Source organism: Triticum urartu, chromosome 1 (genome assembly GCF_003073215.2).
Source record: "Triticum urartu cultivar G1812 chromosome 1, Tu2.1, whole genome shotgun sequence".
NCBI classification, from domain to species: domain Eukaryota; kingdom Viridiplantae; phylum Streptophyta; class Magnoliopsida; order Poales; family Poaceae; genus Triticum; species Triticum urartu.
This window is the reverse complement of record NC_053022.1, coordinates 387611067-387683155: the sequence shown is the minus strand read 5'-3', so window position 1 is coordinate 387683155 and position 72089 is coordinate 387611067. Positions and strand designations below refer to the sequence as shown.

At 45.9% G+C, this 72089-nt stretch overlaps 3 protein-coding genes across 3 annotated transcripts; 1 reads left to right on the top strand and 2 right to left on the bottom strand.

Annotated features, from left to right (window-relative positions):
- The first annotated feature begins 19258 nt into the window (after positions 1 to 19258).
- LOC125514011 (cytosolic endo-beta-N-acetylglucosaminidase 1-like) lies at positions 19259 to 24145 on the top strand. The gene is made up of 11 exons (XM_048679258.1): positions 19259 to 19953; positions 20061 to 20198; positions 20466 to 20575; positions 20667 to 20778; positions 20857 to 20964; positions 21271 to 21383; positions 21454 to 21535; positions 22106 to 22186; positions 22544 to 22599; positions 22828 to 22963; positions 23242 to 24145. The coding sequence occupies exons 1-11, from the start codon at positions 19492 to 19494 to the stop codon at positions 23974 to 23976; spliced, it is 2133 nt and encodes a 710-aa protein (XP_048535215.1). The 5' UTR covers positions 19259 to 19491; the 3' UTR covers positions 23977 to 24145.
- Positions 23705 to 29218, bottom strand: LOC125514005 (cell division control protein 48 homolog E-like). Its single transcript, XM_048679246.1, has one exon. It carries the CDS (start codon positions 27941 to 27943, stop codon positions 25541 to 25543), a length of 2403 nt encoding a protein of 800 aa, XP_048535203.1. The 5' UTR covers positions 27944 to 29218; the 3' UTR covers positions 23705 to 25540.
- Positions 29219 to 29464: 246 nt separating this feature from the next.
- Positions 29465 to 34192, bottom strand: LOC125514019 (uncharacterized protein At5g01610-like). Its single transcript, XM_048679269.1, has 3 exons — positions 33978 to 34192; positions 32663 to 32717; positions 29465 to 29997 (listed from the first exon to the last, which is right to left on the bottom strand). Exons 1-3 carry the CDS (start codon positions 34062 to 34064, stop codon positions 29627 to 29629), a joined length of 513 nt encoding a protein of 170 aa, XP_048535226.1. The 5' UTR covers positions 34065 to 34192; the 3' UTR covers positions 29465 to 29626.
- Positions 34193 to 72089: the final 37897 nt, after the last annotated feature.

The following is a 72089-nucleotide window of genomic DNA, read 5'->3' as shown; positions in this document are numbered from 1 at the left end:
CATGGCAGCGGGGTCCTAGCGGAAACTAAGGGATATTAAGGCCTCCTTTTAATAGAGTACCGGAACAAAGCATTAGCACATAGTGAATACATGAACTCCTCAAACTATGGTCATCACCGGTAAGTATCCCGATTATTGTCACTTCGGGGTTAACGGATCATAACACATAATAGGTGACTATAGACTTGCAAGATAGGATCAAGAACTCTCATATATTGATGAAAACATAATAGGTTCAGATCTGAAATCATGGCACTCGGGCCCTAGTGACAAGCATTAAGCATAGCAAAGTCATAGCAACATCAATCTTAGAACATAATGGATACTAGGGATCAAACCCTAACAAAATTAACTCGATTACATGATAGATCCCATCCAACCCATCACCGTCCAGCAAGCCTACGATGGAATTACTCACGCACGGCTATGAGCATCATGAAATTGGTGATGGAGGATGGTTGATGATGACGATGGCGACGGATTCCCCTCTTCGGAGCCCCAAATGGACTCCAGATCAGCCCTCCCAAGAGGTTTTAGGGGTTGCCGGCGGCTCCGTATCGTAAAACGCGACGAATCCTTCTCTCTGATTTTTTCTCCCCGAAAGCAAATATATAGAGTTGGAGTTGAGGTCGGAGGAGCTCCAGGTGGGCCACAAGGTAGGGGTCGCGCCCTAGGGGGGCAGGCGCGCCCCCACCCTCGTGGACAGGTGGTGGCCCCCTGGTCTTCATATTTTGCAAGGATTTTTTATTATTTCCGAATAGATGTTCCGTGAAATTTCAGGTCATTTTGAGAACTTTTGTTTCTGCACATAAATAACACCATGGCAATTCTGCTGAAAACAGCGTCAGTCTGGGTTAGTTCCATTCAAATCATGCAAGTTAGAGTCCAAAACAAGGGCAAAAGTGTTTGGAAAAGTAGATACGACGGAGACGTATCACTTCCGAAGCAGCTATGTATTCCGCTTCACACGTAGATCCCGCCACGACGCTCTACTTGGAACTGCACCAACTGACAGCTCCACCATTCAATAAAAACACGTATCCGGTTTGTGACTTAGAGTCATCCGGATTAGTGTCAAAGCTTGCATTGACGTAACCGTTTACGACGAGCTCTTTGTCACCTCCATATACGAGAAACATATCCTTAGTCCTTTTCAGGTATTTCAGGATGTTCTTGACCGCTGTCCAGTGGTCCACTCCTGGATTACTTTGGTACCTCCCTACTAAACTTATATCAAGGCACACATCGGGTCTGGTACATAGCATTGCATACATGATAGAGCTTATGGCTTAAGCATAGGGAACACCTTTCATTTTCTCTCTATCTTCTGTAGTGGTCGGGCATTGAGTCTAACTCAACTTCACACCTTGTAATACAGGCAAGAACCCTTTCTTTGCCTGATCCATTTTGAACTTCTTCAAAACTTTATCAAGGTATGTGCTTTGTGAAAGTCCAATCAAGCTTCTTGATCTATCTCTATAGATCTTGATGCACAATATATAAGCAGCTTCACCGAGGTCTTTCATTGAAAAATTCTTATTCAAGTATCCTTTTATGCTATTCAGAAATTCAGTATCATTTCTGATCAACAATATGTCATCTACATATAATATCAGAAATGCTACGGAGCTCCCACTCACTTTCTTGTAAATACAGGCTTCTCCAAAAGTCTGTACAAAACCATATGCTTTGATCACACTATCAAAGCGTATATTCCAACTCCGAGAGGCTTGCACCAGTCCATAAATGGATCGTTGGAGCTTGCACACTTTGTTAACACCTTTTGGATCGACAAAACCTTCTGGTTGCATCATATACAACTCTTCTTTAAGGTATCCATTAAGGAATGCAGTTTTCACATCCATTTGCCAAATTTCATAATCATAAAATGCAGCAATTGCTAACATGATTCGGACGGACTTAAGCATTGCTACAGGTGAGAAGGTCTCATCGTAGCCAACTCCTTGAACTTGTCGAAAACCTTTTGCAACAAGTCGAGCTTTGTAGACAGTAACATTACCGTCAGCGTCAGTCTTCTTCTTGAAGATCCATTTATTCTCTATGGCCTGCCGATCATTGGGCAGGTCAACCAATGTCCATACTTTGTCCTCATACATGGATCCCATCTCAGATTTCATGGCCTCAAGCCATTTTGCGGAATCTGGGCTCATCATCGCTTCCTCATAGTCCGTAGGTTCATCATGGTCAAGTAACATGACTTCCAGAATAGGATTACCGTACCACTCTGGTGCGGATCTTACTCTGGTTGACCTACGAGGTTCGGTAGTAACTTGATCAGAAGTTTCATGATCATCATCATTAGCTTACTCACTTACTGGTGTAGGAATCACTGGAACTGATTTCAGTGATGAACTACTTTCCAATAAGGGATAAGGTACAATTACCTCGTCAAGTTCTACTTTCCTCCCACTCACTTCTTTCGAGAGAAACTCCTTCTCTAGAAAGGATCCATTCTTAGCAACGAATATATTGCCTTCGGATCTGGGATAGAAGGTGTACCCAACAGTCTCCTTTGGGTATCCTATGAAGACACATTTCTCCGATTTGGGTTCGAGCTTATCAGGTTGAAGCTTTTTCACATAAGCATCGCAGCCCCAAACTTTAATAAATGACAACCTGGGTTTCTTGCCAAACCACAGTTCATAAGGTGTCGTCTCGACGGATTTAGATGGTGCCCTATTTAACGTGAATGCAGCCGTCTCTAAAGCATAACCCCAAAATGATAGCGGTAAATCAATGAGAGACATCATAGATCGCACCATATCTAATAAAGTGCGGTTACGACGTTCGGACACACCATTACGTTGTGGTGTTCCAGGTGGCCTGAGTTGCGAAACTATTCCACATTGTTTCAAATGAAGTCCAAACTCATAACTCAAATTCTCACCTCCACGATCAGATCATAGAAATTTGATTTTCTTGTTATGATGATTTTCCACTTCACTCTGAAATTCTTTGAACTTTTCAAATGTTTTAGACTTATGTTTCATCAAGTAGATATACCCATATATGCTCAAATCATCTGTGAAGCTGAGAAAATAATGATATCCGCCGCGAACTTCAATGTTCATTGGACCACATACATCAGTATGTATGATTTCCAATAACTCTATTGCTCGCTCCATTGTTCTGGAGAATGGAGTTTTAGTCATCTTACCCATGAGGCATGGTTCGCAAGTACCAAGTGATTCCAGAAGTCCATCAGAATGGAGTTTCTTCATGCGCTTTACACCAATATGACCTAAATGGCAGTGCCACAAATAAGTTGCACTATCATTATCAACTCTGCATCTTTTGGCTTCAATACTATGAACATGTGTATCACTACTATCAAGATTTAGTAAAAATAGACCACTCATCAAGGGTGCATGACCATAAAAGATATTACTCATATAAATAGAACAACCATTATTCTCTGATTTAAATGAATAACTGTCTCGCATTAAACAAGATCTAGATATAATGTTCATGCTCAACGCTGGCACCAAATAACAATTATTCAGGTCTAAAACTAATCCCGAAGGTAGATGTAGAGGTAGCATGCCGACGGCGATCACATCGACTTTGGAACCATTTCCCACACGCATCGTCACCTCGTCCTTAGCCAATCTTCGCTTAATCTGTAGCCCTGTTTTGAGTTGCAAATGTTAGCAACTGAACCAGTATCAAATACCCAGGCGCTACTGCGAGCATTAGTAAGGTACACATCAATAACATGTATATCAAATATACCTTTCACTTTTTCATCCTTCTTCTCCGCCAAATACTTTGGGCAGTTCCGCTTCCAGTGACCAGTTCCTTTGCAGTAGAAGCACTCAGTCTCAGGCTTAGGTCCAGACTTGGGTTTCTTCACTTGAGCAGCAACTGGCTTGCTGTTCTTTTTAAAGTTTCCCTTCTTCCCTTTACCCTTTTTTCTTGAAACTGGTGGTCTTGTTGACCATCAACACTTGATGCTCCTTCTTGATTTCTACCTCCGCAGCCTTTAGCATTGCGAAGAGCTCAGGAATCGTCTTATCCATCCCTTGCATATTATAGTTCATCACGAAGCTCTTGTAGCTTGGTGGCAGTGATTGAAGAACTCTGTCAATAACACGATCATTAGGAAGATTAACTCCCAGTTGAGTCAAGTGGTTGTGGTAGCCAGACATTCTGAGTATATGTTCACTGACAGAACTATTCTCCTCCATCTTGCAGCTGTAGAACTTATTGGAGACTTCATATCTCTCAATCTGGGCATTTTCTTGAAATATTAACTTCAACTCATGTAACATCTCATATGCTCCATGACATTTCAAAACGTCGTTGAAGTCCCGGTTCTAAGTTGTAAAGCATGGCACACTGAACTATCGAGTAGTCATCAGCTTTGCTCTGCCAGGTGTTCATAACATCTGGCGTTGCTCCTGCAGCAGGTTTGTCACCTAGCGGTGCTTGCAAGACGTAATTCTTCTATGCAGAAATGAGGATAATCCTCAGATCACGGATCCAATCTGCATCAATGCTACTAACATCTTTCAACTTAGTTTTCTCTAGGAACATATCAAAAATAAAATAGGGGAGCTAAACGCGAGCAATTGATCTACAACATAGATATGCTAATACTACCAGGACTAAGTTCGTGATAAATTAAAGTTCAACTAATCATATTACTTAAGAACTCCCACTTAGATAGACATCTCTCTAATCATATAAGTGATCATGTGATCCATATCAACTAAACCATGTCCGATCATCATGTGAGATGGAGTAGTTTTCAATGGTGAACATCACTATGTTGATCATATCTACTATATGATTCATGCTCGACCTTTCGGTCTCAGTGTTCCGAGGCCATATCTGCATATGCTAAGCTTGTCAAGTTTAACCCGAGTATTCTTCGTGTGCAAAACTGGCTTGCACCCGTTGTATGTGAACGTAGAGCTTATCACACCCGATCATCACGTGGTGTCTCGGCACGACGAACTGTAGCAACGGTGCATACTCAGGGAGAACACTTATACCTTGAAATTTAGTGAGAGATCATCTTATAATGCTACCTCCGAACTAAGCAAAATAAGATGCATAAAGGATAAACATCATATGCAATCAATATAAGTGATATGATATGGCCATCATCATCTTGTGCCTTTGATCTCCATCTCCAAAGCACCGTCATGATCACCATCGTCACCGGCTTGACACCTTGATCTCCATCGAAGGATCATTGTCGTCTCGCCAACTATTGCTTCTACGACTATCGCTACCACTTAGTGATAAAGTAAAGCAATTACATGGCGATTGCATTTCATACAATAAAGTGACAGCTATATGGCTCCTGCCAGTTGCCGATAACTGTGTTACAAAACATGATCATGTCATACAATAAAATTTAGCATCATGTCTTGACCATATCACATCACAACATGCCCTACAAAAACAAGTTAGACGTCCTCTACTTTGTTGTCGCAAGTTTTACGTGGCTGCTATGGGCTGAACAAGAACCGTTCTTACCTACGCATCAAAAACCACAACGCGGTATAGTGATTGCTTTTTGATCTTCAGAAAGAACCCTGTTCATTGAATCTGATTCAACTAAAGTTGGAGAAACTGACACCTACCAGCCACCTGTGTGCGAAGCACGTCGGTAGAACCAGTCTCGCGTAAGCGTACGCGTAATGTTGGTCTGGGCCGCTTCATCCAACAATACCGCCGAATCAAGAATCAACTAGTGACAGCAAGCAATATGTATATACCCACGCCCACAACTCCTTTGTGTTCTACTCGTGCATATAACATCTACGCATAAACCTGGCTCGGATGGCACTGTTGGGGAACGCAGTAATTTCAAAAAAATTCCTACGCACATGCAAGATCATGGTGATGCATAACAATGAGAGGGGAGAGTATCGTCTACGTACCCTCATAAACCGTAAGCGGAAGCGTTATGACAACGCGGTTGATGTACTCGCATGTTTTCACGATCGATCGATCTAGTATCGAAGATATGGCACCTCCACGATCTGCACACGTTCGGCTCGGTGACGTCCCGCGAACTCACGATCCAGTAGAGCTTCGAGGGAGAGCTTCGTCAGCACGACGGCGTGATGACGGTGATGATGTTGCCACCGGAACAGGGCTTCGCCTAAGCACCACTACGATATTACCGAGGTGGATTATGGTGGAGGGGGCACCGCACACGGCTAAAGATCAATGATCAACTTGTGTGTCCATGGGGTGCCCCCTCCCCCGTATATAAAGGAGTGGAAGAGGGGGAGGGGGCCGGCCTCTCTAGGCGCGCCCCAAGGGAGTCCTACTTCCACCGAGAGTAGGATTCCCCCCTTCCCTTTGTTGGTTATAGGAGAGAAGGAAGGAGGAGGAAGAAGGAAGGAAAGGGAGGTCGGCCTCCTCCCAATTCAGATTGGGCTTGGGGGCGCCCCCTCCTCTGCTTCTTTTCCCTCTCTTCCACTAAGGCCCACTAAGGCCCATATACCTCCCAGGGGGGTCCGATAACCTCCCGGTGTTGGGGAACACAGTATTTTCAAAAAAAATCCTACGCACATGCAAGATCATGGTGATGCATAGCAACGAGAGGGGAGAGTGTTGTCTACGTACCCTCGTAGACCGTAAACAGAAGCGTTATGACAACACGGTTGATGTAGTCGTACGTCTTCATGATCCGACCGATCCTAGCACTGAAGATACGGCACCTCCGCGATCTGCACACGTTCAGCTCGGTGACATCCCTCGTACTCTTGCTCCAGTTGAGGCGGAGGGAGAGTGTCATCAGCACGACGGCATGGTGACGGTGATGATGAAGTTACCGGAACAGGGCTTCTCCTAAGCACCGCTACGATATGACCGAGGTGAATTATGGTGGAGGGGGGCACCGCACACGGCTAAGAGATCAATGATCAACTTGTGTGCCTATGGGGTGCCCCCTGGCCATGTATATAAAGGATGGAGGGAGGAGGAGGCCGGCCCTCATAGGGCGCGCCCAAAGTGTGGAGTCCTAGTATGACTCCACCTCCCACATGGAATAGTAAAAAGGGAAGGGAGAAGGAGAAGGAAGGAAGGAAGGGGCGCCCCCTTTCCCTAGTCCAATTCGGACCAGTCCATGGGGAAGGGCATGGCCACCCTTGAGGCCTTTCTCTCCTTTCTCGTATGGCCCATTAAGGCCCAATACGAATTCCCGTAACTCTCCGGTACTCCGAAAAATACCTGAATCACTCGGAACCATTCCGATGTCCGAATATAGCCTTCCAATATATCGATCTTTACGTCTCGACCATTTCGAGACTCCTCAATATGCCCCCGATCTCATCCGGGACTCCGAACAAACTTCGGTCATCAAATCACATAACTCATAATACAAATCGCCACAGAACGTTCGAGAACTATGTAGACATGACCGAGACTCATCTCTGGTCAATAACTAATAGCGGAACCTGGATGCTCATATTGGTTCCTACATATTCTATGAAGATCTTTATCGGTCAAACCGCATAACGATATACATTGTTCCCTTTATCATCGGTATGTTACTTGCCCGAGATTCGATCATCGATATCTCAATACCTAGTTCAATCTCGTTACCGGCAAGTCTCTTTACTCGTTCCATAATGCATCATCCCGCAACTAACTCATTAGTCACATTGCTTGCAAGGCTTATAGTGATGTGCATTACCGAGAGGGCCCAAAGATACCTCTCCGACAATCGGAGTGACAAATCCTAATCTCGATATATGCTAACTCAACAAACACCATCAGAGACACTTGCAGAGCACCTTTATAATCACCCAGTTATGTTGTGACGTTTGTAGCACACAAAGTGTTCCTCCGGTATTCGGGAGTTGTATGGTCTCATAGTCATAGGAACATGTATAAGTTATGGAGAAAGCAATAGCAACAAACAAATCGATCATCGTGCTAAGCTAACGGATGGGTCAAGTCAATCACATCATTCTCTAATGATGTGATCCTATTAATCAAATGACAACTCATGTCTATGGTTAGGAAACATAACCATCATTATTCAATGAGCTAGTCAAGTAGAGGCAAACTAGTGACACTCAATTTGTCTATGTATTAACACATGTACTAAGTTTCCGGTTAATACAATTCTAGCATGAATAATAAACATTTATCATGATATAAGGAAATATAAATAACAACTTTATTATTGTCTCTAGGGCATATTTCCTTCAGTCTCCCACTTGCACTAGAGTCAATAATCTAGTTCACATCGTCATGTGATTTCACACCAATAGTTCACATCTTTATGTCATTAGTTCACATCTTCATGTGACTAATACCCAAAGGGTTTACTAGAGTCAATAATCTAGTTCACATCTCTATGTGATTAATACCCAAAGAGTGATCATGTTTTGCTTGTGAGAGAAGTTTAGTCTACTGGTCTGCAACATTCAGATCCGTATATATTTTGCAAATTTCTAGGTCTACAATACTCTGCACGGAGCTACTCTAGCTAATTGCTCCCACTTTCAATATGTATCCAGATCGAGACTTAGAGTCATCTAGATCAATGTAAAAAAGCTTGCATCGACGTAACTCTTTACGACGAACTCTTTTATCTCCTCCATAACCGAGAAATATTTCCTTAGTCCTCTAAGGATAATTTTGACCGTTGTCCAGTGATCTACTCCTAGATCACTATTGTACTCCCTTGTCAGAATCATGCTAAGGTATACAATAGGACTGGTACACAACATAGCATACTTTATAGAACCTATGACTAAGGCATAGGGAATGACTTTTCATTCTCTTTCTATTTTCTGTTGTGGTCGGGTTTTGAGTCTTTACTCAACTTCACACATTGCAACACAGGCAAGAACTCCTTCTTTGACTGTTCCATTTTGAACTACTTCAAAAATCTTGTCAAGGTATGTACTCATTGAAAATTCCTATCAAGCGTCTTGATCTATCTCTATAGATCTTGATGCTCAATGTGTAAGCAGCTTCATCGAGGTCTTTCTTTGAAAAAAATCGTATTCAAGTATCATTTTATGCTATCCAGAAATTCGGTATCATTTCCGATCAACAATATGTCATCCACATATAATATCAGAAATGCTACAGAGCTCCCACTCACTTTCTTGTAAATACAGGCTTCTCCAAAAGTCTGTATAAAACTATATGCTTTTATCAACTCATCAAAGTGTATATTCCAACTCCGAGATACTTGCACCAGTCCATAGATGGATCGCTGGATCTTGCACACTTTGTTAGCACCTTTAGGATTGAAAAAACTTTCTTGTTGTATCATATGCAACTCTTCTTTAAGAAATCCATTAAGGAATGCAGTTTTGACGTCCATTTGCCAGATTTCATAAAAAGTGACAATTGCTAACATGATTCGGACAGACTTAAGCATCGCTACGAGTGAGAAAATCTCATCGTAGTTAACACCTTGAACTTGTCGAAAACCCTTTTGCGACAACTTGAGCTTTGTAGATAGTAACACTACTATCAGCGTTTGTCTTCCTCTTGAAGATACATTAATTCCCAATGGCTCGCCGATCATTGGGAAAGTCAATCAAAGTCCATGCTTTGTTCTTTATACATGGATCCCATCTCAGATTTCATGGCCTTAAGCCATTTCGTGGAATCTAGGCTCATCATCGCTTCCTCATAGTTCGTAGGTTTGTCATGGTCTAGTAACATGACTTCCAAAAAGGATTACCGTACCGCTCTGGTGCGGACCATACTCTGGTTGTCCTACGAGGTTCGGTAGTGACTTGATCTGAAGTTACATGATCATCATCATTAGCTTCCTCACTAATTGGTGTAGAAATCACTAGAACTGATTTCTATGATGAACTACTTTCCAATTCAGGAGAAGGTACAATTACCTCATCAAGTTCTACATTCCTCCCACTCACTTCTTTCAAGATAAACTTCTTCTCTAGAAAGGATCCACTCTTAGCAACAAAGATCTTGCCTTTCGGATCTATGATAGAAGGTGTACCAACAGTTTCTTTTGGGTATCCTATGAAGACGCACGTTTCTGATTTTGGTTTGAGCTTATCAGGCTGAAACTTTTTCACATAAGCATCACAACCCCAAACTTTAAGAAACGATAGCTTAGGTCTCTAGCCAAACCATAGTTCATACAGTGTCATCTCAACGGATTAGATGGTGCCCTATTTAACGTGAATGTAGTTGTCCCTAATGCATAACCCCAAAACAATAGTGGTAAATCGGTAAGAGACATCATAGATTGCACTATATCCAATAATGTACGGTTATGACGTTCGGACACACCATTATGCTGTGGTGTTCCAGGTGGCGTGAGTTGCGAAACTATTCCACATTGTTTCAAATGAAGACCAAACTCATAACTCAAATATTCACTTCCATGATCAGATCGTAGAAACTTTATTTTCTTGTTACGATGATTTTTCACTTCACTCTGAAATTCTTTGAACTTTTCAAATGTTTCAGACTTATCTTTCATCAAGTATATATACCTATATATGCTCAAATCATCTGTGAAGGTCGACAAATAATGATACCCGCCGCGAGCCTCAACTCTCATCGGACCGCATACATCAGCATGTATTATTTCCAATAAATCAGTTGCTCGCTCCATTGTTTCGGAGAACGGAGTCTTAGTCATCTTGCCCATGAGGCATGGTTCGCAAGCATCAAATGATTCATAATCAAGTGATTCCAAAAGTCCATCCGCATGGAGTTTCTTCATGCGCTTTACACCAATATGACCTAAACGACAGTGCCACATATAAGTTGCACTATCATTATTAACGTTGCATCTTTTGGCTTTAATATTATGAATATGTGTATCACTACTATCGAGATTCAATAAACCATTTATATTGAGTGTATGACCATAGAAGGTTTTATTCATGTAAATAGAACAACAATTATTCTTTGACTTAAATGAATAATCGTATTGCAATAAACATGATCCAATCATACTCATGCTCAACGCAAACACCAAATAACATTTATTTTAGGTTCAAAACTAATCCCGAAGGTAAAGGGAGTGTGCGATGGTGATCTTATCAACCTTGGAATCACTTCCAACACACATCATCACCTCGCCCTTAACTAGTCTCTGTTTATTTTGCAACTCCCGTTTCAAGTTACTACTCTTAGCAACTGAACCAGTATCAAATACCGAGGGGTTGCTATAAACACTAGTAAAGTATACATCAATAACATGTATATCCTATATACCTTTGTTCAGTATGCCATCCTTCTTATCCGCCAAGTATCTAGGGCAGTTCCAGTTCCAGTGACCATTTCCTTTGCAGTAGAAGCACTTAGTTTCAGGCTTGGGTCTAGATTTGGGCTTATTCATGGGAGTGGCAACTTGCTTGCCATTCTTCTTGAAGTTCCCTTTTTTTCTTGCCCTTTTACTTGAAACTAGTGGTCTTTTCAACCATCAACACTTGATGCTTTTCTTGATTTCTACCTTCGCTGATTTCAGCATCGCGAAGAGATTTGGGAATCGTTTCCATTATCCCTTGCATATTATATTTCATCACGAAGTTCTAGTAACTTGGTGATAGTGACTAGAGAACTCTGTCAATCACTATCTTATCGGGAAGATTAACTCCCACTTGATTCAAGTGATTGTAGTACTCGGACATTCGGAGCACATGCTCACTCGTTGAGCTATTCACCTCCATCTTGTAGGCAAAGTACTATCAGAGGTCTCATACCTCTTGACACGGGCATGAGTATGAGATATCAATTTAAACGCTTGGAACATCTTATATGCTCTGTGGCGTTCAAAACATTTTTGAAGTCCCAGTTCTAAGCCGCAAAGCATGGTGCAATAAACTATCAAGTAGTCATCATACCAAGCTTGTCAAACGTTCATAGCATCTGCATCTGCTCCTGCAATAGGTCTATCACCCAGCGGTGCATCAAGGACATAATTCTTCTGTGCAGTAATGAGGATAATCCTCAGATCATGGACCTAGTCCACATCATTGCTACTATCATCTTTCAACATAGTTTTTCTCTAGGAACATATCAAAAAAATGGGGAGCTACATTGCGAGCTATTGATCTACAACATAGTTATGCAAATACTATCAGGACTAAGTTCATGATAAATTAAAGTTCAATTAATCATATTACTAAAGAACTCCCACTTAGATAGACATCCCTCTAGTCATCTAAATGATCACGTGATCCAAATCAACTAAACCATGTCCGATCATCACGTGAGATGGAGTAGTTTTCAATGGTGAACATCATTATGTTGATCATATCTACTATATGATTCACGCTCGACCTTTCGGTCTCCAGTGTTCCGAGGCCATATCTGCATATGCTAGGGTCGTCAAGTTTAACCCGAGTATTCCGCGTGTGCAAAACTGGCTTGCACCCGTTGTATGTGAACGTAGAGCTTATCACACCCGATCATCACGTGGTGTCTCGGCATGACGAACTGTCGCAACGGTGCATACTCAGGGAGAACACTTATACCTTGAAACTTAGTGAGAGATCATCTTATAATGCTACCGCCAAACTAAGCAAAATAAGATGCATAAAGGATAAACATCACATGCAATCAAAATATGTGACATGATATGTCCATGATCATCTTGCGCCTTTGAACTCCATCTCCAAAGTACCGTCATGATCTCTATCGTCACCGGTATGACACCGTGATCTCCATCATCTTGATCTCTATCAACGTGTCGTCACATGCTCGTCTAGCCAACTATTGCTCTTGCAACTATTGCTATAGCATAGCGATAAAGTAAAGCAATTATTTGGCGCTTGCATCTTATGCAATAAAGAGACAACCATAAGGCTTCTGCCAGTTGCCGATAACTTCAACAAAACATCATCATCTCATACAATAACTTATATCTCATTACGTTTTGACCATATCACATCACAACAAGCCCTGCAAAAACAAGTTAGACGTCCTCTACTTTGTTGTTGCAAGTTTTACGTGGCTGCTACGGGCTGAGCAAGAACCGTTCTTACCTACGCATCAAAAACCACAACGCGGTATAGTGATTGCTTTTTGATCTTCAGAAAGGACCCTGTTCATTGAATCCGATTCAACTAAAGTTGGAGAAACAGACACCCACTAGCCACCGGTGTGGGAGGCACGTCAGTAGAACCAGTCTCGTGTAAGCGTACGCGTAATGTCGGTCTGAGCCGCTTCATCCAACAATATCGCTGAATCAAGAATCAACTAGTGACGGCAAGCAATATGTATATACCCACGCCCACAACTCCTTTTGTGTTCTACTCGTGCATATAACATCTACACATAGACCTGGCTCGGATGCCACTGTTGGGGAACGCAGTAATTTCAAAAAAAAATCCTATGCACACGCAAGATCATGGTGATGCATAGCAACGAGAGGGGAGAGTGTTTTCTACGTACCCTCGTAGACCGTAAGTGGAAGCGTTATGACAACGCGGTTGATGTAGTCGTACGTCTTCACGATCCGACCGATCCTAGCACTGAAGATACGTCACCTCCGTGATCTACACACGTTCAGCTCAGTGATGTCCCTTGTACTCTTGATCCAGTTGAGGCCAAGGGAGAGTTTCGTCAGCACGACGGCGTGGTGATGGTGATGATGAAGTTACCGGAACAGGGCTTCTCCTAATCACCGCAGCGATATGACCGAGGTGGATTATGGTGGAGGGGGGCACTGCACATGGCTAAGAGATCAATGATCAACTTGTGTGTCTATGGGGTGCCCCCTGGCCACGTATATAAAGGATGGAGGGAGGAGGAGGTCGGCCCTCATAGGGCGCGCCCAAAGTGTGGAGTCCTACTAGGACTCCCTAGTCCTAGTAGGATTCCACCTCCCACATGGAATAGGAAAAAGGGAAGGAAGAAGGAGAAGGAAGGAAGGGGGCGCCCCTTCCCTTAGTCCAATTCGGACCAGTCCATGGGGAAGGGGCGCGGCCACCCTTGAGGCCTTTCTCTCCTTTCCCGTATGGCCCATTAAGGCCCAATACGAATTCCAGTAACTCTCCAGTACTCCGAAAAATACCCAAATCACTCGGAACCTTTCCTATGTCCGAATATAGCCTTCCAATATATCGATTTTTATGTCTCGAAAATTTCGAGACTCCTCGTCATGTCCCTGATCTCATCCGGGACTCCTATCAAACTTCGGTCATCAAATCACATAACTCATAATACAAATCGTCATATAACATTAAGCATGCGGACCCTACGAGTTCGAGAACTATGTAGACATGAACGAGACTCATCTCCGGTCAATAACCAATAGCAGAACCTGGATACTCATATTGGTTCCTACATATTCTATGAAGATCTTTATCGTTCAAACCGCATAACAACATACATTGTTCCTTTTGTCATCGGTATGTTACTTGCCCGAGATTCGATCGTCGGTATCTCAATACCTAGTTCAATCTTGTTACCGGCAAGTCTCTTTACTCGTTCCGTAATGCATCATCCCACAGCTAACTCATTAGTCACATTGCTTGCAAAGCTTATAGTGATGTGCATTACCGAGAGGGCCCAGAGATACCTCTCCGATAATCGGAGTGACAAATCCTAATCTCGATCTATGCCAACTCAACAAATACCATAGTCGACACTTGCAGAGCACCTTTATAATCACCCAGTTACATTGTGATGTTTGGTAGCACACAAAGTGTTCCTCCGGTATTCGGGAGTTGTATGATCTCATAGTCATAGGAACATGCATAAGTTATGGAGAAAGCAATAGCAACAAACTAAACGATCATCGTGCTAAGCTAACGGACGGGTCAAGTCAATCACATCATTCTCTAATGATGTGATCATGTTAGTCAAATAACAACTCATGTCTATGGTTAGGAAACATAACCATCATTAATTCAACGAGCTAGTCAAGTAGAGGCAAACTAGTGACACTCAGTTTGTCTATGTATTCACACATGTACTAAGTTTTAGGTTAATACAATTCTAGCATGAATAATAAAACATTTGTCATGATATAAGGAAATATAAATAACAACTTTATTATTGCCTCTAGGGCATATTTCCTTCACCCGGTGCTCCGATATACTCCCGATTTCACCCGGAACCATTCCGATGTCCAAACATAGGTTTCCAACATATCGATATTTACGTCTCGAACATTTCGAGACTCCTCGTCACGTGCGTGATCAAATCCGGGACTCCGAACTACCTTTGGTACATCAAAACACATAAACTCGTAATACCGACCGTCACCAAACGTTAAGCGTGCGGACCCTACGGGTTCGAGAACTATGTAGACATGATCGAGACATGTCTCCGGTCAATAACCAATAGCGGAACCTGGATGCTCATATTGGTTCCTACATATTCTACGAAGATCTTTATCGGTAAAACCGCATAACGATATACGTTGTTCCCTTTGTCATCGGTATGTTACTTGCCCGAGATTCGATCATCGGTATCTCAATACCTAGTTCAATATCGTTACCAGCAAGTCTCTTTACTCGTTCCGTAATGCTACATCCCGTAACTAACTCATTAGCTACATTGCTTGCAAGGCTTATAGTGATGTACATTATCGAGAGGGCCCAGAGATACCTCTCCGACAATCGAAGTGACAAATCCTAATCTTGATCCATGCCAACTCAACAAACACCATCAGAGACACCTGTAGAGCACCTTTATAATCACCCAGTTACGTTGTGATGTTTGGTAGCACACAAAGTGTTCCTCCGGTATTCGGGAGTTGCATGATCTCATAGTCATAGGAACATGTATAGTTATGGAGAAAGCAATAGCAACAAATTAAACAATCATCGTGCTAAGATAACGGATGGGTCAAGTCAATCATATCATTCTCTAATGATGTGATCCTGTTAATCAAATGAGAACTCATGTCTATGGTTAGGAAACATAACCATCATTGATTCAACGAGCTAGTCAAGTAGAGGTAAACTAGTGACACTCTGTTTGTCTATGTATTCACACATGTACTAAGTTTCCGGTTAATACAATTCTAGCATGAATAATAGACATTCATCATGATATAAGGAAATATAAATAACAACTTTATTATTGCCTCTAGGGCATATTTCCTTCACTGCACAAATGTTATGCGTAGTCAGTTATGTAATTGGATGTTTAATTAGATGTTGTGCAGATAGAGCAAATCGCATCGCACACGATTAAACTACACGCTGGTGATGTTTTCAACAATCACAGACAATTGTTTACCAGTAAGCTTTTGCCCACAACATGCACAACTTATTAGCAGGAATCGTCTGTGTTATTATCAATCTTCCCACATAAATCTGATTACTGGCCTGTTTGCCGAGTATCGCACATATCTTGCTACACTGAATTGTTTGTGTTCTTTGGATCATCGCAAATAGTTCATCTGGGTTACCTGTATGTTGTCGGTCGCACACATCTGGATCTAGGCAACCGTTTGCGTTATTTTGGCCCATCGCAAATAGCCATATGAATTAATTGTATGCCATGTATCGCACATGTAACTCTTATATGAATCATGCTTGATAGATCAACCATCACACACGGTTCATTTTATTGGTGATGATTTTATTACCATACTGTTTGCGATTCATGCATTGCACACTCCGATACATGTGTCGTCTTAGGACCTTCCTGCTGTAGTGGTAAATTCACTTTGTAAGAACCCCTTTAAAAAAATCAATCAAAGCTTTTCTCAAGAATCCGAAGGAACACTATCTCTGTCACAAGAATATAATTTGGTGAAAGAGATGATCTTGAGGAGTAGGGATTCAAGAAAGGGAGGCTTCTTGTTTGTCAAAAAACAAGAAGTAAACCAAGGAATCACTCAACACTTCTTTATTTTTCTCATGCCTTGGATCTATCTTCCTGTATGTGGTTGATGGGTTGAGTGGAGTGGAGTGGGATGCGTTGGAGTGGAGTGGTTGCAATGAGTGGAATGAGTTGTGAAGGTATGGGATGGATGCTTTGATCCACAAAGGGTATGGTAGAGAATATATAAAGGAGATCCAAAACCTAGTTGTCACACAAAAAAGTAGCATAGGATCGAACGCACCAATAGAAACCTACTGGAACTACCAAACCAGTTCAAATAAATTTGAGCCGCCAAGGTAGTGTACAGAAACTAGAAGAAATACATCACTAGGAGGTATCGATGGTGAATGAGAAGTGGTTATAAACACAAAAAGGAAGCACCTTCCTACTATGATAGAATGGCTCGGAAGTACTAGTAAAATAGATTGGTCAGTAGTACCATACAAAACAGAGTCACTGCGAGATTTGATAAATCTACAGAAAAGTGCTAGCCATAGCTTGGAAGTTTTGGATGAAAAAAAAGCGGAGGCATCAAACTTATACCATGAGTAAAGAGAAGCAAATCAAGACGACTTGGAAGTGCCAACCAAAATAGGAGGTTTTTGTCAAAGTGGATTATAGGGGTCTACAATTTTGAAACAACAAGATGGTGGTTCTAATAGTTGTGTATGGGTTTGATCTCTAAGCATGAATAACCCTAACTGGCTCGACAATACTAGCAAAAAATCTTCAAAAGTACTAAGGCTTAGAGAATTAATTCAAAGATGTCTAGGGAGTGGATTTTGGGATAGCTTTGGCTGAGTCTCTGTTCTTGGAATTCAAACCCAAAGTATTTTCTTGCACCCCTCTTCATAGTACGGTTGTCCTATACTCAATATGAATCTTGAATTCGCCAAAATACCTAGGAAGTTCAAATGATGAGCTTGATGAGGACAACAACTAGAAAAGTTGTTTGTAGGGTCACCAATCATGTCCTACTTATAGGTTATAGCCATGGACTAGTATATGAAAATTAGTCCAAAATCCTGAAATAAACTCACTAAAATGATTAGTTCTCTCAGATGGTTTTGTCATTAATCATCAAAAGTAGAGTATTATTGAGATGCACTTTCAAGAGGGTGAAGAAGACGAGGGCAAGGTGCTATCGCGGAGCTGGGTGGGGGGTCGTAGTAAATCTAGCACCGTTGCTGCAGAGCCGGGGACGACAGTGCTGGAAGCGGCGGTCATGGTTCTGCGAGATCACCGGCGAGGCAGAGGGGGTGTTGCGAACTTACCGGCATGCGCTACAAGCATGGTGACATGGCGATGCGAGTGTGTAGCAGGGGTACTTCGAGCAAGCTAGCAGGGCGGTGGGCGCAGTGACAAGGCGATGTGAGTGGCGAACAAGGGCTTTGCGAGCAGGCGGTGTGTGCCAACCGTCACTACTGCAAGTGGCGACTGCGGGGTTGTGACAGGCAATGCGTTGTGCTGCCAACGATGCAGCCAACGATGACGGTAGTGCTGCCATCGGTGACGCATGGTGTTGCCTACCCCCAACCAATGATGTCATGACCCGTGTTGCGGTGTTGCATCCATTAGTCGGCGATGCTACCACCACCGACGATGATGCTACGAGTTATGATCGACGACACGCAGGTGTTGCATGCTCGGGCCAGCGGAGCTATGACCAACGACGCGTGGCCGATGGCAATGCTACAAATGGAGCATGAAGTGCTAGGTGCGACCCCGACGATGTTGCGGCCCCCAGCCGCCGCAATGGAGAAACACATGAGCCTTATGACTCCTTACATCTTCGACAACGAGGCATGCGGGAGAGTATAGACGCGTGCAAAATGAGAGGGGAACGAGCACCCACTGATCCACATGTTGCATGCAAGGCCAATCGAACGGCTGGATCTCAAAGCGACCGATCCCTTACTCGCGTGGGTTGACCAATGCCTAGCGTCATCCTTAAGGGCATGGCCAATGCTCCACGCTGGAGTGTTGCCCCGCCGTTCCACGTCGGATGCATGACGAGAGAGAGAAAAAGAGTGCTGCTTGCAGAGGCTAGCGGTCTCTTGCAGAGGAGCCTGGTGCTTCAGCCAAAAAGAAGAGGAAAGGGAGAGAGAAGAAGCAAAAGCAAGGAGTAAAGCATCAGGACATGCGCAACCATTGGTTTAAAGAAAGAAGATGATGATAAAGAGAGAGAGTACAAGATGGACCATGCTGGTTATTGGAACTGGTGCTTCATATATTTACTCCGACGTGGATACTGGGGCAGCAGCATGGTGCTGCCTCCATTGTACATGTCCTAATAGACAAGGATTGGACAGCATAGCGTGCATATGCATGTGACTAACAGATCATCACATGGGGTGATTAAATTGGGATAGTGGCTCAGTCTTTGCTTCCCAGACAAACAACAGCCCCCCATCACCCAAATCTCCAAATGATCGACTATTTTAGTCCTTCGTCAGTCTTCACCTCCTCGCGTGGGATGCGTGTGTGTGTAGCAACAACTAGCAAGTGCTCAGTAACACGAAATTGATCTCATTTCATCGAAGGATTTAAATTGGAGGAGGGGATGAGCTCATTTTTGGACTAAAATCACCATAAAATTCGTACTAATAGTTGCCAAGTCCAGGGGCTGAATTGCGTATTGACCGACAATAACTTTTGGTGGGCAGACCATCGCCGTCCGCCGCCGGTTCAACGGCGGCGGAGCACATGCCCTTCTCCCTGCGCCGCCTCCTCCGTCTCCTCCGCGACATCATGACTCTTCCCGCCGCGGACGACGCCGCCGTCTCCGAAGGAGAGCGGCGTCAGTGGGAGCCGCCGTTCGACGCTTCCAGGCCGGCGCCGCCCATCTCCTACCCCATCACCGACCTCGCCGCGCTCGCCTCCCGCTCCTACCTCTCCGAGGACTCCAACTTCCACCTCCCCTTCAACCGCGCCTCCACGCCGCTCCCCTCCCCCGGGGCGCCGCTCCCGCCGCGGCGGCGCCTCCTCGTCTGCCATGACTTCCAGGGCGGCTACCGCGAAGACGCGGCGCCGCAGGGCGGCGCTAATCCCGATGCCTACGCGCTCTGGCATTGGCACCTCGTCGACGTCTTCGTCTACTTCTCTCACTACCTCGTCACTCTCCCGCCGCCATGCTGGACCAACGCCGCCCACCTCCACGGCGTCAAGGTTCGTTTTCTTGCCTCCACGCTTGGTATTACCGGCCTTCCTCCTGCTTGCTTCTTGACTTCGCTCAAGTGGTCGTGTAATTTTGTTTTGCCGGTTTTTGAGACAAGGTTTTGGGAACGTTCATCACAGAGTGGGATAAAGGTGCAGAAATCTGCAGGGAGATGTTTGCAACACAGGATTCAGCACAGATGTATGCCGAGAGGCTTGCAGAGTTGGCTGCTGCCTTAGGCTTTGATGGCTGGCTGGTAATCTTTACATGCTCTATATTTTAATTTGGGGTTCTGATTTCTGAAGCGATACAGTACTTGGTGAAAGAAACGATGCATTTTTTCACAATATGATCCCATGCAAATTGGATTTGAGAAACTTGATATACATGAGAGAGTGAAATGTTCTCGTTTTGTGACTAAATTGGACCACTACAGAGTAATTTATTCGCCATAAGAATTTTATCTGGTCTATGCTGCCGTTCTTGGAGATATGTCTGTTGCTGATGCTGAATTATCTTTCAGATCAATATTGAGGTTAAGCTCGACATTCAGTTCATCGATAACCTGAAAGAGTTTGTCAATCATCTAACCAAGAGAATGCATGCTGCTGTTCCTGGATCTTTAGTCATATGGTATTTCCTACTGTGCAATAAGCATGACTGGTTTTAGTTGTGAAACTTGTTTTATGAACTATTTGGCGTCTTTGACTTGGCGCTACTACAGGTATGATGCAATTACAGTGGGTGGCGATCTCGACTGGCAAGATAAGCTCAACGAGCATAACAAGCCATTCTTTGATTTGTGTGATGGCTTATTTGTCAATTATACATGGAAGGTAACCCTCTTTTCCTTTTCTGGTCCCCCGCAATATCCCCTTAATGATTACCTGCAAAAATTGGGATGATTTTGGTAGGAAAAATATCCACGAGATTCAGCTGCAACTGCTGGTGACCGGAAGTATGATGTGTACATGGGTATTGATGTTTTCGGCCGAAATACTTTCGGTGGTGGGCAATGGAATGTACGTGAAATCTTCTCTCTTTTTGGTTCAACTCACGATTCTTGCTGCAGTGTATTGCATTCTTTCCTGTCTGTACTATGTTTCGAAACTGGCAACTAAATTAGTAAGGTATTCTGAGTGTAACTCAACTATTGCCCTGCATATTAAGTGTTAAATAGATACATACTCCAATGCTCAAGTGTTGTAAAACATGCTGGCTATACAACATTGATTGAATACTACAGTAATGTAGTAGATCAGCCTTTCTAACTATTTTGCCCGAATGCAAATGCATTCTATTAAACTGTCAACTGTCCATTTTGCTAGACAAATGTTGCCCTTGATCTACTCAAAAAAGATGATGTCTCAACTGCCATATTCGCTCCTGGATGGATATATGAAACTAAGCAACAACCTGACTTTCAGAGTGCACAAAATCGGTAACGTACTGCTAACACTCTCCCAAGTTCTGACATACTTTTTGAAAGTATTCACCCAGTAATAGTGCAGCTGGTGGGGCCTCGTTGAAAAATCATGGGATGTTCTTCGGGGCTATCCGAAACGATTACCCTTCTACTCAGATTTTGATCAGGTACATCTCCAGTGATTATTACTGTAGCACCAATTATCAGAACATTGTTATTAATTATACTGGATGCAGAAGACAGTACATAACCATACTCAGAATATAATTAATGATAGAATCTGCATCTTAGGCATGTCATATGATGTTGAAGCTGTTTACAAAACCTCTAACCCCAGGAATGATGATACAGTGATTCTTGATGCTGACTTTTTAGAATGAATAGCTATTAAAGCCTTGCCACGTTCTAGTGGTAGTTCCTAAGTGCTCATATCTTCAATCTACTTGTTCAGCAGGTGTAGTTATAGCCATGTCTCATATACTACAGTGTGGTAATATATATACTACTTTATCACTTAGTATATATTTACAGTGCCAATATTAGCACAATGTGCAATGATTTGATATGCAACAATATATACCTAATACTGAGTTTAACTAGTGGAATAGTATATGAGTTGCTTAATGTTTTTTCCTTCATATCATATATTCATAGTTTCAGTTTCTCTATCCAATTGTCGAAATTTCTCCTTTTTATATTTTTATATTAAATGGCTTTAAACTTTTGATTTCCTCCAGGGTCATGGTTACCAGGTCTCCTCTGAAGGTCTACAAGTCTCAGGTGATCCATGGAACAATATTTCTTGCCAGAGTTTTCAGGTACTATACTGCCAACAGATCCTGATGGATCATGTCTTTTACATATATGTTCACACTTTACACCTTGACACAAAATGATTAAATTTAAAAGCACCTTATACATGCTGTGTTGCATGGTTTGAATTGAAATTTCCTACCTGACTGATACATTGATCATTTAGCACTTCTTTCTCTGCGCCTCTATAAAATATGATGTGTTACCAGAAAGGGTTTAAACTGTAGGGGTGAAGCTATGTTTGAAAAACACCATTGCCATGCCTACCTCTAAAAATTGCTGCTTTCTTTAAGGGGTTTAAAGGTGACTTCTTTGTCAACCCATCCTGAACTAACGTGTCATGATGGCCCCTTCTTTACCAGCCTATGCTTAAGTACACTGGAGATGAAGTTCAACCACCAGTACGAACTTCTATCAAGTAAGATCACCGTTAAGTTTAGATATAAATATTTGTGCCTTGCATTCTTATTATTTTCCATTTCTTATGCTAGAGCTAGAAAGGTGTACTCCCTCTACTTTGTTGGGCAAGCAGACTGACTGTTCATTATTTTGTTGTGCTAACTGAACTTGGGCTTATATACATGTCATATTATTGCTTCTACAGCCTTTTCTAATTTATGACCATATTTTGCTGGTTGATGTATAGTTTCAAGGATGAGCCGTACAGTGGAGGGGATTGTGTGACAGTCCAAGGATATCTCAGGAAGAATGCAATTTTCTCAGAGCAGCTTTTTAATGGAGGACTTTCCATGGAAGATGGATATGTACATCTCTTTTATTCGGTGAGAAAATATCTTCCAACTGATCATTGAGCATAGGCACTTCATGCTCTGTGAAACCTTCACTTCATTCCCAATCACACTATACAAATGTTTCAATCACACTATACAAATGTTTCTTGTTATTTATTACTAACATTGACACGAGGTCCCTAAGTGCCAAGGAAAAGTATGTCCATGCTAACACTACATGCACACCCTTACCTTACTGATCTGCTTTTTCAGTAAGCTCTTTTCTTCTCAGCAAAATGACAAGAGTTCCTTCCTGGTGATTGATTCAGGTCAACGCTGAAGCAAACTCTGACCTAGGATTGTCCCTGGACTTTTTATCCAGAAACAAGGAGAATACCTCAATTCTCATTGCAGAGGACATAGCGATATTCAGTAGAAAGAAACAGCATCGCTTGTACAGCTCATATGTTCAATCTGATAAGGTAGAACCACATGCTCCAGATAACCAAAACTGGGTCATCTACCGAGCAACTGTCCAGTCCAGTGCCAGCTACACATTGATTGGAATCAACATTGTCTGCACACTGAAAACTAGTGGCAAAATCAATTCAGAAGCAGATGAAGATGAAAGCTCAGAGGAAGATGCAAATAGGTTGTGGCCTTACCATGCATCACTGGGCCACATAAGCATCCGGAACATGGACGAAAACACACAGTTCCCTTCAGCAGAATCATGGGTGACTGAAGGCAAGTACATCTCTTGGTCAAATAATTCCAACACATCTAAGCTTCTGAGTCTGAAAATTAGCTGGAAGTTGAATACCAGCCATCAAGCATCATTCATGAAGTATAACATATATGTGGAGAAGTTGATTGGGGATTCCAATGCCAAGGTTTCCAGAAGCTTTCTTGGTGTCGCAACTGTTGAAGCCTTCTATATGTCAGACCTCCAAGTTCCCGACGAAGTCACCAGCCTGAAATTTATCATTCAAGCATGTGGGCGTGATGGTAGTCGCCAAGGACTCGAGGAATGTCCAAAGTTGTTTTTGGTGCCAGTTGAGTAGTTGAGACTGGTGTGTAACATGGATACAATTACAATGTAACGATTCCCTCCATTACCATATTCCATTTTACCCTGAAGGAAGGAACAAAGAAATAAACCGATCGGGTTGGTGTGAGAAGCTGCTGTGAACTTGTGATCATATTTACTTGAATTGTCTCTTGATATTACCAGTAAGCTGGTTGCTTATTACACAAGCAGTGCTTATTTAGCTTGTGGAGAAAGCCTTGTTTAATGTTTAGAAAATGTGGAAGCTCTTTGGGATTCACTTCAACTCCAGCGGGGTAGTTGTTGAGGGGATCCAGGAGCAAATGGGGTCGGTGGCGGGTCTGAAATCCTATGCTGGTTGAGAGAGGCTAGGTTTAGAGCCTCCAGCTCCCTCCAAAGCCTGACGGCATCACTCCCATCCAATTTGCAGGGGTTTCAAATGGATCTGGAGACAGGAAGCATCTGTTTTCTTTAAGCCACCACACCTGTTTGATATCCATCCAAACAACATGTTTTAAATCGAGGCCGTTTCTAATTTTTCATGTTCATCAGAAACCCAAAACTCAGCCACAGGTTCATAATCAATGGCCAGTGTAGAAGCCAGAAAAGGATAATTTCCAAGATATTGTTAGTAGTAACTACACAATCCTTTTTTCGGAAGAACAACTACACAATCAAAGAGCAGGTGATGGATGCACAGTTCAGTTTCTGAACAAAAGACAATTCAGATTGCCCATGGTCATCATTTTGTTATGAGATACTATTACTTACTAGCCAGAGGAAAACCTCAACTTCTGAAGGGACTTGTATTTTCTATATGGGAGAAATAAAGGCTCGAGTCACTTCCCTGTAATTAATGTACAGAGCTGGTTGAGTAAACTCCGCTGTTGGTATATCTTTCAGGGCAACCATGAGATTGACCAGGTTAATGCTGGAGGCTCAAGATTTGTCCTGGGCTAAAATTTCTTCCAAAGTTAAGCTTGAGAGTATGGCCATCCCACGCTTCAGAATTCGTGGAGCGCTGTTGATTGCGAATGTGGTAAAGGGGCCAATACTGAACAGCTAGGGGGACAGATGCCAAACCAGGTACTAATGAACAGATCATTTCAGTTACTTTGTTGGAGAATCCAAAATTTGGTATTGGCGCATTGCAGAGCTTTTCAGCTAAACTAATTTGTCAACATTCTGGAGAGGCTCTGGCATTTCTCAGTAGAGATAATCTTTTGCAAAAAAAGGAAAGAAAAACTGCAGTATAACAGAAGGTTAATTAAGATGCCGAAACAAAACTGAACTAGTACATTTAAAAGAAGAAAAAATAGCATCACATATAATGCTAAATTGCTAATACCCTTGATGCGGCCTGTAGAGAACAAGAGAATTGTACCACAGGCCAATGGATATATCCTTGACACACAGACTGGAATGGGAGACAAATGTTTTTTTTTCTTTCATTTGGAGGGTACAATCTTCATTATATACATCACAACGCTGCACTTAAAAATATGATTACATGATCTTCCTATGTCTTATAGATGCATACTCCTAATATAATACAGTAAGTGTAAGACACAACAGACAATTTAACTGTAGAGATCATCTTCTTCAGCTGCCGTGGCAGCTGCCGCGAAAGGATTGGCCGCAGCTGTAGCACCCACCGCCGGCTGGTCAGGGAACCGGAACTCGCTGCCAAAACCGCGGGACTGCTGCAGCGTCTGAGCAAAGGCCTGGTATTTGCGAATATCAGCATCGCTCACACTCCGGCGTGCATACCTCATGCTCTCCTCGAAGTGAGCAGCCTTGATCTCGTTCACCTCATCTTCCTCCATGGCTTCAGGGTTTTCCTTCAGCCGCCTCTCCTTTTCCATGTCCTTCTCAATGTTCTCTCTGATGGCGTATTTGCACGCACGCTGGCAGATTTCCGTGATGTCCGCGCCGCTGAACCCTTGTGTGTATTTGGCGAGCGCATTCAGGTCGACGTCCTTGGCCACAGGAGACTTCCTGAGGCAGGCCCTGAAGATCTGGAGCCTGGATTCGACGTCGGGCAGAGGAATGTAGATAAGCTGATCAAGGCGCCCCGGCCTCAGCAAGGCAGGGTCTATGATGTCTGGCCTGTTGGTGGCGCCGATGATGAACACGGTTTTCTTGGCATTCATTCCGTCCATCTCAGTGAGAAGCTGATTCAGCACCCTATCAGCGGCACCTCCGGCATCGCCTACACTGTTTCCTCTCTGGGTGGCAATCGAGTCGAGCTCATCGAAGAAGAGGACACATGGTGCCGACTGCCTTGCCTTGTCGAAAATCTCACGCACATTGGCCTCGCTCTCACCAAACCACATGGTAAGCAGCTCCGGTCCTTTGATGCTGATGAAGTTAGCCTGGCACTCGTTAGCAATCGCCTTGGCCAACAAGGTCTTGCCGCAGCCCGGAGGGCCGTAGAACAGAACACCTTTGGAGGGAGACATGCCAAACTTCTCAAACTTCTCTGGGTACTCCACCGGATACTGGACGGTCTCCTGCAGCTCCCTTTTGACACCCTCAAGACCACCGACATCTTCCCAAGAGACATTTGGAACTTCAACGACAGTTTCACGAAGGGCGGAAGGGTTGCTTGTCCCTAATGCAATCTTGAAATGGTCGTTCGTGACAGCCATAGAATTCAGTATCTCCGCATCAATGGTGTCATCCTCGAGGTCGATAACATCCATCTTCTCGCGAATGCACTGGAGAGCAGCCTCGGTGCAAAGGGCGGCGAGATCAGCGCCGACATACCCGTGAGTGTCCCTCGAGACATGCTCCAGCTCAACATCTTCAGCCAGCTTCATGTTTTTGGTGTGAATCCGGAGAACCTCAAGCCGCCCAACTTCATCGGGGACTCCAATGTCGATCTCCCGGTCAAACCTGCCAAACCTTCTGAGAGCAGGGTCGATGCTGTTCGGGCGGTTGGTAGCACCCATGACAATAACATGTGAGCGGGACTTGAGCCCATCCATGAGAGTGAGCAGCTGCGAGACAATACGCCTTTCGACCTCTCCATTGGTCTTGTCTCTCTTTGGGGCTATGGAATCGATCTCGTCGATGAAGATGATGGCCGGCGCATTCTTCTCGGCCTCTTCAAACGCCTTCCTGAGGTTGCTCTCGCTCTCTCCGGCCATCTTCGACATGATCTCCGGGCCATTGATCAGGAAGAAGAAGGCCCCTGTTTCATTAGCCACCGCTCTGGCAATGAGGGTCTTGCCGGTCCCAGGTGGCCCATACAGCAAGATGCCCTTTGGAGGCTTCACACCGATGCACTTGAACAGCTGGGGGTGGCGCAGCGGGAGCTCAACCAGCTCTCTGATCTGGGCCATCTGCTTCCTGACTCCGCCGACATCGTCGTAGCCGACGTCGTCGAGCCTCTCCTCATCCTCCCGCCTGACAGGCTCGCCGTCACAGAATATCTCCGTGTCAGAGGCGACGATGCAGTACTCTGCGGGGTCGGTCTCCACAACCTTGAACTCCACGCTCGTCATGCCGCCCCTCACCAGGAACAGGTCTCCTTTCCTGAGGGGACGATAGGCCTCGAGGAAGTAGGGTCTTAGGAAGGCGTCGAACAGGTTTCCGGCGATCCCCTCGACAGTGTCGTCGACGGGGAGTACGTGCACGCGCTTCCCGTACTTGACGTCCGGGCACTGATGGACGGAGACGACGTCGCCGAGCCGGACCCTCAGGTTCTTCCTGACGACCTTGTTCATCCGGACCTTGGTCTTGTCGCACGTGTCGTCTGGGAGTAGAATGCAGATCGTGTCCTTTCGCTTCTTGCCCTTGAGCAGGACGATGTCGCCGTGGAAGAGCTCGAGGCTGTCCATGGTGTCCGGGTGCAGGGCGACGGTGGAGTTCTCGTCGTTGGTCGCCTCGTCGACCACCAGCCGGTTCGGCGACTTTTTCCTCTCCAGGATCGCCGTGGAGTAGTCTTTCTTCCCGCTCGCGTCGCCCTGGCTCGCCATGGGATGGGACGCGCGTTTGTCTCGATTGGATTCAGTTGTTTTCCTTGGGAAAGTGGGTAAACGATCCTTGGATCCTTGATCTCGCTGTGCGATGTGAGGAGGAAGTTGAGGAGATCGGCTGACCCTTTATAGCATCTTTCTCCCTGTTCCTGGAGCAGGGGGTTGGTGTCGGAGTTGTATAGCCCGAGTTGATAGGGAGGAGGAATCCGGCGTCCCGGCGGAGTGGGTCTTCTTTGGCCATGGGAAGTGAACGAGAGTCCACTCCAGTCCAGGTAGGAGACGGTCGATCGAGGAGGACTCGGTGTCAGGCTCAGGACCCTGCTAATCTGAACCTGAAGATAACTGAAGAAATCGACAGCGAGACACGGACTGAAGAAACAAGCTCAGGAAAAGTACAACGATTCGATGGATGGCTACGATTGAAGCTCGCCAGATCAACGAACGGCTCACGTTGACGCTCAGCTCTCCTGTTTACCGTCCGACAAATTTAACAGTTAATAACTGAAGCTTGTTCACTGCCCTTCAGTTAACTGCCGTGGGTCATTTCCTGCCGTGGATCGGGCATCATTTTTTTCTTCAAATATTGTAACTAGCTCTAGAACCCTAGCTACTTGGTAGAATTAGCTCGGTCCAAGAGAACTTGTATGTGTGACATGATTCGGGGTATCTAAAACCCAATCACTCCTCTGATTCCCCGGTTCTCTTGATTATCTTGTGTGCTTGCGCTCGAATTGATCTCGGTTCCTATCATTAGGGCTGAGAAAGAGAAGCGGCGGCCTCGATCTGGCTTTGGTACAGATGATGGGTGGATAGCAGGAGGAGGCGAAAAGAGAGGGGAGTGTGTTCTAAGCTTTGCAAATATGCAATATGCAAATCATAACAGCTGTGCATTGGTGCGCATTTCTGACATTTTCCTGTTTGCAAACTCTAGGTTTAGGCAGTTCATAGTATTTTGCGTTTATGATCTGTTATAATATGCATTTGTTTGTTTTATTTTCTACTACTCCCTCCGTTCGGAATTACTTGTCACAAAAATGAATGTATCTAGACGTATTTTAGTTCTAGATACATCCATTTCCGAGACAAGTAATTCCGAACGCAGAGTAGAACTAAGGCTCAAGGTCCTACTTTTAAATTAACAAAGTCATCTACCGCCCAAAATAAAATTACAACGACCAACTTTGAATTAACAAAGTCATCTACCGGGCCAAAAAGCAACAAACAAAACGTACAAGGATGCAATGTGTTGGGCAAAGCCTCAATCAGATAACAAGCAAAAATGTAGAGACTAGAGCACAAGCACGGTTTGAGGTCGATGAAGCCCTCCCCCAGAAAACAAGCAAAAATCACACCCATAATCTATTTTTCTCTCCATTTCCTGCATTGCCACCTGCATCCAAACTTGATGGCGTTTACAGGCCACATCACACCCAAAGATCAAGAGGAATTCAAAACTAAAAACTGGATACAACATGGCGCCCCGGTCCGGTCGCCCTTTCTGGTCTGGTGTAAGAATCAGGATGACAGCAAAACAAGCACACATTGCCAAGATATAGAGAAAGTCATGGATGGGAGATTTGAGCAACACAGTTGGTTAATAGGCCGATCCGATAGCACAACAGATTCCAATGTAGCATATCTAAGTAATTACATTGCACCTGCCAGCCCAGGTACAGGTATGCTCTAGAACTTGTCTATGATGATGCCATCTCTGACAACCTCATACGCATCGCGGCTGCGGGTCTTCTTCATGCCGGCAGTGAAATGGACCTTTGAGCCCTCGGTCTTGATGGAGGTCACCTTGGTCCATACAAGCACCTTGGTCTTCATGCCCTCGATGTCAGAAAGCTTTCCCTTCTCGAGGTAGCCGGTCACACAGGTGAAGAACCGCACCACCGATGAGTCCTTGTACCCGACGTCACAAGCTGACGGGATGTACACTGTCAGCTTCTTTGTCTCTTCATTGAACTCGTAATTAGTTGTGTCCCGTGGGAAGAGGCCTGCTGGCATGTCATATTCTTTGAGAAGATCTGGTAATGCTTTCTGCAGCTTCCCTGCGACCAAGACACGTTGTACTCAGGTCAGCAAACGTGTTTTTGAAGAAAAAGATCAGTAAACATTGGAAATTTCAGCCTTCTCAACATGCCAAAGCTTTTGCCTATTTTGCTTGCTTCAGAAGCAATTTTTGTTGCAAGACAATCAGACAGAGAGAAAGGAACAAAACAAGTGGCTATGTCTATAAAAAGATGGGGAGACATAGTAAGATCATGAACATGACCCTCAAGGTAATCTCTCATGTAACGCCTTGCTCGCAATGCAGATGGACCCTTACTAGCATTACTTTACATAGATGTGACTCATGGTTACCAAAACTGACATTTTGGCCAATCAAAAGATGTCACCTGAAATTGATGATCATTAAAGCAAACAAAATAATACAACAACTAGGGTTGCCGATAAGAGCATAAACTCATCAGAGTTTCGGGATGATTCTGGCATGCCTTTGGTATTCAAGAATACATCATCATGATACTGCTTTGTTTCTAGTTAATACAATTAAACCCACATTTTTGGTTATCACATAAAGGGAACCAGCATTAACTGGGTACTAGACCACATGGCATATGAAATATGAGTGGATATTTTCCTGCAAGGCATTCACTCGTCAAAACCTTGTACTGCTCCAAAAACTAACAAATGCCGCCCCTTCCAGATTTACTCCAATAAAATGAACAATCTGCTATTATTTTTTATCCCTAAAAAGGTGGTGCATAACTGGTAAGTGATATATTTTCAATTATCTGAGTATGTCTTGGTTTCCTCTTGCTCCCTCGTTTCAAAATAGACGTCCGTTTAGCCTCTCCAAGTTTTGTCAAAATAACTGTCCTACACTTCCAAAGTTCCAATGCAATTTTAGTCAATGTCTTCCTACTTGCCCTTAAAAAGTGTCATAAAAAAGAGTGTGCTTGCAAGGCCTTGCTTTGTGGAGGAAAAGGAGAACTTAATGACTTTGTGAGGAAAAAGAGATGGGCCATATAGACACGTCACCAACACTAAATTTGTGTGCCCAGCTCTAAAAAATACATCTTTTTATTATTCTGAAACGGAGGGAGCACATGTTAGCGCCTTAAAATTATAGATGGCCATTGCTCAATATCACTAACACACAGCTATCAGAAATATCAAAAATGTAAATAAACCACAACCAGACATAAATCACAATTTTAAGAAGTCCCATTTAGATGTGAAGTGGAAGGGGAGCCTTGGCGCAGCGGTAAAGCTGTTGCATTGTGACCAAGAGGTCACGGGTTCGAGTCCTGGAAACAGCCTCTTGCAGAAATGTGGGGAAAGGTTGCGTACAATAGACCCAAAGTGGTCAGACCCTTCCCCGGACCCTGCACCAGCGGGAGCTACATGCACCAGGCCTATGTTGCAGGGATACGGCTGGGAGGTGCCGTACCGGTGCAAAAAACGTGGCCAGAACGGGGATACGCATGGATACGCAGGGGATACACGTATCCCGAAGTATCCACTTTTTCTGAATTAAAAAAAAGGAAAAAAATTGCAAAACGGCTGGGATACGAAGGGATACCTCAGGGATACGTAGGGATGTAAAGATTTGAACCACAGCCCATCAGGAGGCCGACGTGGGCTGCCTCATATGGACATATGATCGCTAAAACAAACCCTCACGCACGACTCATTCGTATCGCCGCCGTCACCTGGCAGTTGCCACATCGCATCTGCGATCTGTCCGCGCCGCCGGCAGCAAGCAGCGTCTCGCGGATCTCTCCCGCCGGACGCCGGCGGTGAGACGCAGCGCCGGGCTGATCTCTCTTTTGGGCCGCCGGCAGTGCCGCAGCATTAGGGAATGGCGTCTATGTCGATCTGTCCATGCTCTATTTGTCGTTCTGGGAGTAACGCCGCTGAGGAGAACCAGCATACCAATCCTAAATATCCCCTGTGGGTTCATGTTACAAGATACAACACTGCTGGTGGTGACTCTGGTCGTGGAGGAATTTCAAGATTTAAATGCCACTTTTGTGATGAGGTTTTCCTAGGAAGTTATTCAAGAGTGAGAGCACATCTTTTGAAGATTTCAGGTTCTGGTGTGAAGATATGTAACAAGATTGCTCATCCTGTCCTCGAGCAACTTCACGAGGAAGATCGTGAAGCCGCAGCCAATATTTGAGCAAGAGATGGTAGGAGATGAATCATCTGAAGCTTGACGCCTTGGCCTTCAAGTTAGCACATTTACTTCATATTTCTATTCCATGTTTTATTTAATTATTCAGTACTAAACTACTGTTGTGTGCTGCTGCTTGAACCACTGAATTATTTGCGCATTTGTACATATACTCGCCGTATCCCCGTAAGTCTATTTTCAGAAAATGCCGTTTTCCCGTATCGCCGTACCCGTATCCCCGTATTCGTATCCCCGTACCATGTAACATAGCACCAGGCTGCCCCATTTAGTTATGAAGTGTAAACAAGCATTGCTATTTTCTATCAATACTAGATATCGATGTGCATCAGCTAATGAGCTTCATCAAAATTTATATACTAAGAAGTATATTGTGCCATACTTATAATAGTAAACTTTTAAATACTGCTGGAGTGTTGTACCAGCAGTATACCATATAGGTAATATCGTATGGATATTTGGTATTTGCTACAACATAGTTTGCCATTAGAAAATACAGAGTAGACATGGCATACCTTTGATCTTGTTCACCATCCATTTAGCTCCCCCGCCAATACTGGAAGAGACCGACTGGATTCAAAATGTACATAATGTTATGTTAGAAGCTGGAAATGCATATAGAGCTTTGGCTTTCCTATAAGCAGGGTCTGGAAATACAACGTAAATCATCAAAACAGTGGGAGATGCTTCACATAGTACATTCATATTGATACTGAAAACACATTTAAGTAAGATAAATTACTGTAAAATAAAAATCTTCCAATGCTACAAAGCAAACAGCAGAACATAACAGAGATAACTAGTATTATCACTCATGTGCATCGCTGCGGACATGTGTATTTGGTAGGACGCACTGCACCAAAATAGCCTGACACACTTTCAGAGGTGATGTTCGTACAGGTATATAAACTCATTTCTAACGATTCATTAGCTTAGATTCCAATAAAAAAATAGTAGCATTGTTTTGCGTGTCTTTCATGCATTATTCCTCAAGTCAAAAGTCGTAACAATCATGTCAGAGTTTCAGGAATCTGAATGTGAGGTTGCCTAACCCAGTAGCATGAGCTGGAAACAATAATTATTTATTGGTTCTTTAGTTATACTTATGCTATAGGAAAGTGGTTAAGAATTTCCTCTGTTGTGTCAATCAGATTTGTAACTCTATGAAGGAAACCATGGACATTCTTCTTATCATAAATACTACAAGTTTAAATACACATGTAGCAAAGAAACATCGAGCTAAACATCTTTAGTATGACCCACAAGATAAAGTGGAGAGAGACGATGTGCACATTCAAGATTTGCACATACTATCCTGTCTACATTAGTACTGGAAACATTTAAATAGCATGAGATAGATCGAATAGGCGAATGCATATTCACGCACTATTACAGCCTAACATAAATGATAAATCGATTACCCATGCGAGGTTACAGGTAGACTCTGCTTACTACAAGGCTCATGCTAAATCACATCTTTCCCTGTAAACCCAATCTAGTTGAGTCAATTACCAAGGAACTTCAACACTGGTTGGAGAATTATGACACAATAAATACATTACTTAGATCTAGAAGCAATCTCCCAGCTGAAAACCCTGGAAAGACAAAGATGGAATCATATCTCCGCGGCTCAAGGAAACGGATTAATCTAATACGATGCACAAATCGAAATTATCCATCCTCCTGGACATCTCGGATCTCGTGGCAAACGCAGGCGAATAATCCTCGATTTAGTCTAGCTTATCCTCGATTTAGCGACTAGGCGTCGGCGCAGACGGTGGAGACCTTCCTAGTGTAAGCGCAATGCAGACCAGGGATTGGAGGGCGTACGTTGAGGTCGTCGCCGATGGAGTCGATCTCCTTGCTGGCCCTCTTGCTGAACCAGTAGCTCCCCACCTTGTTCAGCACCTGGTCCATCTCCCCCTCCTCCCCTCTTCCCCGCCCCGAACCCCCAGTCCGCCTCGAATCGGCCGGATTCGGTCTGGATCGCCGGAATCGGAGGAAGGCGATGGAGTTGAGAGCGCTGCCGCGACCTACCGGACTTTATCTAAGCTTTACAGTGACGACGAGGCTAGTCGTGCGGCGGTGTCGCGGAGATATCGCGGCTGTGCACGCGGTGTATGGACTTGGGCGTATGCAAGCCGGTCAATGATGCGTTGAGATTCGTGACCGTAGGGATGGTCTGTGGGCCTGGTCTTTCTGGTAACGACATTATCTGTTTTTAACACTATAGAAGTTGACGGCGTCAGGTTAGCATATGATTGTGGGTGGCACGTCACGGGATGGAGGAGGAGGAGGCCACGAAACTGACGTGGTATCCTCCGAGGCTCCAACCTACCACGCCGGTTCTATCTATGTTTCATCATGCAACTCCAACACAAGGACCAAATACATGAACACGCACCCATCAGGCTGCAGGTGGGACTATAGATGGAAGTCCCACCACAATCCACCTAGTCCTAATACAGTTTGGTGTTGAAAAAGTGAGCATCCCACCGAAATAAACATAGCTTAAGTGGGAATAAATGGGATTCTCACTTAACAAATCAGAGCAGTTTACTGAACAGCAGTACGCCAGTACAGAGCAATATGGTCACATCTGAAAACACATTCAAAGCAGCATGCATCCACCACCTCCGGTGCGACCCAGCACCGCCTCTCCGGGCCGCCGTCGTCGTCGACGAAATAACCATTGATGGGTTGGAGCTCGCCATCGTCGAAGCCTGCCATGGCACAGTAAGGTTGATATCTGATTTTAGAAATGAAACAGGGGAGCTGGGCTCCTTCACTTGAAGAAAATTGTAACAACGACCTCCCGCGCACGCATCGACATCGGTGGTGTTCCTGGCGACGCGTCTGAACGCGTCAATGATGTCGGGCGCGTCCTCGGCCGCCACCCTCCTTGGCGACGTGAGTTCCTCGCGGCGGCCCTCAAAGCTCACCTGGGGGCTCACCTAATGCCTTTGCCGGATGGCATCGCTGACGACGGCCCCGGCGTCTTGGAGCTAGCAGAAGAAGACAGCGCCCTCGGCGTGCACGGCGTCCATTACGAGCTTCACGACGCCCAGATCCCTGGCATGTTCCTGAACAGCGATGGCTCCTCGTCCTGCAGCGCCGACGCAACGCGAGTGGCCTCGGTGATGAGGAGGCCGCCGGCGGTGGCGCGGTGGGAGGAGGAAGAAGCAGGGGTGCGATGGCGGACTGGCGACGGCCGGACCAAGCTGCGGCACCGTCCTCTTCTCTGCTCCTTGGGGCACGACCCACCAGGGTCGATCTCTAATTAACAGGACAAAGGTGGGCTCCCAACGGGATAGGTGGGTTAGCCCGATTATTATTATTTTCTTTCCAATGGGCACCTACTAAAGTAAATTAAGTGGGATGGGCTAATTAGTCCCACTTAATCCCACCTCCACTTGCAGCCTGACGCACCCACGACCCACCAATGCCTTAGATGAGTAGACATTCCTGGTCAATTTTCCTCCTGAGATAAATGTTGAACAGGTGACTGGGTACCCCTGTTTTGGTCTAATAAAAGAGAATATCATTGTCAAGGTGGATGTTTGGCTTGGAAATGTGACTGCTGAGGATGATCTTCAGGAAGTGTGGCTTAAACTCACGAAACTAAATCCAAAGTGGTGTGAGTGGTCCCTATTGGATCAAATCACCTCCACCTTTGGTGTGCTGTTAGATGTGGATTGGCAATACAACTTCCAGAGCTTCTATGAGATAGTTAGAGTCAAGATTTCCTGTAAGGATTACTCCAAAATCCCAAGAGAAAGAGTGTTTGGTATCCATGGACAACTATATAGAATTCAGGTAGAAGTAGAGACACCAGTTGCTGAGGGAAGTGTTGAGACATAAAAAGACTCCAATTGCTACTAACCAAGTGGCCAAGGACCCTGGGACAACAAATGACCCTTCTTCTGGAGCAAATGTTCTTCACAAGACTCAAAAATGCTAATGCTAAAAAAGAAAACAGCAACGGTTCTAGGGGTGGAAACCACACCAAAACCCCCACAAAACACCATTGCCAAGATGAGTTAGTACCTCCAACTCCCACAGCCTTGCTCAAGAACCAGGCCCCAGAGAACCTGCAGAACACCAAACCAAAACCCCTAGACTTTCTCCTAGGGGAATTTGGAAATATGCAAAATGGGTTTGACCTGCTTAGGAAGATGGAAGGTTGGGCTGATGAGGAATTTGGCTCTGGGGAAGAATGGAATGGAACAAGTGAAGAGCACCAGGAAACCACTCCGCAAATGTCAAAGATGGAGCAGAGGGAGAGATCTAGCCTCCTTATGAAGCTGAGTTCCTAGACCTCTCTGCAAATATCATTGGCAAAAGAGAGAGATGGGGACCAGTGCAAGCCTCTAGAATGAGCTTTAGGCATGCTGGAGACAACATAACCATCCTTCGGAAGGCTCAGTAGTTTAAGGAAGTACAAAACATGGAGGTCTTCAAAGAACAAAGTAAGATCACTAGCCATGCCCCCTACTTCTCTAATTTCAATAATCATTCCTTCATCTCTGTAGCTTCTAAGATTGGTGTAGATATAGATGTCAATACAAATGGAGATGATAGTCATAAGAACTATATTGTTCCAACTTCTTTGATTTCTGACAAGACTGTTGGTCTTGATTCAGAGTTCATAACCCCTTTTAGAACTGATAAACACCACGAGATGTCCACACCATAGGATACTCATTCAAGTATCACCTTGATACGTCTCCAACATATCTATAATTTTTGATTGTTCCATGCTATTATATTATCTCTTTTGGATGTTTTATATGCATTATTATGATATTTTATATTATTTTTGGGACTAACTTATTAACCTAGAGCCCAGTGCAAGTTTCTGTTTTTTCCTTATTTTTGAGTTTCGCAGAAAAGGAATACCACACGGAGTCCAAACGGAATAAAACTTCATGATGGTTTTTCTTGGACCAGAAGACACCCAGAGGACTTGGAGTCCAAGCCAGGAGAGCCATGAGGCGGCAGCAAGGGTGGAGGGCGCGCCCTAGGTGGGGGGGGGGCGTCCCCTACCTTCTGGCCCCCTCGGGGATCCCCTAACCTACCCCTTCATCCTATATATTCACATATATTCCAAAACCCTCAGAGGAGTCTAATACGTCTCCGTCATATCTATAATTTTTGATTGTTCCATGCCAATGTTCTACAACTTTCATACACTTTTGGCAACTTTTTATACTATTTTTGGGACTAACATATTGATCCAGTGCCCAGTGCCAGTTCCTGTTTGTTGCATGTTTTTTGTTTCGTAGAATATCCATATCAAACAGAGTCCAAACGGGATAAAAACTGATGGAGATTTTTTTTGGAATATATATGATTTTTGGGAAGAAAAATCCACGCGAGACGATGCCCGAGGGGGCCACGAGGCAGGGGGCGCGTCCTAGGGGGGCAGGCGCGCCCCTGACCCTCGTGGCCACCCCGTAAGGCGGTTGATGCCCTTATTTAGCCGCAAGAAAGCTAATATCCGGATAGAGATCGTGTTAAAATTTTATCCCAATCGGAGTTACGGATCTCCGGGAATATATAAAACGGTGAAGGGGTAGAATATGAGAATGCAGAAACAGAGAGAGACATATCCAATCTCGGAGGGGCTCTCGCCCCTCCCGTGCCATGGAGGCCATGGACCAGAGGGGAAACCCTTCTCCCATCTAGGGAGGAGGTCAAGGAAGAAGAATAAGAAGAAGGGGGCTCTCTCCCCCTCGCTTCCGGTGGCGCCGGAGTGGCACCGGGGCCCACCATCATCACCGCAATCTTCACCAACAACTTCACCGCCATCATCACCAACTCTTCCCCCCTCTATGCAGTGGTGTAACCTCTCTCTTACCCGCTGTAATCTCTACTTAAACATGGTGCTCAACGCTATATATTTTTTCCCAATGATGTATGGCTATCCTATGATGTTTGAGTAGATCCGTTTTGTCCTATGGGCTATTTGATGATCAAGATTGGTTTGAGTTGCATGTTTTATTATTGGTGCTGTCCTATGGTGCTCTCCGTGTCGCGCAAGCGTGAGGGATCCCCGTTGTAGGGTGTTGCAATATGTCCATCATTCTCTTATAGTGGGTTGCGTGAGTGACTGAAACACAAACCCGAGTAAGGGAGTTGTTGCGTATGGGATAAAGAGGACTTGATACTTTAATGCTATGGTTGGGTTTTACCTTAATGATCTTTAGTAGTTGCGGATGCTTGCTAGAGTTCCAATCATAAGTGCATATGATCCAAGTAGAGAAAGTATGTTAGCTTATGCCTCTCCCTCATAAAAAATTGCAATAATGATTACCGGTCTAGTTATCGATTGCCTAGGGACAAATAACTTTCTCGTAACAAAAATCTCTTTACTGAGACTAACTTAGTTGTGTCTTTATCTAAACAGCCCCTACTTTTTATTTACGCTCTCTTTATATTCTTGCAAACCTATCCAAAAACACCTACAAAGTACTTCTAGTTTCATACTTGTTCTAGGTAAAGCGAACGTCAAGCGTGCGTAGAGTTGTATCGGTGGTCGATAGAACTTGAGGGAATATTTGTTCTGCCTTTAGCTCCTCATTGGGTTCGACACTCTTACTTATCGAAAGAGGCTACAATTGATCCCTTATACTTGTGGGTTATCAGAGTCCACGAAAATACTTTTACGCTGCCGCACCCTTTTGTTCCCGTGAGATCCCATCTTGGGGCCTTTTCAGGCATCCTACTGGAGGGGGATTCGATCATCACTGGCATGCGTCAGTGCTATGCAAACGGTTTTTAACCCCTTTCCGCGACAGCATTTGGGACCGTCGCCAAGTGAGTGTGTGCGATAGGGTGTCCTTGCCACACGACTCAGAAACCGTCGGGGGTATGGAGCAGTGACCAGAAGCCTTCCAAAATGTAATCGTGTGCCATGCAGCACACACTAAATTTTTTCGCACGTGTGGTATTGGTGATTAAGCATTTCTAATGACGCAGTGAAACCATGCGGTCTGTCGTAATGAACCTTTTGGGAAACAGTATGTAAGGCACACGAGCCAACATATGAACTGTGCACGATTTGTGCCCCATCGCACACGAGTTTTCTGCGTAACCCGTTTGCCATGCTAAACTCCATCACACACGTTTGCCAACAATTACCGTCTGCGATAATGTTTTATGACAAACGGTTCAGGAGCCCCTTCGCACACATACAACTACTGCAGACCGTTTGTGATTTGTTGAGTATCACCGACGGTTGCCGCAAGAGTGACGTGTGCTTTTCGTTTGGGATCCCACATGTTTCCTGACAAATTACGACTGGGATTGTATTTTGCATTCGGCACGGTTTACTCCTAGTTCCCGTGTGCGATAACGCGATATCACAAAGGGTTCCGGAGACCCTACGCACATGTAGTAGCGCAGCAAATCGTTTGTGATCTGCTGTGTATCACCGACGGTTCCGCTACGATTGACGTATGCTTTCCGATGTGGATCGCACACACTCATTTAGTTGAACCGTGTGCGGAGCAATTGCCAGGTTAAAACAAAAATATCCCATTTTGAATCAGCACGCAAAAGGCAAATTCGCCACAATATTCAATTGAACAAATAAACAAAAATATCCCATTTTGAATCGGCATGCAAAAAGCAAATTCGCCACAATATTGAATTGAACAAATAGTGTCCACATGAAGAACATTCATCAGATTTTGAAACAATTGCAATTGAATATATGGTAGCTAAATTCCAATGATTTGTTCACACATATATGCATTACATAATTAATCATAGTGTACGAAATACGAAGACCTCATCAGATGGAAAACAATGGATCCATGCGTTATATTTTTAGCAGCTAACTCTTACTAAATGTTTCAGGAGAAGGCATGCTGAAATCTTCATTATCACCAGTGGGATTGATGTAGTGATCCAGGAAGAAGTCGCTGATAAATCTCCGAACCATCAACAATTCACCAGCCGGGAGCGGTTCAGGGGTCCTCGGTTTTAAGATGAGCTGTAGTATTTTTAAGATCAGAATGTGCCATATGAGTGGAGTAGAAGATATTAATTAAGATAGACTTACTGGTACTAATTCGCGAGGATCGTCACAACTATCAGCAGATTTGCAAATGGAGATCATGTGTCTGCAAACATAGTATCCACAATGGTTGGTCCCTGCTTCTTGCTGAGGACACTGAAATTTTTTGTACAAAATTAGTCATGTATTTGTCCTGTTAGGAACAACCTAACCGGTGTTAGATGTATTATTTTTTCTTTAGACAAAATAGAAAGAGGTTTATTTAGAAGCTTAAACATTTGACTGGCGTAAGGAAAGGTATTTGCAGACTGTTGGATAAATTTTCCGAAAATAACGGATTTCGGTGTGTTACCGTAGAAACGATCTCGTGCTGCAGAGGTAGTTTGTAGCACCCAAGATGCGATTCTATCCCAATCACGTGATGAACTCATGATTGGGGCACTATCGCATTTCGAGCGCCTAGCAAGGTGGATACCATTACAACATACCATGTACTGAATAGATGAGAATACAAGATAAAGGCTTACACTCGCCACAAGCTACATCATGAATACATCAGTTCATCAATACACATCAATCATCATACATAAAAGCAGGATCCGGCTACGGATGAACACAAACGAAAAAGAAGAATGACATCCACCCTGCTAATCCCAGGCTCCCTGACCCGGAACCTATCCCTTGATCAAATAAGAAGAAGAACTCCAAAAGCAATCAAGCATCGCTCTCACATCAGAGCTTCGCACTACCTGTGCCTACAACTGTTGTTGTAGTAATCTGTGAGCCACGAGGACTCAGCAATCCCATTACCATGGGTATCAAGACTAGCAAAGCTTAATGGGTACGAAAAGGATAAGTGATGAGGTTGCAGCAAGCGACTAAGCAATGTATGGTGGCTAACTTATGAATACAAGAGTAAGATGAGAAAGTACGCAAACGGTCGCAAACTAGTAATGATCAATAAGTGATCCTGAACTACTTATGTTCAAACATAACCCAACCGTGTTCTCCTCTCGAACTTCCCCGAAAAGAGTCAGTCATGGTTACGCACGCGGTTGGCGTATTTTAATCGAGTTTACTTCAAGTCCTCTACAACTGGATATTAACAAATTCCCATCTGCCACATAGCCGTGGGCACGTCTCTCGAAAGTTTAAACCCTGCAGGGGTGTCCCAACTTAGCCCATGACAAGCTCGCGATCCGCGGAGACAATCCTCCATCTCGGGACCCTCCGATCAGACTCGGAATCCCGGTGCACAAGACATTTTGATAATGGTAAAACAAGTCCAGCAAGACCTCCCGATGCACCAACCTAGCCTGATAGGAGTTGCGCGATCTTGTTATCAGGGTACACCGGATGGGACAAGCTACGAGTAATACCGGCCCTCGAGTTTCCCCGAGGTGGCCCTGCGGGCTGCCCGTTTGGGACCAACACCATCAGCACTGGCCCCCTTGCTATGTAGGAAAAAAACTCGTGTTCATGACGCCCTATGCAAATTAATTATTTAGTGCAAGTATTATTATGGAAAATGTTAAAACCAATGTTGGGCCTTGCTGGAAGAGTTTTATTCAAAGAGAACTGTCAACAGGGCCCCATACCCCTCACCGTGTTAGGGACGCAAAATCAAGGAACATAACACTGGTATGACAAAAACTAGGGCGGCAAGAGTGGAACAAAACACCAGGCATAAGGCTGAGCCTTCCACCCTTTACCAAGTATATAGATGCATTAATTAAATAAGAGATATTGTGATATCCCATGTTAACCATGTCCCAACATGGAACAACCTGCAACTGCACCTCCAACTAACAACGCTATAAGAGGGGCTGAGCAAAGCGGTAACATAGCCAAACAACGGTTTGCTAGGAAGGGTAAAAAGGTTAAAGGCTGTCATGGAAATTGGAGGCTCGATAAACAAGTGGTAGGTAGCGCGACATAGCGATATCATCAAGACCACTAGCATAGCAAAGATAGTAGTGAGATCCAAGGTGACGGTCATCTTGCCTGAAACCCCGCTAGGAAGAAGATTGACTCCATGAAGAAGACGAACGGGCGTAGTCGAACGAATCCTCACAATCGCAATGACAACCGGAACTATCGAGAAGAAGCAAAACCGGAAATAAGCAAACAACATGGTAAACAACCACCACATAAACATGGCATGATGCACAATCAAGTATGATGCATGTCCGGCTTAATGATTCATGGCATGGCAAAGTGCAACAAACAACACTACAAATTAAGTGGGGCTCAATATGCAACGAGTTGCATATTGACAAAACACCACATTCAATTATTTAATTTGCTCTCATTTAAGCTACTCAACAATATTAAATGTTGTTAATCATGGCAAGAGATGAAGCATAATAAAACTACCTATCTAGGCAAGTTTAAATGAGGCCGGAAACATCAAACAACAATTCCAGAAAAAAACATATGAAATGTAGCAATTTGGTACTGTTCTGCCCTAAACCATATTATAGAGTAGTTAAACATGCAAAGTAATGCCACCATGTTAATCTATGCATTTTTTCTACCCCATTTACATATAAAGATTATTAAATTCGGAGCTACGGTTATTTAGTTATGAAATAAACCATTTTAGCATGTTATTTGAGCAAATTTAATCAAGTAAAATTTTAAACATTTTAAACATAGATGAAAGTGGCATATTGTGAGAGTACATGAAATTCTAAGAATTATACATATTAAAATCATTTTAATCCGATGCATGGTTTGTGAGATATTAAATGCATGAACAATAGGGGGTTTTCTGTAAAACTGTTATTCCCTGGAGATATAGTAAATTTGCAGAGACTAAAAAAACAGGACATGGGCCGAGACTCGCTATGGGCCAAAACAGTGGCAGGCTGCACACGGGGGGCGCTAGAGTGCTCACCACTGGGCCACGGCCCGCTGGTGCAGAGGCTGGGCCGGGGCGGACTGAAGGATTTGGGCCACAGCGTGCTTGCGTGGCCCACAGGGAGAAGAGGCCGGCTCGGGGCGATGCAGCTAGATCGAACGGGCAGGTAGGGGAGGCGCGGTCAACATAGTAGAAGCAAAGGCCTTGCCGCGGCTGCGATGCAGAGGACGCAGGGGAGCGGGACTTGGCGCTGGCGGCTTCACACGATGCAGAGGAGGCACATGGCTTGATGCCTAGGAAAACAACGGCTGCCAGCAAGGAACGATAGCTGGTCTCGGAGCAATGGAGCGGTGGCCATAGCGTTGGTCTCCTGCGGACGAGGGAAGAGGGACTGAGCAGTAGAGACTTGAGAGGGCGAAGGAAGAGAGAGACCAGGGAAGCGGAGAGCAAGGGCGACGGGCCTGTGTGCTGCTTGTCAGCGAGGTCATGGCGCTGGGGCTGCGAGGAGCTCGGGCACGGGTGTCGTGGAAGGAGCTCCGGTGCGGCGGTGCAGTCCAATGGCGATGGGGACGGCAGGAGGCGGCCGGACGGAGCGGACTGGCCTGGCCTGGCGGGCTGCTCGTCGAAGAGGTTCAGGTGAGGTCACCGGCCAGTGGAGGTGTGCGAGGTCGGGCGAGGCCCTCGGGCGGAGGCGGGGCTCCTCCTGTAGGCAAACTGAGAGGAAGGGGAGTCGGGTAAGAGAGAGATCAAGAGGAAGGAGACGGAGGAGAGGTGCGGCGACCTGCTGGCTTCTAGCGACGAGCGGCGCGGGGACAAGGTGAGGAGGCGCTCGGGCGCCTGCGCGCTGGATCGAGAGTGTCGTTGCAAATCGGCAACTCGCTCGTGCTAACAGAGATGGAAGACCAAGAACGGTACACGCACACACGCTCAGGTTTTTCTTTTTGCGCTGTGCCCAAACTGGCTCCCAGCTTTTCTGTTTTCTCTTCATCTTATTCAGGGCTTACAATGCGGATCGCCGGCTAACCCGGCTCCATCGCCACGCCGCGCTATGATCGCGCCATCCCACGATCTCCACGGCATGGCCTAACAAACCCAGCGCTAAACCCTTGGTCGCAGAGTGAACGCATCACGCCTCTGACCCAAAGCAAATCTCAATGAATAAGCAAACTTGATGGGCCTACTAACTAATGTAGCCCACTTAACAGAAAAACAAATAAACTAGCGACGTGATTAACACAATAGAGAGCTCGAGGTGCTCATCTCCTTGGTGCTGGACACGCACGGGAGCGGGGAACTCGGGGAAGAAGCTGGCTGCGGGCGCTGCTGGAGAGGTGGAGGCCGAGAGGATCGGGTGATGGTTGGGTTGATCAGGAAGGAGGAGGCTTCGACTTTGCAGTGGTTGGGTGTAACGCCCTCGATGCGGCTATATCTCCCACGTGTCGAAGCACGACTTAGAGGCATAACCGCATTGAAAGCAATGTCGCAAGTGAGGTAATCTCCACACAACCCATGTAATACATAAGGGAAAGAGATACATAGTTGGCTTACAATCGCCACTTCACACAAATACATGAATAAAGCATTACATCATCCAAATGCACTCAAGGTCCGACTACGGAACCAAAATAAAAGAAGAACCCCAAATGCGACAAAGGTCCCCGATCGACCCCAACTGGGCTCCACTACTGATCAACTAGAACGAAACAACACAAAGGACAAGATCTTCATCGAGCTCCTCCTGAGCTTGGTTGTGTCATCTGCACGGACTCATCGACACCTGCAAGCTGGTTTTGGAAGTATCTGTGAGCCACAGGGACTCAGCAATCTCGCACCCTCGCGATCAAGACTATTTAAGCTTATGGGTAAGGTAAAAGGTATGAGGTGGAGCTACAGCAAGCGACTAGCATATATGGTGGCTAACATACGCAAATGAGAGCGAGAAGAGAAGGCAAAGCACGATCGAGAAACTATGATCAAGAAGTGATCCTAGAACAACCTACGTCAAGCATAACTCCAACACCGTGTTCACTTCCCGGACTCCGCCGGAAAGAGACCATCACGGTTACACATGCGGTTGATGCATTTTAATTAAGGTCAACTTCAGATTTTCTACAACCGGACGTTAACAAATTCCCATCTGCCCATAACCGCGGGCACGGCTTTCAAAAGTTCAAATCCCTGCAGGGGTGTCCCAACTTAGCCCATGACAAGCTCTCACGGTCAACGAAGGAATAGACCTCCTAGCAGGAAGACCCGATCAGACTCGGAATCCCAGTTACAAGACATCCTCGACAATGGTAAAACAAGTCCAGCAAGACCGCCCGATGCGCCGACATCCTGATAGGAGCTGCACATATCTCGTTCTCAGGGAAACACCGGATGAACACTACGTACAGCTAAAACCAGCCCTCAAGTTTCCCCGAGGTGGCGCCGCAAGTGGCTCTAGTTTGGATCAACACTTAGACAAGCACTGGCCCGGGGGGTTAAAATAAAGATGACCCTCAGGATGCGCGACTCCCAAGGGAAAAAAGGCTAGGTGGCGAATGGTAAAACCAAGGTTGGGCCTTGCTGGAGGAGTTTTATTCAAAGCGAACTGTCAAGGGGTTCCCATTATAACCCAACCGCGTAAGGAACGCAAAATACGGGAACATAACACCGATATGACGGAAACTAGGGCGGCAAGAGTGGAACAAAACACCAGGCATAAGGCCGAGCCTTCCACCCTTTACCAAGTATATAGATGCATTAATTAAATAAGATATATTGTGATATCCCAACAAGTAAACATGTTCCAACAAGGAACAACATCTCCATGTTCCAACAAGAAAACAATCTTCAATCTTCACCTGCAACTAACAACGCTATAAGAGGGGCTGAGCAAAGCGGTAACATAGCCAATCAACAGTTTGCTAGGGCAAGGTGGGTTAGAGGCTTGGTTCAACAATATGGGTGGCATGATAAGCAAGTGGTAGGCATCGTAGCATAGGCATAGCAAAAGAGCGAACAACTAGCAAGCAAAGATAGAAGTGATTTCGAGGGTATGATCATCTTGCCTGAAATCCCGCAAGGAAGAAGAACGAGTCCATGAAGAAGATAAACGGACGTAGTCGAACGGATCCTCACACACACGACGTTATCGGAACCAACCCGAAGAAGCAACACCGGAAAGAAGCAAACAACATAGTAAACAACCAACACAAACAACATGGCATGATGCACAATCGAGTATGATGCATGTCCGGTTTAATGAAACATGGCATGGCAAAATGCACAAAACAATCCTACAAATTAAGTGGAGCTCAATATGCAACGAGTTGCATATTGACGAAACACCACATTCAAGTTATTTAGTTTCGATCTTGTTTATGTACCCAACAATATTAAATGTTGTTAAACATGGCAAGAGGGTGAAGCAAATGAAAACTATCTAATCTAGGCAAGTTTAAATGAGGCCGGAAGCAACGAACAACAATTCTGGAAACTCCTCATGAGCATATTATAGATTTGGTACTGTTCTGCCCTAAACATTATTTTAGAGTTGTTAAACATGCAATATGAGTGCACCAAGTAAATCTAGGCATTTTTCTACCCCATTTACATATAAAGTTTATTAAATTCCGAGTTACGGTTATTTAGTTATGAATTAAAGCATTTTAACATGTCATAGGAGCAAATATATGCAAACAACATTTTAAAAATTTTAAACATGGATGAAAGCTGGATATTATTAAACTAGACAAAATTCTAAGCAACTTTCATATATAATTCATTTTAATGTGACGCACCAATTGTGAGTTATTATATGCATGATCCACAAGGGCTTTTCTGCAAAATTGGCAAACTCTGGATAATTAGGAAAATCCCAGGCGCTAGAAAAAAAATCGCAGGCCGAACCTAGAACAGGAGCATGGGCGCGGAATAGCATGTTGCGCCCAGTGCGATGTATAGGTGGGGGCAGCTCACCATGGGTTTTGGCCGAGCTGGAAGCAGAGGAGGCCGGCGATAGCGTTTCTGGGCCTCGGGCCTTGCGCTGGGCTGGATGAAGCTGGGGCGGCGCTGGGCCTTGGCGCCTGTCGATGGAGGCGGCCCAGTTTGGTGGATCTGGAGGCCGACTGGCTTGGCGCTGGGCCTTGGCGTGATCGAACCAGGAGGCAGGGAGTGGTCAACGTGCCCACGACCACAAAGAGCAGAGGATGCCTCGGTTGCAAAGGAGGCAGGAAACGGGGCACTCTGACGAGGAAGAAGGCCATCACGGGCTCTCAGGCATGGGGAAGCTCAGCACGAATGGATCCAGGGCGCGGGAAGCCCGTTCCCGGTGGCGGTGGGCTTGACGAAGAAGAGCAGCAGCGGACAGGAGCGGCTCGAGGAGGGGAACTTGGCGAGGGGTTCCGCAGGCGCGGGAACATCGGAGATGGCTGGGGACGCGGGGACTGCGTCGGATCCGGCCGGCGAGAGCCCGTCACTGAAGATGGTGGCACCAACTGATTTCAGGTGCAGGGAAGGGGCACCTGGCGCAGATTGCGAGGAAGCTGGAGGGCGATGCTCCATTCAACGGCCATGGCGTCGTTCCTGCGGTGATGCAGTACAGAGAGAGAGAGAGAGAGGGAGATTACACAGAGAGGCAGGGGAAGAAGGAAAACGTGAGGAGGGTCAGAAGAGAAGGGAGGCGCGGGACGAGGCAACTCCGTCGGGGCTGGTCTGGTGACTCGCCGGACGGCGACATTGAGGAGCTCGGGAGCTCGATCTGGGAATCGGGCATAAAAAGGCTGATTGGTCGGGCGTGGAAACTGAGGAGGAGCGGGGGGTTGGTGGGGATCGATGGATGGATGGGTCGATAGAACAGGCACTGCTCTGGTTGGTGGAAGGATGAAAGCGAGGAGGATGCGGGATAGATCCCGAGAGAACAGTGGCGGCGGCGGACACGGATGGATGGGACAGGATAGGTTAGGTTTGATCTGATATTTATATCAGAAGAGTTTAGGTTAGGGGTTAACTCGTCCCTCCGATCATAATCGGGCGGTCAAGAAAAATAGGCTAGGGAGACCAAATGAGAAAATGGTGATGTTTTGTAGACGTTCGAGGATGATCCGGACACAACGGTAGCGACAGTTTGGGTCGGGTCCGGGACAGATTTCGGACGCGCGCGGGAGGAGGTCCGCGGACTGACGAGAGAGGTTAGGTAGGGCCTGGCGGTGAGAGGTAGACTGTGCAGACGGTCTCGAGCTGAGAGAAGAGAAGAGAGGGAGGCCCGGCGACTGTTTCCGGAGACCGAAAACGTCCGACGTTAGACCGACTATAATGTCGCTATAATTTAATGGTTGGGCTATCAAACGAACTGCGAATGCGATGAAACTTGGCAGGCGACCTACTAACACTAAAACAACACCGCATGCCAACTTTCAACCCATTCCGAGAACATTTTTCCGGCCACTTATAAAATACTATCTCGGACATGGCCGCGGGCGCGTGCAAGTGTGGTTGGGATCAGAACGGACAACGGAGAGAACTCGGAGAACCCGGACGAATGCAAATTTTAAAACATGATGATGCAATGCACATGATGACATGATAAGATGCAACACGCAAGCAAATGACATGGCAACAACGGCGAATAACTGGACGACAACTGGCACAACGGTCTCGGGGCGTTACATTGGGCGACGTCGCAAATCGAGGGAGATGGTCAGAGCGAGGTGATTGGCCTGGTGGAGAAAAGGAGGAGGTGATAGCGGGTGGCGGCGGAAGGAATGGGATGGATGGGACGGCTCCTCGGGTTAGGGTTCGGTCTGGTTATAAATAGGTAGGGAAATCTAGGTGATGGGCGATTTGGTTTCTTCGATCAAAATCGGATGGTCTGAGATAAACAACTTAGAGAGTCCAACAAAGAAGCAAAGATACTTTAGGGATGTTTGGAGATGATCCGGACCCATCGGTAACGACAGCCCGGTTCGGGTTCGGTGGAGTTTCGGACGCACGCGAGGGGGGTCTGTGCCCTGTGCAGTGAGGCTAGGCAGTCAGAAAAGAGGGACTCGAAAAACCCGGTTGGTCTCAAAACGGTCAACGAAGGCAAAGGGGAACACGGCAACTACGAACGGATGCAAGCTTTTGAACATATGACACCAACGGAGTGCCGATGTAATGCAAATGATGACATGATGAATGTAACAAACAAATAAAACACACGGCAACAACGAAAAACATGGAAGGCGTCTGGAGCATCGGTCTCGGGTCGTTACATAGTTCCCTCTTGAACAGGTTCCCTGGTTTAGTTTTCCACGATGTGAGCACACTGCAAATGATGATGAATTTTGACAACATCAATTATTGAACCAGATATGAAAATTAATTTCAACATCATAGAATTCAATACCTATCCATGAATTGCTGAAGATGCGTCAGATCCTGGGCGTTTGTTGACTCTCTGAGAGAATCGATGTAGTAAACCGTGTTCTTGTTTGGAACAATGAATACCAATATCCAGTGATCGCTACATATTAAGAAAGCCATGAACTTACGAATTATGTCGAAATCTGAAAGACAATAAGTGTGTGCGTGGTTGTTTACTTGACTTACCGTTCATGATATGGCCAGAGAAATGATTCTGCATGGGACGTGTTTTCGAAGAGACGGACGATCGTGTTAACGGCCCAGTCCCGTAGGTCCTTACCATGTATTGTTGTGCCATTTGCTAATTCAGGACCTATGAAATACACACCCTCCCTTTTTATTCTTTGCGTGTTCAATCCCCTGAGAGGAATAAAATGCAGTTGGTTCTTTAACATTTACAGCCTTGTATGGAGAAGTTGATAAGAGTTTGTTAAGTACTTACAAAATCAGGCATCTAACAAGAGTGGCATCGAGCACGTTGAAGTTGAAGAAGAGATGTAAGTCCTCGGAACTCACATTGATGGAACCAGCATCGTGTCAGAAATGATCTCTATTGTAGTGGACTAGCAAACCATGAAGACCTGCTGACATTTGATCCATGCAATATTCATGTAACTCGCGGCAACTGGAGCTGCACTCATCAAAGTATTCGCCAACAAGAAATGGCTGGCCATGGACGTAATTGCGTGCTTCAAGTACGTCCCCTTTACTTTTAGCAAGCAACAAACGTACTTCTTCATCATCCATGGCATCAGAAATAATACTACTCCCCGATTCGAACAAGCTGATGTTAATTTGGTTCTGGGCGATGAGTGCTTTAAGTAAGAGGCAATCGTTCTCTTTCCTCTTCACTCTCCCGCTGCGCTTCCTCGTGGTCGTGGGTGTAGCCTTTTTGGCCACTTCCTTCTTGGTACTTGAAGCATTTATGAGAGAACGTCTGGTTGCCTACAAGGTAGACTGCCGAGCAGACGGTGAAGCTTGGACGGATTGCTTAGCAGACGGTTTATCTATGTCAGACCGCTGAGCTGGCGGTGCTGCTGTGACGGACTGCTGGGCTGTATGAGCAGAGGCATCGGACTGCTGACCATGCGTTGAAGCTATGTCAGGTTTCTGCGCAGGTGGTGCCAACTTGTCGGTGTGCTGAGGAGGCCGTGCCAACGCGTTGGTTTGCTGAGAAAGAAGTGCTGACGCATTGGTATGCTGATCACGCGACTGCAAACCGACGGACTGATGAGCAGTCGGTTCTGGACCTAGAAACTGCTTAGCATGCGGTTCTGAAGCATCAGACTGCTTAGCAGTCTGTTCCACCAGGTTGGTCTGCTGAGCATGTGCTGCAGCTGGGTCTCCCCCTGCTGTTTCAGCGGCCAGCATCTGAATCGGTGGTGCGTCTTCAGCTGTTCTAGGCATTGCCACTGGCTGCTTTGGGGCGGAGGATGACATGGCATGTACGCCACAAAGTCAGGCCGGCGGATCACAGGTTGATGCATTAGCCCGCGAGAGCTACTGTGGCAAGGAGAGCGTCACCAGTTGAGGGGCAACAGTGGTTTCTCTTGGAGGGCTTCAGGGATCTCATCGATGAACTCTATTTCCTTTCGTGGCCACTGGATGTGATGTAACAGTGTTTCTCCCAAGGTCCTTTGCTCATCGAAGTCTCCTAGAACATTCTTCAGGGCAAATTCATTGAATCCAGGCTTTACTTCAGTCACGTAGCACTTCACACAGCCCGGCTTCAATGGCACATTGTCCAAGAAGAGGCCATCTTCCAAGAAGGGTGGGCAAACCCAGGTTGTTGCACATTTTAATGTACCTTCATAATGTGTAAGCACACCCTTCAGTCCGTCTTTCATTCCAGATAGATCAAATATAGCATCATCACGAGCAGCTGCAGTCTCAGTGTCGCTGGGGTCAGCTGATGCACATCTACTCTTGTGCAGTGTTGTCGCACAATAAGTAGCATCCTCCATGCCCGTCTCCCCTCCCATCTGCTGGCTATATGTCAGTGTTAGAGTCTTCTGCATCATCATTGACTCCTCAACATCCTTTCGAACAGCCGGATAAATCTCCTTGCTCAACCTTTCATACAATGCATTCTTCTTCAATTCACTCCTCGCTTTTTTCATGCTGAGCCTCTCTTGTTTGCTGAGTGTGAAAGCCCTCTTGTGCGGGACATTAACACCTATACCCCTTGCAAGACCAGGGGGCTCTTTTGTTTCCAGAGCAATGGACAGAATGTCACATGGCCCTGAGTTCATGTAGAACCTTCCAGGGATCTTGGAAGCCTCTAACATCACTTCATACAGTTTGGTGTCACGTGCGTTTTCAAAGTAATAAGTTCCATCATCACGCCTCTTTGCACATGCCCGCAAGTAGTCTCGGGCGCGTTTGCCCCTGATTTCACTAAAGGACGGATTCCCACCCGCCGCTAGTACTTCTTTATCCTCCTGTTCCCATATCTGTTTCATGCCATAGTATCCTGCCACACCCATACGGTGGGGGTGTGATACGTCTCCAACGTTCTATAATTTTTGATTGTTCCATGCTATTATATTATCAACCTTGGATGTTTTATATGCATTTATATGCTATTTTATATGATTTTTGGGACTAACCTATTAACCTAGAGCCCAGTGCCAGTGCCAGTTTCTGTTTTTTCCTTATTTTAGAGTATCGCAGAAAAGGAAAATCAAACGGAGTCCAATTGACCTGAAACTTCACGGAACTTATTTTTGGAAGGAAAGCAACCTGATAGACTTAGAGTGCACGTCAGGAAAGAAACGAGGGAGCCACGAGGTAGGGGGCGCGCCCACCCCCCTAGGGCACGCCCTCCACCCTTGAGGTCCCCTCGTGGCTCCCCTGACGTATTTCTTCCGCCTATATATATCCATATATCCTAAAACGATCAGAGAGCAGAATAGATCGGGAGTTCCGCCGCCAGAAGCCTCCATAGCCACCGAAAGCCAATCTAGACCCGTTCCGGCACCCTGCCGGAGGGGGAATCCCTCTCCGGTGGCCATCTTCATCATCCCGGTGCTCTCCATGACGAGGAGGGAGTAGTTCTCCCTCGGGGTTGAGGGTATGTACCAGTAGCTATGTGTTTGATCTCCATCTCTCTCGTGTTCTTGAGGTGATACGATCTTGATGTATCGCGAGCTTTGCTATTATAGTTGGATCTTATGATGTTTCTCCCCCTGTACTCTCTTGTAATGGATTGAGTTTCCCCTTTGAAGTTATCTTATCGGATTGAGTCTTTAAAGATTTGAGAACACTTGATGTATGTCTTGCCGTGCGTATCTGTGGTGACAATGGGATATCACGTGATTCACTTGATGTATATTTTGGTGATCAACTTGCGGGTTCCGCCCATGAACCTATTCATAGGGGTTGGCACACGTTTTTGTCGTGATTCTCCGGTAGAAACTTTGGGGAACTCTTTGAGGTTCTATGTGTTGGTTGAATAGATTAATCTGAGATTGTGTGATGCATATCGTATAATCATACCCACTGATACTTGTGGTGACATTGGAGTATCTAGGTGACATTAGGGTTTTGGTTGATTTGTGTCTTAAGGTGTTATTCTAGTACGAACTCTAGGGCTGTTTGTGACACTTATAGGAATAGCCCAACGGATTGATTGGAAAGAATAACTTTGAGGTGGTTTCGTACCCTACCATAATCTCTTCGTTTGTTCTCCGCTATTAGTGGCTTTGGAGTGACTCTTTGTTGCATGTTGAGGGATAGTTATGTGATCCAATTATGTTATTATTGTTGAGAGGACTTGCACTAGTGAAAGTATGAACCCTAGGCCTTGTTTCAACGCATTGCAATACCGTTTGTGCTCACTTTTATCATTAGTTACCTTGCTATTTTTATATTTTCAGATTACAAAAACCTTTATCTACCATCCATATACGACTTGTATCACAATCTCTTCGCCGAACTAGTGCACCTATACGATTTACCATTGTATTGGGTGTGTTGGGGACACAAGAGACTCTTTGTTATTTGGTTGCAGGGTTGCTTGAGAGAGACCATCTTCATCCTATGCCTCCTACGGATTGATAAACCTTAGGTAATCCACTTGAGGGAAATTTGCTACTGTCCTACAAACCTCTGCACTTGGAGGCCCAACAACGTCTACAAGAAGAAGGTTGTGTAGTAGACATCAGGGTGTATGTTCTTCTTCTGAAGTTCCGATTGCTTGAAACTCTTCTCAGCAAACTCTTTAGTTGCCCTGACCCTTTTGAATTCTGCCCAGTCTGCCTTTGTGATTTGGGGGTATGCGTGGATTGGGTCCTTGCCTTCACTCAAGTACTTCTTGTACAACATGTGCTCCAGTTTCTCCAAGCATCCCCAGTCTTCTTCAGTGCAGCGTGTTCCACCTGCATTCTCCACTGCTCTGGAACGTTTAAGTGATCCATGATCTCCTGGACTATCCTTCGCCATGTTTCTATGTCAGCCTTCCAAAACCCCGAAAGATTAATGTTGAGCCTTGCCCTGCCAACAAATCCACACACACTCCTGAACCTCATGCATGCTTTATCTAGTTTAGTTGGAGCCCAAGACTTTAAATCAATCTTGGTTACTTCATATACACCTTTAGGCTGGTGTGTAGGCTTCCTTGGAGCGTTCCTCCATGTCCTGACTGGAAGGGTAATTGCTGCAGCTCTATCCCGTTCAAGACTACTTGATCCCTCATAATCTGCTGAAGATCTAGGGTTGTCTGAATCAGATGAAGATACATGGCCTGAACCATGAGTGTTGTCACTGCTACTCGGCATCTATAGAGAACACATGCGAAACTCAGGAAAGGAGGATAAGCATAAATTACTAACAACTTGGTATCAAGCTTTCTAAACATGCCATGTAATAATTTAGAAAATGTATAAATAATTTGTTAAGTTTGTGTGACTCGGGCGCTCATGATCAGTAAATAGGCAGTAACTTATTGGAACAAATACAACTTATATGTAGTAAGGAAGGTAAATAATGAACATATATATACACTCTTTGTTATTTTAGAGACAATTTGGGAACATATGAGACGAAATTAGAAGAGGGATTGCGAGGAAATATGCCTCACCGAGATGGAGAGCAATAACTAACAGGCTTCTTAATGCAAACCCGGCCGGACCACTGGAGAGGCGAGGGTTACTGCATTGATATGCTCGAGGGTGGCTGGCGAGCAAACGAAGACGGCGAGGCGCGGGCCGTCATGTGTTGGGAACAACAGTGGAGGGAGGCTTGACGCCAAAGCGCGGGCACACGGCCGGGGTGAGCACGGCGGTGCCGGAGAGGGTTCTGCTGTGGATTTGGGGGAGGGGGACTGGCGAAGGAGATTGGGTGGACTTGTTGAGTGAAACGCGGGTGAGGACGGCGGGGGGAGGGGGTGTTGGGGACTCCGAGTGTTAGCGACCTACGTGAAAAGGGTGAAAAATATCCACGGTCGCCGCGCGCGCGGAAAGGCCTATGCAAACGGTTGCCTCTAAGCGCTCGTGTGCACAAACAAAATAATTTCGTTAGAAATGAAGATGTACTAATTTTGAAATGAAGACGTGAGTTCATCGTTTCTCCTCTAAATTTTTCCCACGTAAACCAACCACAATTTTACCACGGGTTTGGTTTGCTGGCGTATTTCAGGTCTCGTGTGCTATATGTAAGACATTTTTTGGCATTTACCATGCATGTTGGCATATAAATCAATTCCTAGTCGGACTGCATTTCCTCTTGAAAGGGATGAGGATTGTCGTTCGGTCTGGGAGCATCCAACGGTGCAGATGTACGATCCGTGCGGTTTGGGTTTTGGCCAATCAGAAAGCACGACTCAGATCACGCGCGCAGCAAAAGGGGGGGCATCGGCTGCAGTTTGGTAGGCACACGACTTTTGTGTGTGAACTGTGTGCTATTTGAAAACATTTTTTGGGGAGGGACTATTTGAAAACATTTACATGTGCAGTCGAAAGGGATGAGGATTGCTGTTCGATCAAGGAGAATCCAAAGGTGTAGACGTACGATCCGTGGGGTTTGGGTTTTGACCAATCAGAACGCACGACTCAGATCGTGCACGTGGCAGAGGGGGGGGGGGTGCATCGGCCACGATTTAGTGGACACACGACTTTCGTGAGTGAACCGTGTGCTCTTTGAAAACATTTACATTACCTAACATCATATTTTTGTTCGAATGAAAACATGAGTTCATCGTTTCGCCTCCAATTTTTTTCCATGGTAAGAAATCACGAGTATAGTGGAGAGTGTCATATACTAGTATCATGAATATACAATATATATGATACTAGTGTATGATACTACCTTTAATTAATTATAGCGCATAGTATAATACATAGAGTATAGTATCATATATAGATCATATTTACTACCATGCATGACACAAATTAGCATCGCATTTAACATGATACGGTATCTACCTATATGTTACTCTAACCCTCTTTATATATTTAATTCTTTGCCACATCAGCATACCTGCTATTTCCGAGTGCATGAGATCGTCGGCTATGATACCACCACTATGGCCAGCCTTATATAGTGGGGAGTATCATATACTATATATATATATAGTATCATGCATATGATACTAGTGTATGATACTAACACTGGTGCGCATCGGTCCTAAACAAACGGTTTTTAACCCCTTACCGCGACGGCATTTGGAACTGTCGCTAAGTGAGTGTGGGCGATAGGGGGGGTCCTTCCCACACGACCCAGAAACCGTCGGGGATAGGGAGCCTTGATGCATACAGTTGTCCTATATAACCGTTTACGATATCTCGAATATCCCAAACGCTTCATCCTTGCTACTCGTTTGTTCTCGCATTGCCATCGCAGTCGGAGTTTTGTGGTTTTGCCTAAAACCAGGCAGATTCCAGGCACGGGAGTTTTCCAGACGGATTCTAGGCACGGGAGTTTTACGATGCCTAGCACATCACAAACAGTTCATGATTATATACCGTGTACGATAGGTAGACAATCACACACATTTAGTTTTCCCGCACTGTATGTGATAGTGTCTGACATCACGCACACTTTGCAAATGGCAACTGTGTGCATGCTTGCACATATTTCCTCTCTGTGAACCGTCTCGGATTATGGTGTATATCGCAAGCATTTGTGTTTTACCGTAATGACCTGCACAACATAATTTCACCCTAATTTAATTGCTGCTATTTAAAATTGTACCTAATTTAAACTTGAAAGTAGGCTATAGCTTTATTCATATCCATCAGGTTCAAACAACCAATGCATCATTCGATTCACAGGTACATATGTTTAAGAATTACATAAGCACCAAACAAAGAATGATGTACCAGGGTTCTATACTTGTACTATTACAGATGGTAAAGAAAGAGGCGACATACATTCCAGTTGCTGAACAAGGTGAAGCGGAATGGCCCTGTTGTGCTCCCTTGGATGCAGAAGGCATGCAAGACTCTAGTCCAACCCCTTGAGAGGTCGGCCGCCAATCATGTAGTTTGAGAGGTAATCTTGAGTAAACTACTTCAGGATCCACTGTAAAAGAAAAAAGATTCAGATATTGTCATCTTAGACAACTCATTACGGGCAGTAAAAAGAAGGCTACAGGGTTCTTACTTACCATCCTCCAGTTCACTATTGTCTTGCATAAAGTGTAAACAAATAGTTCGATTGACATCTTTTGACCCATTTTAATAACAATCTTTATCAGTTTCCTAACTTGATGCTAGTTCATGAATATCTCATTGCCCCATACGCAGAAAGGGTCGGAGTGACCGTATGCTTTGTGTAAGTTGCATGTCATATATTATTACTCTAACATTTGGTCAAAGTTAGCCTCGAAAAACGCATTAGGCCCTATATAGATGGAAGGAGGGAGTAGTAGTGGAGGTGGATCCTCTGACGTAGGTATCCCTGCCTTACCCTCCCTTTCGGTCACTTACTGGCGGGCCCATTGATTGCTAGGCCCGCATGTCAGTTACTCAATGGGTTTGGCCACGTCAGGGGATCCTCATCCATAGTTACTATACTCCCTCTGTTTTTATTTACTACACATAAAACGGAGGGAGTAGTAGTATAAATGACGCGGGCGGGGGAGGGGGAGGGACGTTAGTTTGCTCTCAATTGCGGTCCCACAAGCGAGCTAAAACGCAAGACGAAGCGCGTTCCATTCGGTGGGCGACGTGGAGGGTCTAGCGTGCCGGGGTGTAACGCGAACGTGACCAGAGCAATGTATAGTCAAAACCGATTGACCGGTCATCACCGGAACCACTATTCACACCAGAACCTTCGCTGCTCGGGCTACGCCAACCACTAGCCCAAAACCACACCTCCTCTCCAGCCCATTCCCACACCTTTCGATCCCCTAGCCCGCATCAAGCGTCCCCTAGTTCGTCGAAAAGCCATGGTGCACCGCAAGATCAGGTACTACAAGATGCTAACGCCGGAGCGCCGCGCACAAATCGCGGCGGCGGTCGGCGCCACAGACCTACGTTCCCAAGCTCGCTTTGCGATGGGCCAATCCCCGAGTTCTCTGGAGCCAAGCTACGAGGAGGAGGAAGCCGATCCAATGTTCATGGCGGAGGTCGCGGCGCAAAAGGCCCCCGATGCGCATGACACGATGGACGTCAACTAGTGCCAGCGTCCGGGTCCCCCATGGTGCAGGCGGAGCAACGGTTCAACCTGGCGATACTAAAGGAGGACTGGGAGGTAGAGGCTCAACTCGAGGCTCTCCTGCAGGCGGAACTGAAAGTCGTGGATGTGAACCGGGCGGCAGAGGCTCAACTTGACGTGCAGTGCGCGGATGCCGCTGCCATTGAGGCCCTCCTGTAGGCGGAACCGAACGTCCTGGACTTGAACCGGGCGGCGGAGGCTCAACTTGACGCGGAGCGTGCGGATGCACTGCCATCAAGGCCCTCCTGTAGGCAGAGTCGGACGTCCTGGACTTGAACTGGGCAGCGGAGGCTCAACTCGACACGGAGTGCGCGGATGCCGCTGCCATCGAGGCCCTCCTACAGGCGGAACCGGACGTCCTGGACTTGAACCGGGCGGTGCTCTCGTCCGTGTAGAGCGCCTGCACGCTCCGCGTGAACGAGTAGCTGGAGGCCTAGGACAACCACGGTGCAGAGACACACGTCGGCAGCTACGGCTGGTTCGCGCCGGCAGCCAAAGACGACGAGGCCGTCTCGTTCCGCAAGCAGTGATAGTTTTTCTTTATGTTGTTGTTTTTAGGGATCTTTTGCTATGTGAAAACATATATTTATGCAAGTCGTCTGACTTTCATCATTTGGGTCAGTCGACCATTTCAGGCGGATGGATGAATATCCTACGTCTCCTAACCCTTCTTCCTCACCTCTTCTTCTTCCCCAACAGACCACCGCACAGGTCGTACGGATCTTCCCCAACATGGGGTTGGATAAACATACTATATGAACAAAAATTATGTGTCAGTGGTAGGACGGTTGAGTTTGGTTTGATCACATGCGGTAGCACGTGTCACTGAGGGTGCGTTCCCTTGGTTGGGTTTGCGGCATGCAGGAGCGACTGTGTGAGGGTGCGGTGTGTCCGCGACGTGCAGGAGTGACTGTGTGAGGGTGCGGTGCGACCGCGACAGCCATGCGCAAGTGTACCTCCTTTTCATTTTGAAAACTTTAGGCAAGCTTGGCAAAAATGTGTGGCGAAGTATGGCAATGCAAGGCCTAGACCCAACAGGATACAAGTACGTACATAGGAGTACTAGTGTTAAAAAAGAAAGGCGGGGTTTTCCTTCGCGGGATTAATCGATACAAATCCTCGTTTGACGTGTCAATTAATGCGTATTATTTTCTCCAAAGCCCAAAGAGCTAACCATCTCACTCCTCATCGCTTGATTAATGCAGCGCCATGCAAACCAACCTTCTCACTTCCTCATGCATGCAAGGGTATATTGATATCCTTGGTTGCTAGTACGAGGCAAACCCCATCAATTTTGCCTCGATTAGTATTAGTGGCCTTCTGCAAATTGTAATTTTGATATACTGGCCTTGTGTACAAAAAAATGGAGGTAGAAACTATTCGACTTCCTTCCCCATTGCGGTGACGTTGACGATATCTCAAACGTTGTGGTTTGGTGAAGTGCGATTGACGAATAACTCCATTGAGGGAGACCACGGTAAGTCGTTCGCAAGTGCTGCCTACAAGCCGAGAAAACCGCCTTATTTGCATCCAGGAAGCCCGTTGAGCCAAAGGACGCGTAAATGTACTAGTACTAGTACACAATAGCATCCTCCGTCCAGCTTAGTGCGATGAGGTGGTTTCTCGAAGAAGACGATGGAGAAGCGGAGTCAGCGAAGAGCGAAATGATGGTTGCTTCGTCTGTGCTTTGTGATTTGACGCCTCACTACTTTGTGATTTGTGATAGAAGGGACATGGGAGTAGACTCTGTGCTCTATACTGTACATGCATCCACGCACGGGAGAAAGAGGAGAGACGTTGCATTTTCTATTCCTTCAATCAATCAATCAGGGAGCTTCGGTTCCATCTTTTTGGCTTTGGCAGGACCGTCCACAATGGTTCCCATCGATGCCAAAAGCTATTTTCACATTTGGCTACACAATGTGGATGCCCTTAACCGTACCACTTGGTTTTGCTCCTGTGTGCTATCTATACAAATCTCAATTATATTGATCTAAAAAATTATAGAATCAAGATTGGTAAAAAGGAGGTGATTTTGCCGCGCAGTTGGCGGGGGAGGTTTCTTATTTTTAGAGGATGTTGGCCTGGCGGTTTGCTAACATGCAGTCCCATGTGTCAGTGCTTTACCAAGCCAATCTACGTCCCACATGAGGCAGAACAACGATAGAAGTGGTTAACTTGAAGAAGATGAGGGAGAAGCGAATTCAGCAACGAGTGAAATGATGGTTGCTTCGTCCCTCCAACTTAACTGCGAGAAAGGTGTAGCTTTGTGATTTGACGCCTCATTGCTCATTACTACGCTGGTGCCATGACAGGGGTGCTTCACCCCTGCTGCTCTGCACTGTATTTCGGTATGGCACATGAACTGTTACTTGTAATGTAGTACTATAGTACTATAGTTTTGCTGTTTCGCATGATCCATCGATACAAACCTGATTCAATAGGAAAGGGCGGGATTTTTCCCGCGCGGTAGATGATACTGGCCATACATTTCAAAGGCAATTTTAATGTATGCAAACTGAATAATTAAGTAACAATAAGAATATGATATCTAGTAAAACTAAAAACACATATGATTTATTGTGTTAGAGTGTAGTAGTAGTGATGTATTGCATAGTTGTTAGATGTAACATGCGAGAACGTGTAGATATGTAGTTTTGGAGGGTCTATAGAGAGAAAAGCGTAACACGGTCACTGGACTTCAGAATACACTCATTACGGTCACTATGTATGTTTTGCGGTGATTATATGGTCACTTGCTAACCGTTCAGCATCGGATTGCACTCTATTGACCGGCCAAATAGTCAGCGTGGCACCATGTTGACTAGTTAAATTGACCATGTTCCTTATGGGTCCCACCTATCAGTTTGCATAGGAAAAATGTTAGATAAACACAAATTTATGCAGGCGCGGCAAGACTCCAACCCGTGCGCGGGAACCACCTGGTTGTGTATGTGTCTGTCAGGGCCTGATGTGTGTGCATGCACGTGTAGGTTGAGAACTTGAGCATGAGAGTGTGTGTTGGTCGTGTGGTGTGTGCATGCATGCATGTGTGTGTGCGCGTGTGAGTGTTGCGTGCGTGTCTGGCTGCATGTGTACGTGTGAGTGTTGCATGCGTGCGTGGCTGCATGTGTTCGTGTGAGTGTTGTGCATGCAGTTCGTGTGCATGCGTGCATATGTGTATAATCGCCACACCAGCTCATGTGTGTTAAAACAGATGGCTCAACATACCAATACAAGGCCACCTTGTCCGTTGTGCCCGTGGTCATGACTTTGAACCACCGTCCAATATTTTTTTGTCGTTTGTTTTCATTCTTACTAGCAAGATGCCCGTGCGTTGCATGTAACATCAAGATGCATTTGTATGACTAGTTTATCTTGTGAGATAAAAGGATGAACGAGGGAATGCCTTATTTGCAAATGTGGAGAGGTGTGTGGGTACCTTTTTGCAAAATTGCCATAGTTCCTTCCTATCCATCAGATATAAATCGGACGGCCTATATTACAGGATGGCAGGCACACCATCATCACCAACTCTGTTTTTTATAAGAGCTAGCAAGATGCCCATGCGTTGCACGGAACATTAATATGCATTTGTATGAGTAGTTTATCTTGTGGGAGAAAAGGATGAACGAGGGAATGCCTTATTTGAAAATGTGGAGAGGGGTGTGGGTATCTTTTTGCAAAATTGCCATAGTTTCCTTCCTATCCATCGGATATAAATCGGATGGTCTATATTGCAGGATGGCAGGCACACCATCATCACCAACTCTATTTTTATAAGAGTAGAGATGTAGAGTAGATACACGCCGACAGGTGGGCCCAATGGTAGTGAGATAATGTGATGCAACACTAGAGGTGCCACGTGGAGCGTTTAACTGGTCAACTAGTCGTGTCTTGAGAAAATACAGAGCTGTACGGTGAGCCCGTGACTGTATAATAACCACAAAACGTAAATGAGTGGATTCTGAAGTCCAATGTACGTATCATGCTTTCGCTTTAAATACAATGATCGTCACTGTATATATCACGAGAGAAATATGAAACATGTGTGAATGTGCTGGGGGCGTACTTTTAGAGGACCTGGAGATAGTTTGAGTGCGTACGTGAAAGGGGCGTAGAGGGGGTGTATGCGATGAAGAGAGAGATGCTCTTCGTTTCTCTTTATTATGACTAACTTTATATGTAGTATAAAAATATAAAAAATCATAGTGCGGAATAAATATCATTGTGGGCACCATGCAATGCAAATTAACGTTCATACTCCTCCATATAAGTTTGTAATGTTGTATACATGTAGAAGTTCTAAAATAATTTTTGGCCACACTTTATTCAAAAGGAATGTTGTATGCGAAATAAACGTGAAGAGAGGGCTTTTTAGATCAATGGGGTATGTGATGTAACATGTGTGAATGTGTTAGTTGATGTATTTGGCAGGGCCTAGAGAGGTATGTGTGTGTATTACATATTTGAGAGAGGCGTGGATAGAGGGGCTGGCAGGGGGAGGGGGTATGTGGGAGAGATAGCATGATAAATGAGATAGGTCTAGAGAGAGAGACGAATATGATGTCACGGCGAGAGATGCCCTTGAGTGTGTATATTCAAGGGGGGAGGGGATAGAGGCACGAGGAGATTTATTTTTGTGTGGTGTCTGTGTTGGTATGTGTGGGTGTGAGAAAATAACGAGACCTAGGGGCAGAGGGCGTGTCACTGCGTGAGGTTCGGTGGGCCGAGGTGAGGCCCTTCATTTGGTTCCATCCCGCGCCACATTGGTTGGCCCGTGACGCATTTAGGGAGACCCATGGATGTCTAGTCGTACAAGACAAAGATAGCAGAATCGTGAAGGACTTTGTGTCCACTGACAAAGCCGGCTAGGATTTGTAACCCTAGGTCCTTGGACTAAGATAACCCCTTATCTCTAATATTACTATACATCAAACCTAACTTTAAGGGGCATCCTACAGAATGCTCTGCTAGAATCATACTCGTCGATTAGGAAGAGAGGTGTGAGACAATGCGTGAGAGACATGCCTAAAGATAATGTGCGTACGGGAGACACGTAGGCAGGTCTATGTATATAGAAAGGGTCGATGGGTATTGTGCGTGTGTATGCTTGTGAGAGGAAGAGTGCTTGTGATAAAGGTTAGTGGTAACAGTCGTAAATGGTTACGAGAGGGAGGGAGGGTTATATCGAGAGCATGTCTGTGAGAAAGACACCTCGGAAGAGAGTGTGTGAGCATGTGTGAGAGACCACCGATGGAGAGTGAAACTACACGTAAAAGACTGATGTAACATTGATTAAAAATATAAATTGTATCCAAATATTAGGATGGGATCATGATATTTGCAATTCGCATAAGGAACGGTCATTGATCCATCAGACATCTAGATTCTATCGTATTTGAGCATGTCCATGTTATTATTTGACATAATTGATCCACATAGTTAGTATTTTGAACTCCAGACAATGCATCGATTTAGCAATCGGATATAAACGTGAGTATAGTTCATGTTGTGTGTGTAAAGCACATTATACATACGAAAGTTACACAATGAACATTATAAATAGCTAGCTATGAACTAGCATACATTTGAATTCAACTTAAGGTGGTTTAAAAAAATTCGAATTCAACATGAAGTCCATTCAATTATTTGAATTCAATATCACGACATTTGTAAATCATACCTAAATTATGGGGGCACCAATCTTTGCTCTGCTTTTGTACATAATAGCATATATAGTCGTGTACAAAATAGATTCAAATTTAGCTCCTCCATTCCAAAATAATCGTAGTTATAGGATTTTCAAGTGTCAAAATTTCAAAAAGAAGCAGATAATTTAATAAGGTTTTCAAACATACAAGGTAAAATTTAACGGTGTCTATTTAGGTCAATCCTCAAAGTTCAAGAGTACTCTAAACGTGGATGCTTCTGTTTCAAAATTTTGAACGAAGCGCCAAAAGAGCCTCTACTCGCCCAAAACCGTGCGAGACCAATGTTTGGTAGTAGAAGGAAATTACTTTTCTAACTCCGACCCATGAAACCTATCGGCCCGACGTCCAAAGGTCTAAACCGGGGTAGGTTTGTAGCTTCATCTAGACGCCACTCAACCACCTCCGAAAAACATTCATACACAATGGCCGCTGTCGGTGTCAAAACCGGCGGATCTCGGGTAGGGGGTGCCGAACTGTGCGTCTAGGCCGGATGGTAACAGGAGGCAGGGGACACAATGTTTTACCCAGGTTCGGGCCCTCTTGATGGAGGTAAAACCCTACGTCCTGCTTGATTAATATTGATGATATGGGTAGTACAAGAGTAGATCTACCATGAGATCGGAGAGGCTAAACCCTAGAAGCTAGCCTATGGTATGATTGTATGTTTTGGTTGTTGTCCTACGGACTAAAACCCTACGGTTTATATAGACACCGGAGAGGGTTAGGGTTACACAAGGTCGGTTACAAAGGAGGAGATATCCATATCCGTATTGCCTAGCTTGCCTTCCACGCCAAGTAGAGTCCCATCCGGACACGAGACGAAGTCTTCAATCTTGTATCTTCATAGTCTAATTCTCCGGCCAATGGAGATAGTCCGGCTGTCCGGAGACCCCCTAATCCAGGACTCCCTCAGTAGCCCCTAAACCAGGCTTCAATGACAATGAGTCCGGCGCGCAGTATTGTCTTCGGCATTGCAAGGCGGGTTCCTTCTCCGAATACATCACAGAGGAATTTGAATACGAGGATAGTGTCCGACCCTGCAAAATAAGTTCCACATACCGCCATAGAGAGAATAATATTTTCGCAAATTCAATTCGCTGACTTGTTTTGGCAGCATGACGTTATGTCATGGCCCGGTGATTATTCGAACCGTTTTTCTTCAGCCAGCTCCACACATAACGTGAGGCGGTTTCTTGACACGTCTTGTCAAAGCAGAGATCGTGTTCCCCCAATTACGGGATTCTCATTAATGCGGTCGTGGGTAACCCAACCGTGTCTAGGACTCCTAGATTATAGGCAAGTCCTAAACGACTACGGAGAGGACGCTTGATATTAACCCTCTTTATAAAGGGACAAGATTTTCGCTTTTTCCCATACGTGCTCAATCGAACCCTTCCCCCGCCTCGATTTCTAACACCCAAAGCCCAGGTTAGGTGCTCCGGATCTTCAATCATGTCCGGATCCAGCCTTCAAGGCCGATGGATGCCCTCCTCCGTTACGGAAGAGGACATCAAGAAATTGAGGGAGGCCAGATACCTGACCGCCGAGGTTTCGCATCGGCTGCCAGCTCGAGGGCAGGTCGTCCCTTCTCCCGAACCCAACGAGAATGTCGTGTTCGTCTCCCACTTCCTCCGAGGCCTAGGCCTCACTATGGATCCCTTCGTCAGGGGTTTGATGTTCTATTATGAGCTAGATTTCCACGATCTAGCTCTGGACTCCTTTCTCCACTTCTCGACATTTATTGTCGTGTGTGAGGCCTTCCTCCGCATTACCCCTCACTTCGGCCTGTGGCTCAAGACCTTTGAAGTGAGGCCGAAGATGATCGAGGGGCAACATGTAGCGTGCGGAGGTGCATCAATAGGCAAGATGGTAGGAGCTCCATGGCCGAAAGGTTCCTTTCCAGAGGTGTCTGAATTATGGCAACGGGAGTGGTTTTACGTCACGGCTCGGCAGCTGCCCCCACTTTCCGCTCGGGCCCCCCACCACAACTGATGTCATGGATTAGCAGAGGTCTGAGCTGGGGTCCAGCCAAGGACGTGCCTATACTGCAAAGCCGCATTCAAAATCTCTTCGAGGGAGATTTTAATTTGGTTGTGGTAATACAAGTTATGCTGGTTCGTCAAGTCTAGCCTTGCAAACGTCGGCCCCTTCGCTTGTGGGAGTTCAACCTAGAGGGACCGCGTGCCGTTCAAAGTTTCCTCGGCCTGACACACGAGGAGATGTACAAGTCATTCTTCGGACCTCAAGTAGAGTGTCCGGATATTACCGAGGATGTGGGCCTAAGCAGTAACCGCGCCACCGAACAAGTAAGAAATCCTCTGGCCGAACACACTGTCTTTTATTCATCATGAAGTTATTTCTGAGAGTTTGCTCTTTGACCAGGACTGGCTAACAAAGGCGAAGATGATTCGGTGTTTGGCCCCCCTCCCTGAGGGTTTGGAAAATTCGGTATTGGAAAAGATGCTCGAGGTCGCACCTTGCCCGGAGCCCTCGAAGGAAGATACAGGGGGGGGGGGGATAATACGGGCGGACGCGGGCCCCCATCACTGCCAGTTCCAACCGAGGGAATGAGCGTCTCCATGAAGGAGGATAACCGGGGGAGGAAAAGGACTGCTTCCGAGGATCCGGAAGCCGAGGCCTCCAAACGGGAGAAGAAGTCTCCCACAGAGGGTCCTACCTCGGGGGGTGCTTTTGCCGCACAAAGTCTGCGGGGGGATCAGCCCTCCAACGAGTCGTAAGTGATCCAAAATACTTTAATAGTGAAGGTATGCTATCTTTTTTTTTGAGAAAATAACCACCGCATATATCTTGCAGTTCGGGCCTTAGCCCCTCTCAGCTGAGCTCGTCTTCGGGGGATCTTCTTCCAGAGATGATGGGGAGCGAAACGCCTCCCCCAGACTCCTCTGCTCAAGAAGCGGGCGACCCCGAAGTGTCGTCACGGAGGGCCTCTCCGGATCCGGTGAGGCCAGAAGATAATCCCATAGACCCCCGAAGTCCCCAGCGTCCGGCTCCCGAAGAGAGCAAACAAAAGAGTCCAGCACCGTCTGGTATGCGGTCAGACGTTCTGAGGGAGCTGGTGGGGCGAGCGGCCATCTCAGAAGAACACCGTACACTAATGGGTACGGTGATGGAGAGAATTTCGTCCGCCGAAAGCGGATTACATGAAGCCTTTATGAGTCTACTGATAGGCTTTGAGGTACGTGAGATAATATGTGATAGTACTGCACATGTTAGGTGTGCCCTGTGTAGATAGTAGCCCTGAGACTCTGGTTGTCGTCGAGAACGGTGGTGAACAGAGGATCATAGTCCCAGGCAATAACCAGACTGCCCCTATGTGCAGGTGGTGGAAGCTCCGGTGGCTAGCTGGACTAGTGAGTTTGCCAAATTAAAACGGCAACTGGATGCGGCAGACGCCGACATCGAGCTTGTTAACAAGAGGCTTGACGAGGCACAGGGTAAGTGTTATTATCTGGTGAACGCCACATAGTAAGAGCATCATGATGCCAATATCTTTAATATGTTGTGACTGCAGATGGAGTTGCCACCGTGGAAACCTTCCAGGCAGAACTTGCCCGAGCCAAGGAACAAGCGAGGATTAGTAATGCGGCTGCTTTGAAGGCGGCCGAAGAGTTGAAAGCCGAGAAGGCCGCACATTGCGAGAGCCAAGAGAAGATGGCCAAGATGGCCGTAGAATTAAAAGACACTGCCGACCATTGCCGGGTCCTTGAAAAAGAAAACCAAGCGAAGGCAACAGACCTTGAGAAGGCCACGATGGCGGACAAAGATACCCGTTCTACTATGAGAGCGAAGAAGGAGGAGCTGCGGGAAGCCGGGGATATTGCGGCTGGGAAGCCCTTCATGTTACGGAGGAAGTTCGGAGATCCATGGTATGCCCCTCTGGATCGGCTGTGGAGTTCGGCAGATGCATATATGGATTTGGCGGCGAGCGCTGCCGATGCGGCCAAGTACTTCCAAGGTCAAACAGATCGTGAAGTGGACAAGCTGTTCTGGTCGCAATTCAATGTTCTAGAGCGTCCGCTTTCATTGACTGACCAGCTAGCCGAATGGGCCGAACTGAATAGGTTGTCTAGACTCGCCATGAGGTCTGTTGTGGATCAGCTATGGCCGGAAAAGCCAAAGCAGAATAGCTATTTCATCTTAGTGCAGCAGTTCCTTGGTGCGGTGCCATGGACTAATGCGATGAAGAGGTCAGCGTGCATAGAAGGCTCGCGGATGGCCCTTGCCCGTGGTAAAGCATACTGGGCGGAGATGGACGCTACCACTGTTGCGGCGCAGGGTTCGGCCATAGGCCGGGTGGCTGCCGAGCACTATTTCGAGGAGGTTCTCGAGGGTGCTCGTTTGATAGAGGCCCAGTGCTCAAAGAATATTATGTTTGAGTGATATGTATTCTCATTGTAAACACAATGCTTTTATGAAATTTTATAAGGCTATGTTTATACTTTTGCCTGAAAGTAGTGTGATGCCTCGTGTGCGGCCGTTTATGTATACATGTGTATAACCTGAAATATTGCAGCCGTCGGCTTCAACCCCACGCATATAATGCGGAGGTGCTCGCGAAAAACGCGTGTTCACACTTAACCCAACGTCTTGGTCCTATTAAGGAGGTGATGGCGTAGCGAACGAGGCAATCGGACTATAAAGCTTTAACACTTTCACTTAGCCATAGGAGTTTGACAGTGGGGCTACTAGATAGCGCCTGGTGGCTCCACACTCTCCCGATCTCGGGGTGCGTACATGCCTGGCCGGAAAACGGCCCTTCGTTAAGGCGGAGGAATTCTAACATTCCGATAGGTCATCGAGTGGTTGACCAGTCTCACGCTATATCATGACAACAATTTTCGGCTTTCTCTACTGAGGTGCTCGTCCGGATGAACCAGGGAACAATCGCAGTAGTTCTCCTGGTGCTACCTTAGCTGATAAAGCAGAACGTAAGGCACCAAAACACAGGAGCCGGGCAAACCCAACATTTGACCAAAGACAATGATTCGGGGCTAATGCATATAAGGCCAAACTCGCGACGCCGAACACTCCCTAAGGTATTCAGTCTTTATGGTATAAACCGGGCCTAAATAGTGCCCTTTGTAAGAAGCCCCTTGTGTCCAGGTACGTGCATTGTTCTGACGTGGCCACATGCCAAGACGTCAGCATCCTTCTCAATTGTGCTGAGAATTCGGTGGATGTGTATCAACAAGAGACATTAAAAAAGGTTTACGCAGGGTCTTAATCTAAAAAGAATCCTTGGAACGGGTCCCTGCTGCACGTCTGCGCCTGTGTCTCCATTGTGCCGTATCCTGGACGGGTGTAGCACGATGGTCATCTGCAAAAGAGAGGATTTTAGGTGAAAAAGTTATCGTGCAGAGAGATAGTTTTTAAAGAAACCATGTATAATTCAAGATGAGTAAAAATTGCCACTTGTCTGCGCGCGTTGAGCCCCTTGTAATTTTAATAGGGGTGTGGCCGGTATGAATTACATATAGCTGCGCCGGACTCGTCTAACCATGTCCGTGGTCTTGACGACCTGTTAAATGCTTTAGTTGGTGAAGCCGTTTTTAGTGTGCGGCTGCCAAGGCAGCCGCACTCTCTTCGGCGCGCAAAGATCGCTTAATACTTCCATTCACTGTAATGATGCCACGTGGGCCGGGCATCTTGAGTGTGAGGGAAGCGTAGTGCGGTATTGCATTAAAGCGAGCGAAAGCTTCGCGTCCGAGTAGTGCTTGATAGCCACTTTGGAACAGAGCGATGTGGAAGGTTAAATGTTCGCTACGGAAGTTATCGGGGAAGCCGAATATAACCTTTAGTAGCAGGGAGCCCATGCAATGAGCCCCTGGGCCTGGCGTTACTCCTTTAAAGGTAGTATTGCTATGGCAAATTTTCGTTGGTTCTATCCCCATTTCACAGATTGTATCCTGGTATATCAGGTTTAGACTACTGCCACCGTCCATCAGGACTCGTGTGAAGTGGTATCCGTCAATTATTGGGTCTAATACCAGGGCAGCCCATCCTGCACGCCGGATACTTGCTGAGTAATCACGATGGTCAAAAGTGATCGGTTGAGACGACTAGTGGCAGGACTCCGTGGTGATAGGCCCTTGGGCATATTTTTCTGGGAGTGCCGTTTTGTTTCTTCCCTTGATCATGTGTAACACGTTTACTGTTTTGACTTCTGGTGGAAATTTCTTTTGTTCCCCAGTGTCTTGCTTGAGAGGCTCATCCTCGTCTTCGCTTGGTGTATCCTCCCCCTTGTGTACGGTGTTGAGCTTGCCGGACTGCTTGAAGACCCAACATTCTCTGTGGGTATGATTAGCGGGTTTACCAGGGGTGCTATGGGTCTGACATATTTGGTCCAGAATTTTGTTTAGGCTGGACAGTTCGTCTCTGGCGCCTTTAGAGGGCGGCTTTTGCTGACCTGGCCGAGAGCTTTTGAATCCGGCGTTTACTACCGTGCTCTTCGTGTTGTCTTCTTTATTCCAGCGTTTGTTATTGCTGTTGCGCCGTGATTTCCCATTTCCATCTCTAACTTCGGATGTATTGGGGTCGCTGGTGCTGCATCTGGCTAGCCAGCTATCCTCACCCACGCAAAAGCGGGTCATGAGGCTTGTTAATGCTGCCATTGTTCTCGGCTTTTCTTGGCCGAGGTGTCTGGCAAGCCATTCGTCACGGACGCTATGCTTAAAAGCTGCCAAGGCTTCGGCGTCCGGACAGTCGACAATTTGGTTTTGTTTTTAGTAAGAAACCTGTTCCAAAGCTTTCGAGCTGACTCTCCGGGCTGTTGAGTTATATGACTCAAATCATCCGCGTCCGGAGGTCGGACATAATTCCCTTGAAAATTTGCCCGAAAGGCGTCTTCGAGCTCTTCCCAACTTCCAATGGAGCTTTCGGGGAGGCTCTTAAGCCAGTGCCGAGCTGGCCCTTTGAGTTTGAGGGGTAAATACTTAATGGCATGGAGATCATCTCCCCGAGCCATGTGGATATGGAGGATATAGTCCTCAATCCAGACCCCAGGGTCTGTTGTTCCATCATATGCCTCTATGTTTACGGGTTTGAATTCCTCTGGAAATTCATGGCCCAGCACCTCATCGGTGAAACATAGGGGGTGTGCGGCACCCCTATATCTGGGTGTACCGCGTTGTTCGGATGTTTGTTGTGTTGCATCGTATGTTGGAGCACGCTTGCGTGGTCCATAGATGGATCTGGTTTCACCCTCCTTTTGATGCGAGCCCTCGCGTAGACCGCGTATTGGCTTATGTGCGGCGTTGCTTGCTGCTTTATGTTGGCCGTGAGGTCGTCTATCCGACCAGATGGCTGTTTTAATTTTTGGTTGTGGGGGGTCTGAGGCCTCCTCATCGAATTCAGGTAGCAACTTCCGCCTTGGGTAGCTCTTGGTGGGGCGATTGCCGCTGTACTTCGCTGCTGTGTTGAGTACTTTACTCCATCTGATTTGGAGTGTGTCCTGCACAGCCTTGAGCCTTTGCTTCTGCTTTTTCAGACTCCTCGTGGTGGCAACAAGCCTTTGGCGGGCATTCTGCTGCTCCGGGTGCTTGTCCGGCGTTATGTCGTCCGGACTATCATCTTTGACAGAATTGGTTTGTTCGGTTTGATTCTCCGTATTGCCGTGGTCCGGCGGTGGTTCGCCCTGCTCCAACGCTGGGTCTGTATGATCGTTATTTCTGCCGAGGCGGGATTTGGGGCGGCGCTTGCGCCGCCGCTTTGACTGCTTCTCGAGGGAACAAGCCTTCGTTGTGTCCTTCCGTTCCTCGTTGTCTTCTTATTTTGGTGTGTCCACCATGTATACGTCATATGATGAGGTGGACGTCCAGCGCCCTGTGGGTGGTGGTTCCTCTTCGCCTCCCGCATTGTCGTCCATACCGTTGATGTATTCAGAGTCGAAGTCGAGCATGTTGGTTGAGTCATCGACAGTGGCTATTAAGTGGGAGGTGGGTGGGCGTCGAATTTCTTCGTCGTCCGCATCCCAATCCTGTTGGCCATAATCCGGCCAGGGCTCTCCTGACAAAGAGAGAGACCTTAGTGAATTCAGAATGTCGCCGAAGGGCGAGTGCTGAAAGATATCCGCAGCGGTGAATTCCATGATCGACGCCCAATAGGATTCGATTGGCAGTGGCGCGGGCGGTTCGGAGTCAAAAAAAGAGTCCGACACCTTGGGGTCACGGGCTGCGCAGAGGATTAGGATGGTGTTCGGCTCGATCGCCGTTGAGACTGCAGCCCCTGAGGCGGTGTCTAACCACCCGTCCCTGATTGGCGCAGTTGGCTCCGAGCTA

Bases quoted from the DNA above. Each gene is read 5' to 3' on its own strand.
- LOC125514011 (XM_048679258.1), top strand. From the start codon at position 19,492: ATGCCCTTCTCCCTGCGCCGCCTCCTCCGTCTCCTCCGCGACATCATG. The intron at 20,965-21,270 runs GTACGTGAAATC...CCATTTTGCTAG, and splicing joins TCGGTGGTGGGCAATGGAAT to ACAAATGTTGCCCTTGATCT. The intron at 21,536-22,105 runs GTACATCTCCAG...GATTTCCTCCAG, and splicing joins TCTACTCAGATTTTGATCAG to GGTCATGGTTACCAGGTCTC.
- LOC125514005 (XM_048679246.1), bottom strand. From the start codon at position 27,943: ATGGCGAGCCAGGGCGACGCGAGCGGGAAGAAAGACTACTCCACGGCG.
- LOC125514019 (XM_048679269.1), bottom strand. From the start codon at position 34,064: ATGGACCAGGTGCTGAACAAGGTGGGGAGCTACTGGTTCAGCAAGAGG. The intron at 32,718-33,977 runs GTACGCCCTCCA...TTTTGAATCCAG, and splicing joins CCATCGGCGACGACCTCAAC to TCGGTCTCTTCCAGTATTGG. The intron at 29,998-32,662 runs GTATGCCATGTC...TCTTGGTCGCAG, and splicing joins GATGGTGAACAAGATCAAAG to GGAAGCTGCAGAAAGCATTA.